General features: G+C 32.8%; 3 protein-coding genes across 3 annotated transcripts; all 3 read right to left on the reverse strand.

Moving 5' to 3' along the window:
- Positions 1-837: 837 nt before the first annotated feature.
- LOC108220994 (uncharacterized) lies at positions 838-1,551 on the reverse strand. Its single transcript, XM_017394901.1, has 2 exons — positions 1,359-1,551; positions 838-1,274 (listed from the first exon to the last, which is right to left on the reverse strand). The coding sequence occupies exons 1-2, from the start codon at positions 1,549-1,551 to the stop codon at positions 838-840; spliced, it is 630 nt and encodes a 209-aa protein (XP_017250390.1).
- A 1,457-nt stretch (positions 1,552-3,008) lies between these two features.
- Positions 3,009-7,005, reverse strand: LOC108215639 (AP2-like ethylene-responsive transcription factor BBM1). The gene is made up of 9 exons (XM_064079938.1): positions 6,582-7,005; positions 5,749-6,277; positions 5,435-5,517; positions 5,283-5,291; positions 5,105-5,193; positions 4,881-4,954; positions 4,722-4,772; positions 4,385-4,461; positions 3,009-4,014 (listed from the first exon to the last, which is right to left on the reverse strand). The coding sequence occupies exons 1-9, from the start codon at positions 6,781-6,783 to the stop codon at positions 3,251-3,253; spliced, it is 1,878 nt and encodes a 625-aa protein (XP_063936008.1). The 5' UTR covers positions 6,784-7,005; the 3' UTR covers positions 3,009-3,250.
- Positions 7,006-15,336: 8,331 nt separating this feature from the next.
- LOC108212847 (bidirectional sugar transporter SWEET17) lies at positions 15,337-19,423 on the reverse strand. The gene is made up of 6 exons (XM_017384563.2): positions 19,145-19,423; positions 18,900-18,936; positions 18,571-18,781; positions 18,243-18,404; positions 16,291-16,410; positions 15,337-15,800 (listed from the first exon to the last, which is right to left on the reverse strand). Exons 1-6 carry the CDS (start codon positions 19,176-19,178, stop codon positions 15,621-15,623), a joined length of 744 nt encoding a protein of 247 aa, XP_017240052.2. The 5' UTR covers positions 19,179-19,423; the 3' UTR covers positions 15,337-15,620.
- Positions 19,424-72,089: the final 52,666 nt, after the last annotated feature.

Consider the following 72,089-nt stretch of genomic DNA (forward strand, 5'->3'; position numbering starts at 1 on the left):
TGAATAAAACTGTTGAGACAAGACAAACAACGAACCATTTCTCCCTGCCCAACTTCATCTCCCAAATTCTCCTTTTTTTCTCGATCGATTGAGATTGAAGCAAGAAACTCTAGCGGGAGTTAAACAACTCTTGATTCAACACGAGTTGTTTCAACACAATGAGAGGTCGATTGAGAGTAGACGGTCGCGTTTTTGGAGAAAACCCTAGCTAGCTTGAAGTACCTGTTGAGTACTGGAGTAAACGACTGCCCGCCGGTAGTGATGCGCCGGTGATTCCAGATCCTATTCTTGCTCCTGGTAACGAAATCCCAAAATATGGAGGTACATCATCTCCAAAATTTCCCCCGTTTCCTCATTTGTATATGCATGCATATGTTCAGTGATTTTCTTGTATGATTTATGTGGATATGCGTGTAATTGATAGTATATTACTCTAGGATTTATGTGTTTAGAGTTTTAATTGTTTACTTGTTTACTGTATAGTTCATATCTAAGTGGCTTTATTTGTGTTGTGAGACTGTTTTTGATTGTTTCTTCACAGATTTTCTTATATTTTTGTGGAAGTCTTTAGAGCACTGATTGGACTGATTGGGAATCATTGACTTCAGTTGGCTGAGATGTAGTTGCTGCCTTGGCTGCATTGGATTGATCCCTGACCCTGGGATGCCTAACCAGCACTGGCTCACCTCCTGCAGCTCTCTTTTCTTTTTCAGTCAGACCTCCCTTGCAAGTCCTTGAATTGTGGTCAAGACATCCACATTTTTTGCATTTCACAGTCTGAGTCCTTTTGCCCTTTTTGTCTTCTCCTTCTTCCCTTCTTCTGTTTCTAGAAGGTCTTCATACTCCCCTCTTTAGTGTTGGTGGTATGATGATAGACAAATGAGCATATGCAGGCCACTGTTCCTTGTCTGGTATAGGGTTAATATGGTGGCTATAAGACTGTTTGTATGTCCTCACAGAATACCAAGCTGAAACCACAGTGTGAGGGTCTATTTTTGCATGCACCATAGCTCTTATGGCATGCCTACAAGGTATACCTGAAATCTTCCAAGCACCACATGAGCATATCTTATTATTAAGAGATAAGGGAAAATGAGATTTTCCCTCATGAATTTCATTTTCTCCGGGCTTTGACATATAGGCCTTGCAGCTGATGGTGTCTTTGCTGATATCTTTCAGTGCCTTCATAATTTTAGGACAGAGTTCATCATCTTTCCATCCTAATGCATTTTGATACCTTGTTGAAATTCGAACCATGCACACTCTTCTAATACCTTAAGTTAGAAAGAAATACAAATGTATAAAGAAACTAGTCATTTATATAACAAAATTGGCATGCATAAGTAGTTGAATTTTACCTTCAAGTAGAGTTAGAACTGGCCTGCACCTATCAATTCCAAGAGTAGAGTTGAAGCTCTCTACAAAATTTGAGGTGTTGGAGTCATTACACACATTTGGATCAAATCTGTGCTTGCTCCAAGTTGATGAGTCACCCAATTCTGCAAACCAGGCCATGACTCTATCACCTCCAGATTCCTTAAGCCTTTCCATAGCTTTTCTGAAGGTAAACTGTGAGGTGGCATTACATGCTCTCCAGAAAAAAATGTACATTAAAGGGCGAACAAATTACTTCTTGTAGTTCCTGCTTATGTGCCTGCAACAATATCTTCTTTTTGCAGTTGGCCATACATCCATTAAAGCAAGATCAATTCTCTACAGACAAATTGACCAAATTAAACAGCTGACAAATTACTATGGTTCACAGGTTTTTTTACTTTCTTTCGTGATAGGTTGGTTTTGATCACTCTGGGTTTTTTAACTTGTTGCCTTGAATTACTACCTGCTGCAGTCCCTTCTACTTGTTCACCAACTGACCCCTCCTCCACTTGCTCACCAGCCCCCCCCCCCCCCCACTTGATGATCACCATCCACACTATTATTTTGTTCCTTTGACCTCCTAAATTTCAAAACCAACTTATATAATTCTGTTGGTTTTAAAACAGTCCCAACAGTAATGGGTATAATCTCCCTATCACTCAGCCTATTAAACATCCTCATCAAATGTTCTTCATTCAATGGTTGAGTTTCCATTTTAAAAGGATAATAAAAAGTCGGGAAATGGTAATCCAATTTCAGCCCCTGTTTCTTGCCCTCTTCCTCATAATTTAATACAATATCCAACATTGATGTTTTATCTGGATCAACCCCAATGTCAACACGTGTAGCCCTCCAGACAAACCTCAACACTTTCTCAACTTCACCCATATGTAAATACACACACACACATACATTGAAGCACACAAACACACCAATATATACACAATCACACCAATATATACACAAACATAACACAGATATTGATATTTACACTGATCATCGCATTCTTATATCAAACAGTTAGCATGCATTTGTCTACATACGTTATTGGACTGTTTCGAATGGATTAAAAAACGTACCTTTAGAATGTCGAGATTTCAAGACGAGATGATTCCAATTGATTGTAGTGGATTCAGCAGATTCCCAAATCACTGTGCTTAAACCCTAGTCGCCTTCTCCTCACCGCTGCGTTTTTATGTTTTTTAAGCTTATTTCGTTTTTGTTTATATGTTTAAACATGTATTAGGTTTTTTTAGATTTTTTTTTAATTTTGTTTTTAACGGCATGCCGCATGGAAGTCCAAAATATCTTGTGGTATCAAATGGAAAAGCCAATAGTACAATGGTACTATTTGGAATTTCCCTTTTTATTATTATAACTAACTTATAACCCGTGTTATGTACCTGTAATTTATAATATTTGTTTAATATTTTAAGTTTATTGTCAAGATAAAAGTATATTAGAATAATATGTATGTGTTTTCTTAATTAAAATAGATTTTTAAATAATTAAATCCGTGTTTGGATTATAATATGTTTTAATAATTGCATGCAAGACCCATCATTATTAATGGGCGAGAGCAAATAAGAATCCGACCCCTAATTAAACAGTAGCAGAGACACACTAGAAAATCGGATAAAGAAACTCGATTTCACCTAGAAGATATCAGCCGGTTCCCAAAATTTATAACAAGCAAGAGCATGTCGCAATATCCTCTTACATTGATATATACCCCCCTGACTTCAGTTGAATCCCATAAAACCTCCCATCTCACATATCTATGTCATAGCTATGCTACAGAAGCAAACAAGAACAAGAATTCAAAACTAGCTACCACAATTAGTTGCCTATATAAATTCACCTCCCAAGGTTTTTACTGATCATTCCACATTGTGAAATTTGTTGCTCCATGACACAATGCCATGCTATTTGTATTCCTTGGAGCTAAAGCCGGAACCGCGGTTGGAATCCAGTTATTGCAAGCTGAGGTTTGATCACAAACATTAGCCACCTTCAATGGAGTACCACTTGACTGTTGCGACAAATAATATAAATTTCTTGCGTTGTAGCTTGAATTCATTTCCCCGTATGGATTGTCACAAGTACTTACATTGTTTTCCCCGTACCCTTGATTCTGATTCCCTTCAATTGCATTAGTTGGGATCATGTAGTTACCATTGTACATATTGGAGCTGGAATTTTGATCTGTTGAAGAAGTGTCGAAGTTCATCAGATTTGACTGGAAAAAATTGTGCACATTGCTTCCTTGCTGATGGAGATCGCGGTAGCTTTGAGCAAGAGCCTGATCAGAGTCTTGTACTTCTTGTTTACACCACATGTTTTGATGAGAATCATAACGAGGATAGTTCATACTCAAGGGCTGGGCTTGTTGGAAGGCGATATTAGGCCAGGTATTTTGTTGAGAGAAGTTGTAGCTCTGGATACCCTCTTCGATTTTCTGAGCATTGTGCAATTCAGCTTCTTTAAGCCGTTTGGTTGCACCAACCAGAGGAAGGGAGTTGCTTTCAAGAATTGATTTCACATCGTATCTGTTTATTTCGAAGTTTGTGACAGCAGTTATGCCGCGGAATTTGATTGCTGCAACATCATAAGCTTCTGCTGCCTCCTCCTGAGTACCTAATCACAATATTTAACAGTGATTAATTAGTTATTCCCTCCATTTCAAAATAAATGTCCACTTTTAAAAAAATCACATGGTTTAAGTTAATTTTGAGAAAAAAGAGTTGTATTATGTAATTAATTGAACATAATATGTCGTATATAGTTGATCTTGGAAATATAAATCAGTAATATGTGAAGGAGAGTTGATTTTGAAAATATAAAGTTACATTGAAAGTTGAAGTGAACAAGTATTTTGAAACAATTTTTTTTTTTTATAAAGTGGACATGTATTATGATACGGTAGGAGTACATAATATAATGCAAATAAAAGCAATATAATTTGTCTCATAACTAATTTTCCGAAAGATCAGAAGTAAACACTTACTGAAGGTTCCTAAATAAAGATCTTTGTTGCCAGCAACTCTTCCGATTCTTGCTTGCCACCTTCCATGTTGGTGGTGCCTGTGACCAATTCCATTTCAACGCCAAATATTAGTAACAAAACTGGGTTTTAGCTTGAACAATACAATGCATTCATGCCAGACCACTTTGTCACTTGAGATTATTTTCGACTGTTGATTTAAATGCTTTAAATTTCTCAATTTTAAATCTATTATTCAACTATACTTAAAATGCTCCTGTGAAATTTCCAGGCATCTTAGTTCATATAATTAAAACAGATGCAACTCCCTATACAGACATGTACATATTCATAGTATTACCTGGTAACTCCTCGGTAAATCGATGCACCTCGAGAGAATCCACTACTCTTTCTGAAAAAAAACAAAAGACAATGTCATAATTAATTTATTTGATGCAGAAGAATTGTTAAGATTTATTATGTGTACTGAAATTATATAATTCTATTATGCATATTGTACCTTCTTATAGATGCCACAAACTCCTGTCTGGTCATGTTCTTCATGTCTTCAATCTCCTTCTCATAGCTAGTCATCTGTAAATTTACAATTTCACCATGCACATTATCAAAATTCCTAATTAACACAGAGCAATTCAGAAAGGGACACCAGTACTGTGAACACCTACTGTTATTTCGGAAAATAATTACCAAAATAAAAGTATTTACTAAATTTTGTTTTCTTACAGGAAAATTTGTTGTGGTTGTTGTGCCCCAATACTTGAGTGCAGCTAAATCATAAGCCCTAGCAGCTTTTTCTTCCTTATCATAGCCTCCTATAAATTGGAATCAATTTCGCATAAGAAATATATAAAGCATTGAAGCATTATGAACTGAATTTAACATTAAAGACAATTCTTCTTACCCAAATAAACTGCAGGAGCAAATGCATGTCATGAGCCGCCATGGATTTTAAATGTCATGACAAGATTGGAGAAAAACACATGATCAATAATCAATGAGGGGGATATCAAACACACACACGGGCATTCTGCAACTAAGAACAGTCACACATACCTTGTCGTCCTTTACGCGTTTGTCCTTCCCTTCTGCAACTGTTATCCCACAAATGAGCCTCATACCTTCCTGTCCATCTATGTCTGCACCACAAATATTCAAAATTAAAAAAGAAAAGAAGTTTTTTTTTTTCTTTTTTTACAAATAAGGCTTATAACTTTACAATAATGAGTATCTATTCTAATAAATGATCACGATGAGCAAGAATCGAGCCGAGGACGACAGTGGATAAGCTCTTGACCACTCGAGCTATACAACCGTGCTAAAAAAATAAAATAATTAAGAGTCGATTTAAATTAAAGTAGCTAACAAACCTAGTTACACCACGGTAGATAGAAGTCCTTTGTCCAAAGGTCTCAACAGATTTCTTCACCGCTGTAACCTCACCCCCATTCGCCTTAGTTTCCGATGAAATCTCTCCCCCACCTCCACAACTCCCTGCCTCCGGATGACTCGACTGTGACCCCATCGAAAGCGACAGCGTTTGAGATGAACTAGGAAGTCCCCTTTCACCATTATTCTCCTGAGGAGCGCTTGCAGCACTGTTGTTCCTCAACCAGTTCTTAATCATCGAAAGCCCGAACGAGCCGTTGCCTTTGCTATTCATTTCACCGCCGCCTGCGGTGGTCTCGACCATGGCCACGTCAGCAGACTGGTGCAATGAATTAGTATTGTTGTGGAACAAGTATTGATGTTGGTCACTGCTGCTATTGTGATGCTGATGATCGTCTAGGAAGGTGTGCTCGGATGTTCCAAGAAAGTTCTCCAACTTAGGCTTATTCGAATCCATTAGTATAGAGAGCTCCGAACCATTTGTGTTATAGTTCGTATCCGAGTTCCAATCTACCATAAAGTAAATCAAAAACTTAAACTTGACAGATTTCAATAAAAAATATCTCTATTTTCAAATTTATTTGGGGAAAAAATTCAAATTTGTAGAAAAGATTTCAAAGCTGGTTAAAAGCAGTTGATTTTCAGGTTATATGTATATATGGTTGCACCGTATTTTGAAATACTTTTTTTTGCAACTTTAACAATTTTATTTTACATAAATAAATTGATCTATTTTCATAGAGATGTATGGTACAAAAAGATATACTATCTATGCTAGAGCGCAGTAAATATATTAGATAATAATAATACAAACCTTGAAGATTGTTTCTGCTGAATGATTCAGCAGGGTAGCCGAAAGGAGGGGGGAGGTTGAGAGAAGGGATTAATGATTCAGTAGAGAGGCCATAGCAGTCGGTGGTGCCGGAGATTTCGTCGGAGTTGTAGATGGAGTGATGATCTTGATGTTCTTGGGGTGAGAGAGAAAACCCTAACCAGTTATTCACAGAACTAGCCATATGGATATAGTATGAGTTTAAATTGTTTTAAAGATTTAGGAGATTTTTATATGTTGTTCATGCATGTACCAGATCAGAAAGAGGTTGTTAATTAAAGAGAGTGCTTTGAATGTTGGTGAAGAAGAGGAGAGGTCTGGAGAATGAAAGGGGTGAAATGAAGATTTATATGAGACTTTTTTTGTTTGTTTGCTAGTCTCTCTCTTTGCTTATTAAATGGGGGCTTCCTTAGATTCAAAGACCAACTAATAACCCTAATCCCAAAACACTGTTAATATTTATTGATACTGAGGATGGGTTTAATTTGAGTAAATGTAGTGCAAAAACAAATAAGAGTCGTCTTCCATCTGCTAATATACAGAAATATGTGCTTGTGCTAGAGTAACTAAAGTTTACTCCTTATTTAATTTATTTATTTTGATTGGTATATACATAAGTGTATTATAAGCTAATCAATATAAGTTAAATTATACTCTTCTGTTCAACCATTCCTTTACACTTTGCTTTTTCTGATGTCCATTCAAATTCTTTACATTTCAAAAATTCCAAGATTGTAAGATTTTGTAATATAAAAATTAAGTACTCCACCTACTTTTCCCTACTACTTTTATCTAGGTCGAGGAATTGTAGTGATGAAGATTTTTTGTATGAAAGGGTCATCGTTATTAATTAGATTATCAGTTTTTCCATGATGCGCCCGTCACACAATAAGAAGCCACCACCTACCACCGAAAACGTGGTTGTTAGTGTGTGCCCATGGCACACACTATATATCAAATAATATAAATATTTGATATATATTCTAGAAAAAAATATAAATATGTGATACATATTCTCTCCATTCCAATTTACATGTCCACTTTTAAGAATAAAATTTGTTTCAATTTAGTTGTCCACTTTAATTTTTAATATATATTATATTTCAAGAATCAATTTTACATCACATATATTGAAACGGAAGGAGTATTAGTTTATTTATTATGATAGGAGTAAAATGCGAGTTTTAACATGGACAAGAAAAACGTGAATGACAGAGCACTAACTTTATTATACTGTGTTTTTTTTCTTTTTTTTTCCCTTCATTATTAATTGTGGATATTAGTACTATTAAAATGATTGAAGAGCGAGCAATCAACCGTGACTGATATTATTGGGATTGATCTTTGAATGTTCCTTGTATGGTTCATCTATGTACACCATTTTCACATGCTCAAATTACAGGTATGATAGATGAAACATAGAGGCGTTGTTCAAACTCTTTGGAACTTGCCACAGATTTTGAAGGCCGATATTTTAGTGTCATAATTATTCTATTCAACGAAGCTTTACTATAGTCAAATCAAGTCTAGCAGAGATGAAAAGATATGATATACAAATACTACAAGTAGTCCTCTCCGTATCACACATGGTGTATTAGATACACACGTAATTAACTGTGTTATTTCAATGTGAGGAACCTCAGCCGCATCTCTTCCCAGCCCTTTCCCACTGCACCTGATTTTTTTTTTGGGATAATTTTTGAATAAGTCGTTCGTTACTCCTCTGGTTTTATTTGAAAAAAAAAAAAAACTCTCCAATGTAGGCCCAACATTGCCACTTGAAAAAAGAGTGCCAGGTGGGTAAATGAAACCGATGACGACACGGTCTATTATATGTTGTGCAGGATTGACGTGTCAATGATCAAAAACATTAAAATAAATCCGGTATTAGTCGGTTTTTAATACTTGATCGGGTTTATTCTAGGTGATTTTGGCAAGCATAAAACCGACCGGTCATTGTGGAGTGTCTCGGTCAAATTTATCCCAGAACAGATAAAATTTAATAAAACTAATCATATATGGTGGTCGATTTTAAAGTTATGATCGGTTTTATTCCAACTCTGGTCTTTGGTTGGTAAAACTTACTGATTTGTTTTGAGGTCTATCAGTTTTCTAGGTTAAGAAATGATAAAAATGGTCGGTTTTATCTTTCGGTGGTCGATTTTCTAGGTTGGGGAATGGTAAGGGTGGTCGGTTATATCCTTAGACAATCAGTTTTCTGGGTTAAAGAATGGTAAGGCCGTTCAGTTAGGAGCTTTGCGTATTATTTTTTATAAAAAATGATGGATTCCGTAGTTTATTTTCACTATCAATAACAGTAACAAACAATCCAAAATCTGACCAACTTATATTAATTAATAAATCAATCTAGAGGAAGGGTGGAGTCGGAATTCGTGAGACCCGTAGCAGCACCAATACCAACAGCATAGGCACCTGCAGCACCGGCGGTTTGAGTACCATGATCACCGTCTTCCTCTTCCGATACTTTCTTTGGATCAGTATAATCCTTCTCCGCTGCATTCTTTTTTCTAATTTCGCATGTATTAGACGATGACAAACAATTACTAACGGATCAAAGAGCATACTCAATCGATACAAATAAATAAAAAAAATTTAATTTTGTACCTCTTCAACTTTATTTTCTATTTTGTTAATTATATCCTCCACCATCGACCCGACAGTATCCACCGTATCACCACCGATAAGAGAATTTGGACCATGCCATTTTTTTCAGGCGAAAAGAGGCAACTAAATGCTAACTTTGTACTTGACCCCTATCCATTCAATCTGTAGATCAGGTTTCAGGTCTCGAGCAGAATCCTTATAAATTGTTTCAAACACATATCTATGTCATACTAATTAGATCAACCTAGCTCTCACATAGAATCATTCTTTTTACAAACTTATAAATCTCGTCAATTAATCAAAAATAAAAGAAATATTAGTGGGTCACATTAATATAGCTCTATTATAATCAGCATAACCACCTGGAGGGTATCGAGTGTGTCAAACCCTAATCTCATAGAACTCCTACCTCGCAACTTTTGATTCGTGCGAGGCAATCAACTTAATATGTACATGCATGAACCAAGTCTCAATCGACTTATTTAATTCGGAAAGAGCATGCTTGCTTCATTCATGCATGCTAGTTAATAGGGCGAACTCTTGATTAAATCATTTTGCAATTCTAGTTCTGCCATGTTTTTGTTGTTTGTCATATTTCCAAATAACGGTGAGTTTGTACAATATGGTAAGTTATAGAGCTATTTGAAACACACCCTAATTTTGTAGACACTTCACTTTGAAAACAAAATCAACTTTCACTTTGAAAGACACGAATTACATTCTTTTTTTTTAATTTCTAGACATCAGACAGATTCCCCGCTTCAGACGGGGGAATTCAAGACTCCCTGTCACATATAAATGTACTACATGTATTGTATAAGATGACAAACTACCTAAACTTTTAGTGATCCCTCTCTCTACTGTAATCCATAATAATACACTACATGCACAGACTGACACTTTTCCATACCTTTGAGAGAGAGAACCCATTCTTTTATACCTGCACACTTTCAAGACGATACATGTATAATTGTATGCCTTGTCAAATAGATAACGGGGCTAATTAGCAAAATAGTGACATGCAGGTAGAGCTGTAAATGAGCCGAGCTATTCGCCAACGAGTTCGACTCGACTCGTTTAAAGCTCGAATCGACTCAGTTCGGTTAGTTATTGAGCGAGTTCAAACAAAAAAAATTGTTCGTTAAAAAACTCGAGTCGAATCGAGTTTTACTAGTGTTCGATTCGAGCTCGACTCGTAATCGACTCGAGCTCGACATGGAGAGTCTTTCATATTTGATGTTCAAAATGTAGTGAATCTTTCATTGTTTGTTTAAGATTTATATATGGCAATCACAGAATTATATATTACTAACTTATAAACTTGTCAATAGATTTAAATAAAATTATATATGTTAATTCGATAATAATAAATTATATATGTATCGCAGGAGTTTCGAGTTCTAATTAATATCTTCTATTTTCGATTTGTTTTGAAATATAAAATTATACTGGTCCCACGAAGATTAAGATTTGTAAATAATAATAGAGGTAATTGCATATCGCACCCCCTAAGTATCGTTCAAAAACGATAAAGTATCTATACTTTGAGAAACTCAACTCGCACCCCTTATCTTTAGTGTTCAAGCCCGAGATGCACCCCCGCCGTTAACTTTCGTTAACTCAGTGCACTCTGTTAAATCATTATACATATAATTGCATTTCGGATCCCCTAAGTTACGTTCAAAAACGATGTTGTACCCATACTTTTGGAAATCCAAATCGCACCACCTATTTTTACATTTCAAGAACGATATGCACACCCTCCGTTGAATTTCGTTAACTTCCGTTAAATTACTCCTCCGTCTCAATTTACATGTCCCTTTTGCTTTTTGAGGAGTCAAATTGACTAATTTTTGACCAACTATTTGAAAATATGTATTTATTATTTTAGAAAATATAAAGTTACATATTAAAATAGACTATATTTAATTTGTGATGATATTTTTTAAAATTTTTTTGATCAATTTTTCCAAACAAAATAATTAAAATTTATATATTTTAATCATTATGTATTATTTATAATAAATATCACATAATATTTATTTTTATATTTAAAATAGTGTATATTTTAAGTACTTAATACATATGTCACTAAAAATTTAAAATCATTCAATATGTAAAATCATTTTGACTTGGGGATAACTTAATTAAGCAAAATTTTTTATAAAAATACCATCAAAAAGTAAACCTAGTCTATTTGTTTTCGCAAATAATAGAAAGTCCGAATTTCACAAATAATAGAGGTAATTGCAATTGGACCCCCTATTATTTACCTCTATTAAAATAGACTAGATTTACTTTTTGATGATATTTTTTTAAAACAAAATCTAGTATATATTAATATGTAACTTTCTATTTCCTAAAATAATAAATAAATATTTTTTTAATAGTTGGTTAAGAATTAGTCAATTTGACTTTTCAAAAAGCAAAAGGGACATGTAAATTAAGACGAAAAAGTTTTTTAACGGAAGTTAACGAAATTTAACGGAGGGTGTGCGTATCGTTCTTGAAATGTAAAAATAGGGGGTGCGATTTGGGTTTCCAAACGTACGGGTACAACATCGTTTTTTAACGTAACTTAGATGGTCTGAATTGCAATTATATGTATAGTGACTTAACGGAGTGTATACTGAGTTAACGGAAGTTAACGGCAGAAGGTGCATCTCGGATTTGAACACTAAAGATAAGGGATGCGAGAGTTTCTCAAAGTATAGGAACGATACTCAGGCAGTGCAATATGCAATTACCTCATAATAATATAATAATATGACTGTTACTTTTTACATATATGTATGGCGAATTAAGCGGGGGTGGTGGATGTACCCCATAAGAAAACACTAGCCCTTGTCCCCCGGGTCGCGCGGGGTAATTTTTATTTAGGGACAGAATGGATGAAAATCTTCACGGGCTAAGAGAACGTGCGCACATATATACAACAGATAGAATTTACACTACACACACTATTAAAGCAATGAAAAAGCATTATTAATAAATTATTATAAACGTTACTGTATTATGGTTTTGACGAATCCAAAGTATTTGATTAGGAGATGAACATCGTAGAATGACAACGATCCTCACACCAGAGTACGTGAGTTAATTCAGCATATACCGGTTAACCGGTGTTAACCGCATTACTATAATATTATCCGTTCTCGTCATGGCCAAGTGTGCAGAAATTTGTTTTCGGACTCCTCCTAGAAGTCTTATACTAATGGAGTTATTTGACTATTTATAATCAAGATAAATATTTATTATCTTTTTGATGTGTGACTTGGGTTGACACGCACTCAATACTGCTTACAGCAGGCTCTTTGCCAATATTACACTGCAACACATAAGTTATTTTACTCCTGATAATTTATATTATACTTTAGCTGCTTTCCTCTAGGGCTAGGTTATTGTGTTTCAAGCCTTGGTAAAAAATAGAGGCACACAGTTGGCAGTAAAATATGAGATCCAAGGATTGTCATGGAACAGCTAATGAGGCCAAGTAGAGCCATTTATGGGGTGGTAAGAAAGAATAGTTTAAGGAAGAGTGTTGCAGAGAGGAGAGGGACCAAGAGAAATCAGATACCTATTTTACTATCTTACATATAGATGTGCATGTACATTATTCATCTCGAAACCTTCAAAGACTCGCTTGTCTCTGCTGGTTTGGTTTGACCGTCAAGAAAGGCATCAAAAAGAGGTAAAAACACATGCCCATCCTCAATTTTACTAGTATTATATCACAATCTTGCCTCCCCATCTGCTAGTGTAAACTTGAGTTTCATTAGTTTATGCACTGCTCTCTCTTGGTAATCTCGTTATCATCATGCCCCACATAAATAGACACTTTTGTCTTTTGACCGTAGGGTATGACTCATCTACTGCCTATTACTACTGTTACTTAAACTAAGATATGCAAATAGGGAAGATGGGGACAGCAACAGTCTTCCGAAACAACTGATAATAAGAGATATTATGGTGAAATTTTGAAACATGCACAGAGTTAGGAGATATTTTAGGGATATTTTCAAGATATGAGTTAATTATATGATATTTTAGGTTATAAGTTGAAGAATATGGGATAACATATCATTCTAATAAATTATCATAATCATTCTCCTAAAAAGTAAAATGTCTTTGTTCATTCTTAATTTTTAAGAAATGTTATGTCATTATTTCTCATTACAAGTATTCATTAATTTCCCCTTTTTCAAACATTTTTTTCCACGATTTTGCATATAATTTTCTTCTACATTTTAAATTTAATATTATAATTGTAGAAAAAAGTGGGCGCTATCCCTTGTTGGAAACTATTATGATACGTGAAACATGTTTAAAGGATTGAACATGTGATACGAAAAGATTGATACTTGTGAGAATGATTGCATATTTGCATGTTATTTTATAATGAAGACAGTGTGGAGACACATTATATGTCATGAAAGTCGGTATAAAGAGCAAAAAGATCCTCAAGAAATAAGAACCCTGAAAGATCTTGCATCATTTTCCTATTATCTTGAGACATCTATTTATGGTTGAAAACACGGCAAAAATTATGAGATGACACCGTGATAGAAATATACATGGTTGATGGTCAGTTAAGTCACTCGACTGATAGAGATGAGCGGATACATTTTGATTGCACATTTCTTAATTTTTCAAAAAAGATTCGGAATGTGAGACTTGGATTTTCTAGTGACGGATTTGATCCCTTTCATGATTCACATGTTACGGAATATACGGGATGGCCGGTGGTGGTAGTTCTTCACAACCTCCCCCCTCTATAATCTATATGCATGAAAGCTTCGTATATATTTATACCTCTTCTTATTCCCGAGTCAATGAAGTTGATAAAAAACTTGCATATTTATCTTATACCATTAATAGATGAATTAATTTTCTTGTAGTATAATCGGGTGAAAACATATAAAAGATTCTCATATCTAATTTTTTGGTGAAGACATCGAAAATTAGTGAATATCCCGTACTTAAGAATGCTCAGTGGAAGATAGACTAAGGATAAGTTGTCATGTACAGTTCGTAGGAGAATTATCAAACCGAAACAACTTAATCATGGTGATAAAGCTACTTTTTATGGCACTCCTCGATATTTTCTAGAACAGATGATCCATTGAGAATAAGTTGTACGAAATTTGAAAATATTGAGACACACGCAATCACATATTGACTTTTGGGATTAATTGCAAAAATCATGTGTGAGCAGATACAATTTCGTCCTGTAACAAAATCATCGAACAGAAAATCAAAATACTGTGATGGGACACATAATTGGATCCATTATTCTCCACTTTTCAGGCTCTGGTATTTTCAATCTCTCATATTGGGATGGAAATTTTCCATAGCTTAATTTCAACAAGATTGCGTCGAAATCAAACTATCAAAAATAACCATTGAATATTTGCTGTCGAAATGACGGAAGCTATTCGGTCGAAAATAGCCATTTTCGACACTATTCCATCGAAATTGACTAATATCGATAAATTTTTTGTCAAAATTGCTCAAAATCATTGTAGTGTATCTTTTTTAGGTTTTAGCCTTGTAACTGAGATGTTGGTATTTTTTTAATAGCCAGAGTTGCCGCAAAATCCAAAATTAACCTATTTCCTTCCACTAATATCTTCTTAATTCGAATTTTACATCCTAATAGAAAGCCAAAGAGTTGTGAGATTGCGGGTACTCTTCTCTGTCTGCAGGCTATGGGATCCAAGAGAGCCGACAGCTGCTTTTTAGTTTTGGGCTTAGATGAGAAGTCATATTCCAACCCAAATGTATATAATAACCTGTAGGAGTTAAACAATGTGGCTTTTTCTCTAGAGCAATGCATACGAATTTATCCGAATCCAACAGGCACTTGTAAGTTTTGGGCTCAGGTAAATATTTATTTGGACCCAAATGTATAGAAGAAACTTGGGTACAATCATCTTTAGATATGATTAATAAAACGGCAACCACCACCCTTCCTCCCTGAGATTTGTAGTATTTTTTAATAATCAAGTTATATCTCTCATAATCAGTTAAAATATCAATAAATTTAAGTTTATTTGCAGAAGAGCACTATTTTTAGAGAGATTTTTTTATTTTAAATAAATACTTAGACTCGTGAAATAAAGCTTGTAGGCAAATCTTTAAGCTTTTTCTACAAAAAAATCATTGGTCGAACTTATTTCAAATACAACACCACATTTTGAAAAGGAAAAAAACAATATATACATGGACAGCAAACCCAGGAAAGCACGAAAAGTTACAACAATACCACTTTTCTTCACACAAAAAAATTCACTAGCCAACTCCAAAACTCGACCAAGCGAATCTGAAACCGCAAATTCTGATTTTGAGTCGCCAATAAATCGGACTTTTCGAACTAGATGTATACATGAGTGATGATCAGATGTTGGATACGTGAGCAGATGATATGAGTGGTTCATGTTGTTGTCTTGGGTCTTCTTCGAATGCATTGCCTGAAGTCTTAACAATTATTGCATTCTTTGATGCCTTTGGGTTCCTGTACATCCCGTACAGCACCAGCTGTGCCAGTCCAAGTACTATACCTATCCCGTTTGGTACCTACATATATATGGGCACACATGTATGTTCATATCAGACATAAATGGTCTCTCTCCAGTCTCCATAATAGTTCCTATACAGGCTGGAGGCCACGCTATTCGTTTTGGCATACGATATTTGGTTTACGATATGAGATTTGTATTGACACCCGCTCTAAACATGCTAGTGTCATATATGAAAACCAAAAGATAAATGATAAAATGTTTAAGTCTTAATACACTTTTAACTCATAATGTTTGGGGGTGTGTACCGAAACGATTTCAATATTCTAACTCCGTCGATTCAACCCTTTATCTGATATGTTGCGATTAGCTCTTATACCAGTATAAAACTAAAAAACAGAATATAACAAAACATATCAGATATTTGGAGAGTTGAATCGGTCGAGTTAAAATATTGAGACCGTATTGATACCCACCTCAAATATTGAGAGTTAAAAGAACATTTACCCGGTATTAGTGATTAGAAAGTGAATGATTTGAACACTTACTCCAAGAAAATAATCTCGGAAGAGAAAGGAGTAGAGAGCCCAAATGAGACTGTTGAGGAAGATGAAGAATGAGAGGAGGAATGGCATGTACTCCACGCTCTTGCTTCTCACTACTGTCCTCTGCATGCACAGTGAACCAGAATTACAAAAATTCAGATTATTATTACAAAATATAAATCCGAAAGAAATTATATATTCTAGTTATAACGTGACTCTTTTGACTTGTCGACTTGTTTTCGCTATATTATGACTTATCATTTGAGTGATAATGTTTGGTACGCACCAAGCATTTTCCTTCTTATACCCATGTGTTTATTGATTGCCCCACCCCACAGGCAACAGCTGTAAGCCTGTAACACTCAATAATGAATGGACAGGACCCTCCGGTCCTGTTCTTAAAGACATTTTTGGCTTCTTCTCTGGACAAGGTGATATTGATAGTCTATCAACCTGAGTGAATAGCTAAATCCAGACGGTAGGGATCTTGATTTGCAATGTTTGCCTTCCATATTTTTTAAAGGTACTCCCCTCAATTGATAGGGGACGTGCATGTATGATAGGGCTGCAATTTATAATTAATTTATTTTTTAAAAATAAAAATTTAATATTTAAACTTTTATAGTGACATTAAATTACATCCCAAGCAGTAAAAAAACGTGTAGAAATGGTGGGATGGAGGAAATATTACTTTATTTTCTTTAAAAATCTATAAATAATAGAGAAAAGGTATTTGGAATATTTAATTGAAAATGTTGGAGTCGTACTACAAGCTTAAAAAATATTTTACGCAGTAATATACTTTGTAGTGTGTGATTAGAGTATATACTCCCTCCGTCCCACCCATTTTTTTACACTTTCCTTTTTGGGGTGTCCCACCCAATTCTTTACATTTCAAAACTTACCAAAAAATAGTCAATGGGTCCCACCACTTCTTCACTTTTCTTTCCTTTTCACACTAATTTTATTCCACTATCTTCTTTTTATACATTAAAAATCAATGGGTCCCACCACTTTACCCACTACTTTATACATATTCCTTAACCTCCGTTTACCCACTACTTTATACATATTCCTTAACCTCCGTGCCCAAATAAGAAGTGGGACGGAGGGAGTACATGATACACGAGTACTCTCCATAAAACTCAATTATATATGTATATACAGTTTATTTTAAAGTTAATTTGTATTTGATCAAATAAAATATTTGATTTTATAAAATAAATTATATTAAATACTCGCTCAATACTTATTTTTAAAAAAATATGTCCAAGTACTTAATTTGCTTTTGCAAAAAGCCCAAACTACTTTGCCCGGTGCTCTATGTAAAATATCTTGTTGTCCTCATTCGTTCTTTTAGAATGTGTCGTCCGTTTCTATTAATAATACATGTGAAACTGTCGTATGTCCAGCCAGGTTATTAAATATACAAAATTCATTATAATATTTGATTTTTATTGTTAAAACATGAATATTCGTCAAAATATCCGAATGCTCTTTTCAGTATAATTTTTTTTTCAGCACTCTGCATACATTTTTGTTGCACTATTCGAATAACTAACATAAATATAAAAATTTATAATTAATGAACTCTATATAGTTTATTTAATATAATTAATCGCATAGAAATGTCTATTGTCCGCGTGTAGGTGAATATACTCTCCGTCCCAATCCAGTAATCACTTTAATTGTTTACCTCTATTTTTATGTATACATAAAATATAGTTTGATCAATTATTTTTTTAAACAAATTTTATTTATTTATTTTTTTATACTGAAAAGAATTAAAAATTAATAACGAATTATTTTACCTTAAAATATATATAAAAAATTAAATTAATTAATAGTTTGGAAGAAGTAGAATAAGGTGTGTTAGGTGCCATATTGCGAGTCTGCAATTATTGAGTTGAATCTCGTTAAAATTAAATTAATTAGTCGAAGTGAAGAAAGCGTACCATGGCAGCTAGAGGAGAGCCGTACATAATAATGTTGAGGCCAGCACCTAAAATTCCGATGGCGTTTATACGAGCTTCTCCTTCCAATGCTAGTTGTGTGGCCAAAACCGCCGTTCCGAAAAACCCAACGTTCAATATTCCGGCGAGGATCGTAGTTTTAGCCTGAATTCATCACCAACCATAATTCATTATTCATATAAATCCACACGGCTAATGTTTCACTCAAACCATTTTAACCGGTTAAATCTAGAAATATCCATATAAGAATTAGCAACATCAATAAAAGTAATTAATCGGTAGGTTCGATTACAGAAATTTAAATACATACCTTTATATGTTTGGGAGCATATACGAGGAACAAGATAACATAGACAGCTTCAACAATAATCCCGAATCCATTAATCGTGGCTATAAGATATTCACCCGGCTTCACGAGTCCATAGTAAGTCCATAAACATGAGTTGAGCAGTGTGCAGATGTAAGGCAAGCTCTCGTACTCTTCTGTGGATCCATGCATAACAATTCTCCAAAACGTGCTTCTGCATATCCGCAAGGATAGCAACACAAATTAAATTACTAATATATATTTTTTGAGGAAATAATATGAAAGAAAATGCAGGGAATTGATGATTGATTCTCGTCATCGCAAAAGCTTACATTGGAGACAAAAACAGAAGGACTGAGATGATGTTTCCTGCAGGGTATCAGAGGAATTGTTGATGAGAAATGCTGGGTACAAATAAGAAATATGTATAAGAGGAAGCTGCTAGATATGTACAAGTATATAGATATGATTGTTGGTTAGTAATATGTCATATCCTTAGTTCCTCGTATAGATAGTTTATGATAGGATTGTTTCGCATTCATTCTATTGCTGAATGTATAGCAAGTAAGCTTCTCACCAGTGACACCGATATAGAAACTCAAATCCTCCATTTTGACAGACACACACAGGGAGGGAGGGAAAGAGGGAGAGAGTGGGAGAGAGAGGGAGAGAGAGAGGGAGAGGGAGGGAGAGGGAGGGAGAGAGAGAGAGAGATCAGTAGTAGGAACTTGAGGAGAAACAGGAGTTTAGAGAGAGATTAGTTGCGGAAAAGCAAGAGTTTATGCTCCTGCCTCTCATGTGAATGGAAGAATTAGCACAAGGCCACAAGTTCATTTCGTTTACTTTGTAATATATCATGATATCTCGTTTCCTATATGTGACATATATGGGGAGCAAATCTTGCACAATTTGATCTCAAGAGATATATAAAAGTATATTAAATTTATAAAGGGTATATCTAACCCTCTAAACACTAAATGATAGTACCATAAATAAGAGTCTTGAGGAATAGGTTAAAAAATCACACTCACATTTTCATTATCTAAAAATTTAGTCAATTACGTAAGTTTTAACTATATTTTCAAAACTCTATAAATTTTTAAGAACATTTCACATCATCTATTAACATAATAAAATAATATATATTGTTTATAACAACTTCAATTAATAATAAAATATTTCTTTTAAAATATAACTAGTCATTATACCATTACTATCGGAACAAAATGCCTTATGAGTTCAGTTTATATCCATTATCTAGCCAAATAATTTTAGCCAAAACCATTACATATACTCCAAGAGAATTTCCTAATAGAACGACTAAAGTAATATAAAATATTAATTATGTAAAATTTGTCATATTCGTAACATTATACTTCACGGAAACCGACTATATAATAATAACTTAATATTTTTCTAAATTTTTATATACAAATTCTATCCTTTTAATATGACAAGTGAAATCTTTGCTTCTCTTGATTCGAGGAATATAATCAAACTTTGGTATATATCTATAATAAAAACAAAAAAAATGACGGTTTGATATTTATAAAAAATATGGAAGAAAAAGATGAGTCATATTTATGAGACCTGTATTTATGATAAGAGAGCGGAATATGAACATACGTGTATTTATAATAAATAAACCTAGCTTTTATACAAACATCTTACATATGGATCATATACATTTTCCTTAAACGTCCTACCATAAGGACTAGAGAGAATAAACAAGATTAATGTGTTATTGGGGTTTAATTCTATTCCCTCCATTTTAAAATATAGGTTATTTGACTTTTTGGCACACATATTAAATTCTTATTTTAAACTTTTTTCTAAATTATAATATTAATCGTATAGTTTTATTCAGAAAAAAAAATCTTAAAAATAATAATTTTAACTAAGAGGTCAAAAGATTTAAAAGTGTGTGCCAAGAGGTCAAACGACTTTTATTTCAAAACAAATGGAGTTTTTTTTAATTTTTTTTTTGTGAATTTCTGTGATTTTACTATACGTAGAATATTGGTTTGAGGATTGTCTCTCTCCAAGAGGTCGGGAAAAATCTACAGAAAGCCAATGAGATGCCACTATATCCTAACATTTGTCTAATTACGTTTGGAGTATAATGCAAACACAATAATGACCGTAAGTGAGGTTAGATTCCAACTCGTGATTTAGTGTTACACCACTTAATCTGCAACAATTATTTTTCTAAATCCCTGTCCTTTTCTCATTTGGGTAGGTCCAAATTGTCAATCATTTAAAATTGTTAAATTTTGCCTTTAATTACACGCGGGGTAAGTAATATACCTGTGATTCAATTTTGAAGATCAATATAATTATGTGGAATAAACCGGCAAGTCTACTCACACAGGGAGAGACAAATGAGTTAATAATATAAATTTTTTTATGGGATACAGGGATAATAAAATAATCTGATTCGATGAATACGTTTTGGTGTGAAATGGATAATTAGATCCGATATTTTGAATTTGAAATTAGATCTTAGGTGCACCAAATTGAATTCCGATCGAAAATTCGAAACCCGCTTCATATACCCGATAAATTTATACACACACATATACATACATACATACATACATATATACATATATTATAATTTATAGATAAATATATAGTAATATTTAGACACAAGACGAAGTATATATATAAATCCGTTATACCACAATTTCATTATTATCTAGTATTTAAATCATTTCATTCTTTTTTTTTTCTAGAAAATCATTTGCTCTTAATCATATATAAATTTAATAATTTAATATCCGAACAATATTTCATATATGATTACTCATAAAACTTATTCATTTGAAATGTTAAGTGTTACACACACAAAGATACTCCTTCCGTCCCTTCCATTTCTCTACACTTTCCTTTTTGGGTGTTCCATCCAATTCTTTACATTTCAAAACTTACCAAATATTGTCAATGCATGGGTCCACCATTTCTCCACTTTTATTTCCTTTTCACACTACTTTTACTCCACTATCTCTCTTTTATACATTAAAAATCAGTGGGTCCCACCACTTCACCCACTTTTCTTTCTCTTTTCAACTACTTTATTCATATTTCTTAACCTCCGTGCCCAACCCATTCGATAAGAAATGGGAGGGACGGAGGGAGTACATACATATATTATTCGCTCAAATAACAGAAAATACTACTATTTACGTATTAAGTATAGTGAACTTTATTATATTATTTACAATGTTATAAAATCAAAAAAATCCAACCCAATCCGAAACCCGTTAGAAAAAGATCCAGATCCGGATTTAAGACTTGAAAATATTTAGATTTAACTAAATCCGATCGAAAATCGAGCTGTTATAGATATTTGAAGTAGTACAATGTAAATCAATTAAGTAACTTGTAATACAAGTTTATACTAATTGACTTAATGATAGGTTAAGAATTCTATAAATTTTATCTTTGTATGTGAATAAAATCGAATATAATAGTGCACAAAAATTCTAGTGTACTCGAGTCTTAATGCTCCAACCATATTTTTCAATTTTCTAGTCCTTTTCTTCTTCTTGGTAGGTTCAAATAATTAATTATTAACATCTCATTTTTTTCTTGTTATTACATTATATCTTGTAAACATGATTTTAGTAATCGAGAATTGGAGTTAATCAATTGATCTATCGATTCAGGATTTATAGGAGATTCATCAGAATTTTTTTTATAAAAAATCGATAATCTCTCTTATCAAATGGAGTATAATCAGTAAATCTTTGAAATTTTTTCAAAAATTAATTGAAGATTAATCAATAATTTTTAATAAATCAGAAATTTTAATACACTCTACTCGTAGGTAATGTACACGTGATTTATACCAATATAATTTGATAGAGGAAAAATAGATAATTGTTGCGATGGCCTGTCTGCCTCATCCATGATTGATAGTTTGAGACCTTGTTGGGAAAATGGTGGCCACTATTTTAGTTGTGGATTTAATGTGTCACTTCAACGGACATATCTATATGAAAATTTGAAATTTATTCCAAGAGTATAAAGAGTGGAGTTGAGCGCTTGAGTATTCAGAAATATCCCCCTCGTGGACCTAGCTAGGTGTTCCCTGCTCACAGGCCACAGCCACACAAATGACATGAATCATCAATCATGCCGTATTTTATAAACATACATGTACTCGTCCATCCCTCTCATTTGTTTGCTTATGTTCTGCTTTTATTCAGAGAATTTTTTTTTTTAAAAATATATTATGGAGGTATACTTTAAATGAGCTAAGAAATTAGAGGGACAGAGAGAGTAATAAACAAAAAATTTGCTCAATAACAATTAACAAATACATTAATTTATAATAATATATATAATAGTCGCTTAGAATTTTTTGTTTTATTTAGCAAAAAGACATTTAAACTTTGGAAAAAAATCTGATTGTAGCATAAAATATTTTTGTTTCCAATTTTTCTTGATCAATAAGCTATATATAAAAAGGTAATGACTTTATTTTTACCAAATTTGAAATTAATATATTGCTCCAATATATTATTATAAATAAAGATGGAAGGTTTTGTCAAATTATTCTAATATTATATTCAGATTGTTGGGATATAAGTGGGATGTGAATCTCACTGATCACTATTAGTGTTATACTCATCTTTTCCAACCCCTCGCGGCCTTTTCTCTTTCATGGGTTAGAGGTCCAACATTAGTCCCCTCCAAAGTAGTGCCAGATTTTTACATGGATTGAATTACTTTGGAAAGCATTTTTACCACATGTAATTTTTGTTGCTTGACAAGATTATTGTGGCGTGGATCCGAGGTGAGCGGTTTTTGTAAGGAGGTACATTGGATGGTGAGGTTGATGGCGATCGTTGTGGCGCCCTCCAAACCCGGGTCAGAAGTTTGGGGTCCACACTTAATATAAACCTGTAATTAATGATATAATATATATAGTGACCCTTAACTGTCCATGGATCGCAACAGGTTAAAGTATAAAACAAGCCACAACATAACTTTAATTATTACAAACCCAAATCCCAAATATAAATTTATTCTTACAAGCTTACACGTCATTTGTGTCTCATTTCTCAAACTAATACATATATAATAAGCCAAGTGCTGCGGATAGCTTCCTCTGTCTCTCAACCGGGAATCCTGGCTTTACCACTAGTCTGAGGATCATCGCTACCAACTTTCTCTGCCTTCACTGGAAAGAACATAGAGTATCGCAAGAGTGAGCTAACCAGCTCAGCAAGTATAACAATATCAATTTAAAATATTAATCATAAGCTGAAGGAAACCAGTGTCTCAAGGAATCAATCTCAATACCAAGATTTGTTTTTAGAACATTGATTAGAATTGGATATTAAATTTATTTTTAAAAAATCAAAGGTTAGGCTGCTGATCAGTCAGACACTAACCCCGAGCAGGTCCCACCATGCTCGTTTATTGGATCCAAGGCACACATTGGCCTAAAGTGACCACTCATCTGGTCTGACCATTCATCTGGTCCAAGTTTAGAAAACTATCCAATTCTATCACAATCAAGATGATCAACAATATTATTCAATAAAATAAGAACATCAATATCATAAATAAATTTTGAAGCAGAAGCAACTATTATTCAAAGTGTCTCAAATGGATCTCAAAGGAGAAATGAGAATTATCTTCATGGTTTTAGCAAAGAATCAGATATTGCCTTATAGGATGGCAAAGCACGTCAAAGTTTCGTGTTTACATGAAGGAGGGTTCTAGGTTCACAAAAGAATCCAAGTATAAATGAATACTGTTAAGATCAGGAAACTGGAGTTTATGGAAAGAATCAATCAACTGTAAGTTATATGTCATAACAGATGTTATTTGGGGTCGTTCAACTGGTTACGGTCTGAAATAAAAGTGATTGATAACTGGTTGAGGTATCGAGAGTATATTTTTGAAATGAAATTAGGTTGTTATGGTAATCATTTAGAAGTTTTAAAGATGGAAGGTTTACAATTGAAATAAGTTTCGTAGCAGGTATCAAAGAATCGGTCAAAGGTTCAAGAATCAATAAGGTAAGTAATCCATAATATAGTTCAAGAAATCTGGTTGAAGGTTCAAGAATCAATAGGATAAATAATCCATAAAATAGTTCAAGAAATTTGGTTGAAGGTTCAAGAATCAATAGGATAAATAATCCATGCGATAATTCAATAGGTCACAGGACTTCATCAGAAAGTTCACTAAATAATCACAACAGATACAACATATAATTGAAGGAAAGTCTGAGGGAACTTGCCTTATATAGCTGATCTCAAGTTTCAACTACGCTTGCTCGCTATACTACTCTATCACCACTTGCTTTCCCTTCCTACGTCTCGCTTCTTCTGCTAATCACAACAATTCTTTATCAATATATGATCTCATACTATTCTTATCATCCTTTATTCGAAACGAGCTTCTATCTACCCTTCGTTTCACCCAAATCCGATTTACGGATCAAAAGATATGTCAAACAAAATTTTATATCAAACACGTAAACACATAACATATCAATCAGATAGCACATAGCTCATATCACATAAAATATTTAATAAAATATATTTTTCAAAAGAGGTTTGAAGTCAAACAGACTTTTCTGGTATTTATTAAGAATTTTTAAACATTTTTCGGAATTAAAACGGGTCAAAGAATCATTTTATAAATAAATAATCAATTTTGGATACTAGAAATCACGTCCGAAATCATTTGAAAACAATTAACGAGCTTCAATCATATTTTAGAATAATATTTTAAAGCTCGAAACTATTTTTCAGAATTTTAAAATCATTTAAAATTATTTAAAATAATTAAATCTAATTAATAAATCAATTAAAATCAATTAATAATTAATTAAAACAATTAATCAATTAATAGTTAAATTAATTGACTAATTATAATAATTAATTATTAATTAAAATTAATTAATTAATTAAATCAAATTTATTTTTGAATTTATAAATAATTAAAAACTATTTTTGAAATTAAAATAATTGATTTTCGAAATAAAAATTAAATAAATAAAACTTTTGAAAGATTTTAAAAAATTCAGGGTTTAAAACGTAAATTTGGAAACTTGAAGCAGGGGTCAAATTGTAAGAAATGCAACTACAGTACTGAAACTTCACTGTTCTCAAAAGTCGGGGTACCAAACTGTAGTTTGGCACCGCCGGACTTCCATGTCGCCGGAGACGGCGTTCTTTGCCTTCCCCGCTCACCAGAGACTGCAGATCGACACAACACCCCATCCTAAACATCTCTGCTTCAACAAATCGACCAACTGATCCCTGTTGTCACCGGAAATCGAGATCGAAGCTTCGCCGCCGGCGAGCTCGATCCCAGAATCCGGTTGGACAATCGGCGATCATTTGGTTGATTTGAACATATACGAGTGCCCCTCACAACACGACTAACAAGCTGGCACCTTCAGATTATGCAAAGGATTAACGGATTGAAAGTTCCTAATTTCTAATTGAAATTACTCAAGAACAATCAAGAACCCTAATTCTCCAATTCGAACATCAAACTCAAGATTGAACACGTTATTGAACTCCAAATCAAGCATATGATATACCAAAATGATCAGGAGAACATTATCTACAACATACAATCATCAAAACACATAAACAACTTCAAAATCAAAAAGCCCTAATTTGAGATTATTTATTTCGAATTTATAAACCAAAATCCGAACCTACCTGATGATTTCTGAGTGTGTTTGATGATGAAAATGGATTCTACACGTCGAAACCTTCGATTTGGATACTTGAACACCAAAATCCGAGTCCGTTAACACCTCCGATTCTTCGTTTGAATCTCAAGAACACGATAAACTCTCTCGGGAAATTTCTCGGTTTTAACTGGTTTTATGATTTTCGTAATGAAATAAAGTACGGTTAAGAATATTTATACTTATGAATAATTAGTACCCCTTTGGATCATATATGGCATGAAAATACAATGTTTAATAGCTTTATACTAATAAAACGGGTCCAATCGGTACCGGTTTTCGAGATAACTATCAAAACGGGGCTTTTTAATCCGTCATTAATATGCGGGTCCCACCGTCATTATGACAAGATAAGGATGAGTTAATATATTGGATTTCACGTTTATCGAGGCAACTAGATAATTATCTAATACCGAAAAACTCCGCCGGACCGGTTCCGGAACAAACCGTACTCCGGATCGAAAAAGTCAAAACATGAAAAGTGTCCGGAATATTCAAATTAAGCTAAAGGTGAGTTTTGTTGAAATTTTCGGGAAATAAAATCTCGGTACCGTTACAAGTTGACGGTTTTCGTAAAATCAAAATAATTAATAATTAAATGTAATATACGTAATTAAATCCATAAATCAAATATAAAATCATACGACAATGCATAAATCGATATGCAAATATCTAAATAAACTATATTTCGTACTGAACATATAAAAATTGATATTCCTCAAATTTAATCAAAAATACATAACTAAATTAATATAACAGGAAGCAATTAATTCACAGAAATTCATATAAAATTCATATAATATTCACTAATCATTCAAATAATTACACGAATAATCCCAGATGTTACATCCTTCCCCCCTTAAAAGGATTCTGTCCTCAGAATCGCTTAAGTAAACAAATGAGGGTACTTTTCACGCATATCACTTTCTAATTCCCAGGTTGACTCTTCAACCTTCGGGTTTCTCCACAGTACCCTTACTAAGTTAACTACCTTGTTTCTTAACACCTTCTCTCTCCTATCCAAGATTTCCATTGGCCTTTCTACATATGATAAATCTGCCTCGAGTTCTATCGGCTCATACTCTATCACATGTTTCGAATCTGGATTATACTTCTTAAGCATCGATACATGAAAGACGTTATGGATGTGCTCCATGTGCGGGGGTAACGCCAATTCGTACGCTACTTTGCCTACACGTCTCAAGATTTCAAATGGCCCTACGTATCGGGGACTTAGCTTGCCTTTCTTTCCGAATCTGGATAGTCCTTTCCATGGTGACACCTTCAGTAACACTGCTTCTCCGTCTTCAAATTCTACGTCCTTCCGGAATTGATCTGCATAATTTCGTTGACGACTCTGTGCTGCAATTAGTCGTTTCTGAATAATTTCAACGACTTCCTTTGTTTGTTGTACTAATTCCGGTCCCAATACCTTGCGTTCTCCGACTTCATCCCAATATACTGGTGATCGACATTTGCGTCCGTAAAGAGCTTCATAAGGAGGCATCCCAATACTTGCGTGATAACTATTATTGTATGCAAATTCCACCAAAGGTAGATGCTCGTCCCAATTGCCTTTGAAATCGATTGCACAAACACGTAGCATGTCCTCGATCGTCTGAATAGTTCTCTCACTTTGGCCGTCTGTTTGTGGATGATATGCCGTACTCATTTTTAATTTAGTGCCCAAACATTCTTGAAAACTTTTCCAAAATCTCGAATTGAATCGTGGATCTCTATCTGATACAATGGATACGGGGACTCCATGACGAACTACAATCTCTTTCAGGTACATATGGACTAATTTATCCAAAGAGAATCTCTCATTGATCGGAAGAAAATGAGCTGACTTGGTTAGTCTGTCCACTATAACCCAAATGGCATCATGGTTTGCTTTAGTCCTTGGTAATCCTACAATAAAATCCATAGCAATATGTTCCCACTTCCATTCTGGAATCTCTAAAGGTTGCAATAATCCACTTGGTCTTTGGTGTTCTGCTTTCACTCTTTGACACGTATAGCATTTACTCACCCATTCTGCAATCTCTCTTTTCATGTCTGGCCACCAATAGTTCTTCTTTAAATCTCTATACATCTTAGTGCTGCCTGGATGAACTGAATATTTAGAATTGTGTGCTTCCTGCAATATGTCATTCTTTAACTCTGTCACCGGGGGAATCCATATCCTGGAAGAAAATCTAAAAATCCCTTGATCATCTTTCTGTGTACATAACTCTTCTCCTACTAACTTGTTTACATCCTGATCCATTACCTCTTCCTGGCACTTCTTAATCTTTTCTAATAGCTCTGGTTGAAAGGTCATGGTATACACCGCTATCTCTGTTGGTTCATGAATTCTTACCTCGATTTCCAACTTCTGAAACTCTTTATATAATTCCTCTGGCACGGTCAATACGTTTAACCTCTCCTTTCTACTTAAAGCATCTGCTACAACATTGGCTTTTCCTGGATGATACTTAATCGTACAATCATAATCCTTAATCAACTCTAGCCATCTCCTTTGTCTCATGTTAAGCTCCTTCTGGGTAAAGATATACTTCAAACTTTTATGATCTGTATAAATCTCACATTTTTCTCCGTACAGATAGTGTCTCCATATTTTCAACGCAAATACAATAGCTGCTAACTCCAAGTCATGAGTAGGGTATTTCTGTTCATGAGGTTTCAGTTGTCTAGACGCATACGCAATAACTTTATCATGTTGCATCAATACACATCCTAATCCCTTATAAGAGGCATCACTATAAATCACAAAATTCCCTTGATCATCTGGAAGGGACAATACTGGTGCTGACACTAATCTCTTCTTCAACTCCTGAAAACTTTCCTCACACTTCTCATTCCATATGAACTTCTCATTCTTTCTAGTTAACCTAGTCAGTGGGGTTGCAATTCTCGAGAAATCCTGTACAAACCTTCTATAGTAACCTGCTAACCCCAGGAAACTCCTGATCTCTGTAGGGGTCTTTGGTCTTTCCCAATTCATTATAGCTTCAATCTTTGCTGGATCTACCTTGATTCCTTCACGACTCACTATGTGTCCTAGAAATTGAACTTCTTGTAACCAAAATTCACATTTAGAAAACTTTGCATACAGCTTCTCCTTTCTTAATATCTCTAAGGCTGTTCTTAAATGTTCCGCATGCTCCTCAGCTGTCTTAGAATATATCAGAATATCATCTATAAAAACAATCACAAACTTGTCCAAATACTTCTTAAAGACTCTATTCATTAAATCCATAAAAGCTGCTGGTGCATTCGTTAATCCAAAAGCCATCACTAAAAATTCATAATGACCGTACCTTGTTCTAAAAGCTGTCTTAGGTATGTCCTCAGATTTGATTTTGAGCTGATGGTATCCTGACCTAAGGTCAATCTTAGAAAAATATTCTGCTCCTTTCAACTGGTCAAACAAGTCGTCAATACGGGGTAAAGGATATCTATTCTTGATAGTAAGCTTATTAAGCTCTCTGTAATCTATGCATAACCTCATACTTCCATCTTTCTTCTTTACAAACAACACTGGTGCTCCCCATGGGGATACACTAGGTCTAATCACTCCTTTTTCCAATAACTCTTGTAATTGTTTTGCCAATTCTTTCATCTCTACTGGTGCCATCCTATACGGGGCTTTGGATATTGGCTCCGCTCCAGGTGCTAAGTCAATTGCAAATTCTATCTCTCTATCTGGGGGAAGTCCTGGTAACTCATCCGGAAACACGTCTGGAAATTCATTCACTACAGGGATATTTTCAAGTTTTACTGGTTCCTGACTTTTATCAATTACATAAGCAATATAGGCTTCGCATCCTTGTCGTAACATCCTCTTGGCTTGGATCATGGTTAAAAACTTCTTTACTTGCTTTTGTCCTCTAAACGTTATTACCCCATGGTCTGGTGCCATTAGTATTACTTTCTTATTTTTACAATCTATCTGCGCACTATGTTTAGACAACCAATCCATCCCTAAGATTACATCAAATTCCCCCAACTTGAAAGGTATCAAGTCGGCGCAAAACTTACTTCCTAAAATCTCAACTTCACAATTAGGACAAATTTGATTAACGGAAATACGATCCTGATTAGCTAGCTCTACATTCATAACCTCATTCAACAATTCAACCGGACAATTCAACTTATCAACAAAAGCTTGAGAAATAAATGATCTAGTAGCTCCGGAATCAATTAACACCTTGGCATTTATAGAGTTTACATTAAGCGTACCTGTCACCACATCGGCATCCTGAATAGCATCTTTCACTGACATATCAAAGACTCTTGCCCTAGGAGGTTCATTCACTTCTGGAACAGTTCCCATGATTCTAAGTGCATTGCTAACAGGGGCTTGTGTCTTGCAGTCCTTAGCCATATGTCCTGGCTTTCCACATTTAAAACATGTATATCCTATAGCTGGAGTCTTACTTGTTGAGCCTCTATTGGTCTGATCCTTTATTGCTGGCTGGTTCTGACATTCTCTAGAGTAGTGTCCTTTCTGGTTGCATTTAAAACATACCACATTCAGTTTGTTACATACTCCTCCATGTCTCTTGCCACACGTTTGACATTCTGGCATTGAAGGTTTTTGTTGATTGGCCTGACTTCCCGTAAGAAAACGTCCTCCTTGTCCACCACTGCCTATCTTCTTAAAATTAGGATTTCCTCCTGCTTGAAACTTCCCTTTCTTCTGAAACCTCCCTTGATGAGATGATCCTCCTCTATTGTCTGGCTTTCTCTTCTTATCCTCCTTAGACTTCTGAAACAACTCATTCTCAGCCTCCGCAATCATTGCCTTCTCAACCACTGCCGCATAAGTCTCTAATTGCAAAATAGCTAACTTGCTTCTAATCCAAGGCTTCAGACCTTGTTGGAATCTTTTTGCTTTCTGCCTATCTGTCTCTACATAAGTTGGCACAAACCTAGCCAATTCCGCAAACTTATTCTCATATTCCACCACAGACAGATTCCCTTGTTTCAACTCTAAAAAGTTCAACTCCATTTGATCCTGAAGAAACCTAGGAAAATACTTCTCTAAAAACAATTCCTTAAACCTCTCCCAAGTCATCTCAACTGTACCTTCCATATTCTTCACTGATTCCCACCAATACGTTGCTTCATTCTTTAAGTAATGACTAGCAAACTTTGTTTTCTGGTCCTCACTTGCTGGAACTAATTCAAAACACTTTTCCATTTCTTTTAACCATGTTTGGGCTGCAACAGGATCTGCTGAGCCCTTAAACTCTGGAGGATTAACTGCCTGAAAAGTTTTAAAAGTTACCCTAGGATTCTCTTGATGTTGCTGTTGTCGGGTAAGATGAGCAGTTTGTTGAGCCAAAATTTGAATTAATTGGGCCACAGCAGGATCTACTGGGCCTATGTTGACATTCTGGTTATCATTGTTATCATTGATGCTGTTGGTGCCTTCAGGATCACTGTTGGCACGAGTATGTCTTGTTGGAGGCATTCTGTAAAGAAGAAACAATTTATTTAGTCGTTTTAAATCAAATTCTCTTTTTATAGAAGGTTTTTAAGAAAACAGAATTATACATTTTTGAAAACATTTTTGAGATTGTTTAACTAAATAAATTGCATGCTTCTTTACAGAATGTAAAACATTGAAAGAAAGATTGTAATACTATCACAAGAGTTTATGATTGGTACTGAAAGTAAAGTAAATTAAGTAAAACAAGTGCGATAAAGTAAAGGACAAGACTGTAAAGTAAAAGATGCTGATATATATAAGTCAGTGCTGGAGATACAAGCGTCAAGCGCTTTATCAAAAGTAAAGTACAACAACAGCAACAGCAAGGCTATCCTCTAGTCCGCTCGGCTAGTCTATATATACATGTCAAAATCTGCCGACAACCACAGCAACATACATATCATCTAGTTAGCTCCGCTAGTCTATATACATGACAAAATCTGCTGACCTGATTCAACTACTCACTACACACTGCATCATACACACTACTCACTACAACACTGACCATCTCCCACACATGATATACTCCAGACCTATGGAAAGTCTGGTCCTCCAATAACCTCTAGCTGCTCCAAGACCCAACGAGCCCAGTCTATAATATCCCCAGGGGTACCAAACTCCGAAGTAGCTCCATGTAGTCTCGCTGCTGCAATCCTCCGGAAGACAAAGATATTCTCTCTCAACTGTCGCTCTCCCCTGTTAGGATCTAGATTCTGCATCGCCTGTGTCAACTCTCCAATCTGGCCCAACAACTCATCTCTCTCCATCAAGAGTGCCTGATAGTAATGATAGGGTACTGAAAGAGGGGAACACGGATAAGAGGGTCCGACACCTGAAAATCCCGAAGACTCATGCTCTGGTGGAGATCCACGGATAGGAGGTCGTATAATGGGAGCAGGTGGGGGCATCTCAGGTGCAGGTGGGGGTATAGCCCTAGGCGGTACAGCTGCAATAGGGGTCTGTCCACTACGAGGGTATCCAGGTGGACGTGAAGGTCCAGCTACAGGTGGGGGTGTAAGTGCCCTGGGTGGGGATATAGGTACAACTCCTGGACAGGGTGGAAGTCCCTCAACCGTCGACTCTGAGTGATCAGAATGAACCGGGGTACTGGGGCCTGACATACCTGATAGTCTGAGAATCAACATAAACAAACACGTATGAGCATCTACATCCACTACCAACATCAACCCTAAATCTATTACGAATAATCCTCAACCCCTCAACGTTCTATCTACCTATCACTCATTTCTAATCCTAAACTTCTACCCAACCTAACAATCTAGGCTTGTTTCATTGACTTAAACCTGTCGCTCTGATACCAACCTGTGGCGCCCTCCAAACCCGGGTCAGAAGTTTGGGGTCCACACTTAATATAAACCTGTAATTAATGATATAATATATATAGTGACCCTTAACTGTCCATGGATCGCAACAGGTTAAAGTATAAAACAAGCCACAACATAACTTTAATTATTACAAACCCAAATCCCAAATATAAATTTATTCTTACAAGCTTACACGTCATTTGTGTCTCATTTCTCAAACTAATACATATATAATAAGCCAAGTGCTGCGGATAGCTTCCTCTGTCTCTCAACCGGGAATCCTGGCTTTACCACTAGTCTGAGGATCATCGCTACCAACTTTCTCTGCCTTCACTGGAAAGAACATAGAGTATCGCAAGAGTGAGCTAACCAGCTCAGCAAGTATAACAATATCAATTTAAAATATTAATCATAAGCTGAAGGAAACCAGTGTCTCAAGGAATCAATCTCAATACCAAGATTTGTTTTTAGAACATTGATTAGAATTGGATATTAAATTTATTTTTAAAAAATCAAAGGTTAGGCTGCTGATCAGTCAGACACTAACCCCGAGCAGGTCCCACCATGCTCGTTTATTGGATCCAAGGCACACATTGGCCTAAAGTGACCACTCATCTGGTCTGACCATTCATCTGGTCCAAGTTTAGAAAACTATCCAATTCTATCACAATCAAGATGATCAACAATATTATTCAATAAAATAAGAACATCAATATCATAAATAAATTTTGAAGCAGAAGCAACTATTATTCAAAGTGTCTCAAATGGATCTCAAAGGAGAAATGAGAATTATCTTCATGGTTTTAGCAAAGAATCAGATATTGCCTTATAGGATGGCAAAGCACGTCAAAGTTTCGTGTTTACATGAAGGAGGGTTCTAGGTTCACAAAAGAATCCAAGTATAAATGAATACTGTTAAGATCAGGAAACTGGAGTTTATGGAAAGAATCAATCAACTGTAAGTTATATGTCATAACAGATGTTATTTGGGGTCGTTCAACTGGTTACGGTCTGAAATAAAAGTGATTGATAACTGGTTGAGGTATCGAGAGTATATTTTTGAAATGAAATTAGGTTGTTATGGTAATCATTTAGAAGTTTTAAAGATGGAAGGTTTACAATTGAAATAAGTTTCGTAGCAGGTATCAAAGAATCGGTCAAAGGTTCAAGAATCAATAAGGTAAGTAATCCATAATATAGTTCAAGAAATCTGGTTGAAGGTTCAAGAATCAATAGGATAAATAATCCATAAAATAGTTCAAGAAATTTGGTTGAAGGTTCAAGAATCAATAGGATAAATAATCCATGCGATAATTCAATAGGTCACAGGACTTCATCAGAAAGTTCACTAAATAATCACAACAGATACAACATATAATTGAAGGAAAGTCTGAGGGAACTTGCCTTATATAGCTGATCTCAAGTTTCAACTACGCTTGCTCGCTATACTACTCTATCACCACTTGCTTTCCCTTCCTACGTCTCGCTTCTTCTGCTAATCACAACAATTCTTTATCAATATATGATCTCATACTATTCTTATCATCCTTTATTCGAAACGAGCTTCTATCTACCCTTCGTTTCACCCAAATCCGATTTACGGATCAAAAGATATGTCAAACAAAATTTTATATCAAACACGTAAACACATAACATATCAATCAGATAGCACATAGCTCATATCACATAAAATATTTAATAAAATATATTTTTCAAAAGAGGTTTGAAGTCAAACAGACTTTTCTGGTATTTATTAAGAATTTTTAAACATTTTTCGGAATTAAAACGGGTCAAAGAATCATTTTATAAATAAATAATCAATTTTGGATACTAGAAATCACGTCCGAAATCATTTGAAAACAATTAACGAGCTTCAATCATATTTTAGAATAATATTTTAAAGCTCGAAACTATTTTTCAGAATTTTAAAATCATTTAAAATTATTTAAAATAATTAAATCTAATTAATAAATCAATTAAAATCAATTAATAATTAATTAAAACAATTAATCAATTAATAATTAAATTAATTGACTAATTATAATAATTAATTATTAATTAAAATTAATTAATTAATTAAATCAAATTTATTTTTGAATTTATAAATAATTAAAAACTATTTTTGAAATTAAAATAATTGATTTTCGAAATAAAAATTAAATAAATAAAACTTTTGAAAGATTTTAAAAAATTCAGGGTTTAAAACGTAAATTTGGAAACTTGAAGCAGGGGTCAAATTGTAAGAAATGCAACTACAGTACTGAAACTTCACTGTTCTCAAAAGTCGGGGTACCAAACTGTAGTTTGGCACCGCCGGACTTCCATGTCGCCGGAGACGGCGTTCTTTGCCTTCCCCGCTCACCAGAGACTGCAGATCGACACAACACCCCATCCTAAACATCTCTGCTTCAACAAATCGACCAACTGATCCCTGTTGTCACCGGAAATCGAGATCGAAGCTTCGCCGCCGGCGAGCTCGATCCCAGAATCCGGTTGGACAATCGGCGATCATTTGGTTGATTTGAACATATACGAGTGCCCCTCACAACACGACTAACAAGCTGGCACCTTCAGATTATGCAAAGGATTAACGGATTGAAAGTTCCTAATTTCTAATTGAAATTACTCAAGAACAATCAAGAACCCTAATTCTCCAATTCGAACATCAAACTCAAGATTGAACACGTTATTGAACTCCAAATCAAGCATATAATATACCAAAATGATCAGGAGAACATTATCTACAACATACAATCATCAAAACACATAAACAACTTCAAAATCAAAAAGCCCTAATTTGAGATTATTTATTTCGAATTTATAAACCAAAATCCGAACCTACCTGATGATTTCTGAGTGTGTTTGATGATGAAAATGGATTCTACACGTCGAAACCTTCGATTTGGATACTTGAACACCAAAATCCGAGTCCGTTAACACCTCCGATTCTTCGTTTGAATCTCAAGAACACGATAAACTCTCTCGGGAAATTTCTCGGTTTTAACTGGTTTTATGATTTTCGTAATGAAATAAAGTACGGTTAAGAATATTTATACTTATGAATAATTAGTACCCCTTTGGATCATATATGGCATGAAAATACAATGTTTAATAGCTTTATACTAATAAAACGGGTCCAATCGGTACCGGTTTTCGAGATAACTATCAAAACGGGGCTTTTTAATCCGTCATTAATATGCGGGTCCCACCGTCATTATGACAAGATAAGGATGAGTTAATATATTGGATTTCACGTTTATCGAGGCAACTAGATAATTATCTAATACCGAAAAACTCCGCCGGACCGGTTCCGGAACAAACCGTACTCCGGATCGAAAAAGTCAAAACATGAAAAGTGTCCGGAATATTCAAATTAAGCTAAAGGTGAGTTTTGTTGAAATTTTCGGGAAATAAAATCTCGGTACCGTTACAAGTTGACGGTTTTCGTAAAATCAAAATAATTAATAATTAAATGTAATATACGTAATTAAATCCATAAATCAAATATAAAATCATACGACAATGCATAAATCGATATGCAAATATCTAAATAAACTATATTTCGTACTGAACATATAAAAATTGATATTCCTCAAATTTAATCAAAAATACATAACTAAATTAATATAACAGGAAGCAATTAATTCACAGAAATTCATATAATTAAAATTCATATAATATTCACTAATCATTCAAATAATTACACGAATAATCCCAGATGTTACAATCGTTGTGGCAAGAACTGTTGACTTGTAGAAAAAATTGTACTGTGAAGGCAATAGAAGCAGTGAAGTTGAGGAGCAGGAAGCTTCAGTGAAGGTTGATGAGATTCTTGCGGACAAAGAGTCTCTTTCCTCTTTAGATGCTTTCTACCAAACAATCAAATCCAGTCTGATCGTGATAATTGCTGAAGGAGCATGATGGCTAAAAGAAAAACTGCCAAGTGAAGCCGAGGGGCTGTGAGCTAAAGTTTGATGATTGACTTATTCATAAATAGGAGGTAATCTTGTGGAGATTACCTCAATTTTCATCTAATGGGTGGATGAAAATACTGGTCATAAGAGTACGCTATCATGAACTTTGGACTTTTATTTTGTCAGGGTTGAACTTTTCTTTTGTCGAGGCTGTCATTTGACATGTTTCGAGTCAAGAGTCTTGGTGGGCTGTTGTATACGGATAATGAAGCTAATTTCGTTTGTCATATGTAGATGCCTTACTTCCCATACTGGCTTGCATGCGAAGGAGGCATATCTTAGAGGTGATGTGTTTGGGTAGATGAAACCTTGGGAGGTGATACCTAAGGCCTGTTTGAAGCTGTTGTGATATCTTCCTGATACTTTGTCTGATAGATTTTTAGATAACTTTCACAGGAGAACTGAATAACATTCTGTTGATGACGATTTTTTTATTAACCGTTGTTGTTAGTTTTGACTTGGCTTTGTGTCTTTATATGGGACTTCATGATGAGACGTTGGGCCATGTTGGTCTGTTGAGATGAGTGTGGTGATGAAGTCTTGGGCTCATATCTTTTGAGAGTTTGCGTGGAGCGGATGGCGCATTAGTGTTTAAGTGCCTTGAAGCCGTGGAAGCCATGGGCTCATATTATTTGAATGTTTCCACAAATTTGTCTATTCAGGATGAATATTCTTGAATGAGCTACATTATTGAGAATTCCCTGCATGGTCTTGGAGATGTGTGCTTGGGACTGGCTTTAAGTGTTGCACTGCAATTAAATTCATTGTGAGAGCCCTCACTATACCATAGATTGGCTATTGCAACCACTCAAAAAAAAAATATCTCAAAATCGTTGCCTTTGAAAAAAGAAAATCAAAATCGTTGCCGATAAAAATCATGACAATAGTTACTGTTTTCGTTAATAATTTTAAAATGAGTATAACTATTGCAATGTTATTAAATGGCGTTGCAATAGATTTTAATTTTTGGGGCAAAAAATTGGCGGGCCAATGAAAATAGCGGTGGTGGGATAATGAAAATTATTTTGCCGGTTTAATTGAAATATACACAAAAAAACTATACACTAAAAAGAAATTCTACACCCAAACACTACCTCACCAACACTAACTCACAAACACTGCGATATATAGAGAAGGGAGAGATTGATCGATCGAGAAGAGAAGGCAAGAAAGAAGGTGCATATAGAACAAAAAGAAGGCGAGAGACAAGGTACACTACCCTATACTCTGCTTTTTCTCAAATAACCCTATACTCTATTTGATTGAGTGCATGTGTATATGCATGTGTTCAATCGTGTTTGTATTGCGATATAGAGAGAAGGGAGAGATCGATCGATCGAGAAGAGAAGGCAAGAAAGAAGGTGCATAGAGAACAGAAAGAAGGCGAGAGAGAAGGTATACTACTACCATATACTCTGTTTTTTCTCAAATAACACTATACTCTGTTTGATTGAGAGCGATGCAACTGCTGATTCTTAATCAGCTACTATATTCCAGACTTGGCCTATTTTGATGTCAAAAAATTTGATGTAATTAACCTATGTACTTCAGACTATTTCTAGTAGTTCTAGACTTGTGATCATCTTTTAATTTGATGTAGTAATGATGATATTGGACTTGGTTGTGGTTGTGTAGGACTTGGTTTGTGGTTATGGAGTTGTGATAGTTGTGGTTGGTAACAGTCTCAGTACTGTTTTTGGGATTTATTTTGTTGAACCTTTAATGGTGGATGAATATATTTTGAAAATGGTCATGTCAATTTTTTTAACCATACTGTTGCAATATATGTTTTTAATGTTGCCTTAGAGAATAATTTTATAATTGAAAATCATTTAAATATCAATGCAAGGGACCAAAAATGTTGCCACAGGTTGTATATGGCAATGCTTAATTAAAAGAAAGTGTTGCAATCCTTTGTTGCAATAAAATTACTACCAACTGCAATGAGTTAAATTCCATTACTTTATAGGAAAATTTTGTTGCAATATGTTGCTGTTGCAATGATTTCAAATGTTGCAATACAGGTGTAAATCATTGCATAAAGTGCCCTATGCCAACGGGAGTAAAGTTAAAGGTCATTTTTTTGAAAACTGTTGCAATAAACTCTACTGCAATGCTTTTTTGTCATATGGAAACTATTTTTAGTGGTTACTATATCCAATCTATAGTGTAGTGCCTTTCTTTACCAACAGAGAAAGGGTTTGAACTTCGAAGTCTGTTGTGTGTTGAGGTCTTCCTAGCCCACGAAGAGAGTGCAGAGTCTATTAAAGTAGCAACTGATTGATACGTTAGCCCAATAGGACCCAAATGATGCTTTTAAAGTAGTGATCTCCATTGTCATTGCTATTCGGTGTATTGGCATATCATGGATGTGTTCGAAATTATTTGGTGGTTTCAACCTCTAAGGGCCTGTTAGTTCCGTGTTGATGGTTTGTTGTCTGTTAACAAAAAAATTTCATTGCTTTTATGTCATTGCCTTTGGAGTAATATCAAGTGCTCAACCTTTCTAGGCTGATTACTTCATGGATTCCTAATGAGACATGTGGATGCTATTCAAGGATAGTGATGTGGATGCAATGTCACATGACTAGATTTTTGTAGTATTGCGATACACTATTCCGTGGAGACAAGTGAAGCGATGAGTTTCATATAGGATAACTTTGGAGATTTTATCATGAGGATCCTTTGGTGGTGTTTATCCTTTGCTAGTCTTTAATGGAATTGTATTTGTGAACTCCTACAGGATATTTTGTTTATGTTGGAGTGTGATTGGATTGGTGCGAAGTTTTGTATAGATTCCCAGATGGAGTAGAGAACTTGCTAACCCCCCCGAAGGCATTAATGCTGCAAAAACGCAAGGTCACAAACATGTGTTGATGAGAGGTACCAATATCGTAGTTTAAGGATCTTGAACTATTTGTTGTTTTTATGCTAAAATGTACCATCGAGGTGTTAAGGCTAGGGGGTTCATCCACTTGAGGTGATGGTCTTGGTCTTCTAACTAACCTGATGAAGATGACGCTTAACCGAAGTTTGCTTGGAGAGTGCCTATAGGCTTTTTCATATGCCTCAGAGATTTTTACTTTCAGACTTTGTTTGCTTAAAATTCATCGCGGATGCATGTGGGTGATTCTTGTTTTGCCTTTGATAGCATACATCTTGGACGTTGTAATCGAAATTTCACACAATTGGATGCTCCATGTATAAAAAAAATTTAGAGGCGAATTATATATTGAACCACTTTAAGGCCAATCCAAAACCCGCAAACAGAGCACTAACATATACTAAATAATAATAACCGAGCCTAATAATCTCTAGAATAATTTAAATCCTCCGAAATAATTTAATCTGAAACATTCGAATAAATAAAATATCTAAAGAAGCAATAAAACTCTAAACATGCTAGAAGTTCATAAATCATAATCGAATGCAAATGAAGGTCCATCACATAATCCCGGATCTCTCTAAGCACCGCAAGAAGAAGAAGACGACATCAGCCAATTGCCCGGTACGAATTAAAAATATTTATAAAACAAGAAGTATTTAAAATATTTTTATAAACATTATAAACCAATAATTTTTAAATAAACAGGCTTAAGCAACAAGGGTTTATGATATTTAAATACTGTGATCAGAACAGAAAAAATACAGATACACACATTATTGGGTACCTAATATGTGCAACAAATTGGATAACATGTACGACATATACAACTTCACCGCCAAATAATAAATCAAATCAAACTGGAAGCACCCACGTATCTTGAACAAATAATCAAAATGGCCAAATATTCACCCAAGAGCTAACAAAAGATTACGCCATGATCAATCACAATGTCACAGAAGTGTCATGTCAATGGTGTCGCAATTACATGGCTGTAGTTCCCCAATAGCTAGTTAGCTCAGTATACCCTATATCTCTCTAACGGTCGAAATAAAATAATTTTTGCATCTTTAAAAATCACATGATACAGATATTTCGATAAACTGAACAAATTATAATTTGTAAAAGTTTTGAAAACCACAAAACAAATATTTGAATATTTAAAAACAGATTTTTAAGTATTTTCGTAAGTGAAAACAGATGGTAAAGAATGAACAAAATAGACCAAAATAGAACAAATCAAATATACCTAATACTAACATAAGTACCGCTAAATAAAAAGGGAAATAATTTAGACCTCAAAATTAGCAAATCAAACAATCACAACAAATCAAGACTATCCATTAAACTTGATTCGCTTTATTTGTTGTTTACTCTCAACATATGAAAAGAAACACAAATTCTTCCTCTCTATCATCTTCCTTTGCTTTTTATACCTGTCTCTTTCCACATTCACTCCTCTCTGCAGCTCTTTCTCAAATATGATTTTAGAGTTTTATAACTAATTCAATCAAGGAAGCGCACCCGGTTTATATAGATATCTTTTGATATTAGCCAATTCTAATTAAACTAATTCCATACAAACTCATATTTCAAGTCTAATTCTAATATCTCTTCTAGGGAGAGTATGGGCCGGTTCGGCTTGGTTTATGGATAAAAGTAGAACCTCAACCATATATTCTCGGTTTTTAATAAAATTGAAAACCGCAACCGCCGGTTCAGATTAGGATTCAGATTTGGTTTCGGTTTAAAATACCTGGTTCGGTTTAATCGGCTCGGTTTCGGTTATAAAACCAACAATTTCAAAAATTTCTCTACAAAGAAAAATATAAAAATAGAATCTGAACGCTGCAAGTATATAACTGCAAGTAGCTTGATAAATGCCACAATTAATAATCTCATTATGGGAATAATCATACAAACTGCATTTATATGTTTTACAGTTTGTGGGTTCTTGCATAATAAAAGGCACAGTATAGCACTTTGGACTCTGTTCAATGTTGTTACCGGAGCTTGGTCCAATTATATAAGAACTGAAATTTCTATTTGTGTGTCCCGCAGGCTTCAAATATTCGAATAATTTTATTAATTTTTAAATATAATATAGATTATATGTTTTTTATATATAATATTTATTATTTAATTATTATTTTAATAACCGGTTCGGTTCGGGTTTTATGGTCCAGTTGGGAGGTGTAACCGGAACCCAACCATTTAAATCGGATCGATTTTTAATTTTTCGGTTTCGGTTTCGGTTTCAGATCGGTTTTCTCTGTTTTTTCCCAGTTTTGGTTCGGTTTCGGTTTTAAATCGATTTTTTGCTCAGCCCTAATCTTTTCTATTCTTATCCTATTAATTAAAACTTAAATATAACTATTAAAATAATATTATTACCATTATTACAAATCAGATTTAATAATATTAATATCATTATTATTTACTCAAGTTACTAATTCTTCTCCTGATCAAATTATTAAACTAATATTATTAATTGTTGGGAAAATAGATTTTTTTGCCACTCAACTTATTGTGCTTTTAGAAACTTACCACCCAACTAATTTTTTTTTCCTTTTACTCACTAATGTTAGGTTTGGATTTTTTTTAGCCACCAACTTAGGTTCGGATTTAATTACTAGCATTATGATAATTTTTTTGTCACTAAACTTATTGCGTCTTTAGAAACTAACCACTCAACTATAATTTTTTTAATTTTACTCACTAATGTTAGGTTCCGCTTTTTTTTTGTCACTGAAGTTAGTTTTGATGATTTGATATATGTTTGCATCTTTATATATAATACTTTTTATGTCTTCAATGTTGTTTACCTTGGGTGATAAGAATTTTACACGTATTCTATGGCTTTTAAAAGATCTAGTTTCATAAATAACTTTATTTTTTCTTCCGAATGAAAATTCAGCTTTTAAATTTTTACACAAAAAAAAATCACAAAAATAAGTTATGAAACTATGTTTTGTAAGAGTCTTAAATACGTACTAAGCAGTAGAAAAAATTGTAAACTAATGAGAGGGACGTAGGGAGTAATAATAACATAAAATGATGCATTATAGAGGACCATCATCGAAATTAAGTTTTCCTCTCTATTTATTTATCTTGAAAATTGTAATAAGATAAAGTTATTAAAATTTTTGAAGATAAATTTAGGAGATCATATCTTAGATTGAGCTAGTCGACTGAAACTTTAATAGAGAAAGATGATGCATCATATCACTCAAATACACTTTAACTTATGAGAGAGGGTGAATTGTTTGAAATCATTGATTTCATATTCATGATTTATTGAATTTTTAGAATTCTAATTATGATTATTCTTGATTTTAATTTTTCATCGGCTTTTTTTATATTATTGTTAGGAATCAATAATTTTGATGATAACATAAACACCTTGTAACATGTTTCATTTAGAATCTTTATCAAAATTCAGTTGTAATTGTTGTATTTCTTGTCCTTGGAATTAATTATCAACGAATGGATAAAATATGATGACCAATTGTAAATATCCAATACCATGTAATTTTGTCCAAGTGAAGGATATTCAACTGATAAGTTGTAACAATTCAACTGATGAAGATTGTACTGTGTTTCAATTGATGAAGACCAAGCATTCAACTGATGAAGACAAAGTGTTCAACTGATGAAGCTGAAGTATTCAACTGATGAGACTAGAACAGCGCTCGATCGATAAAGTCTGTAATTTATTCGATGGATGAAGACACTTTCAACGGATGAAGCTAACATCCATTGAAAGAGACTGGAGCTTAATTTTGACAAGTCACATGGATCGAATTACACTAAAATGGACATGGAAGCCTGATTAGGACAATGAAGAAGAACTAGAATCATTCTTATCACATGCAATGCAATCTGGATCAAATCAAGATGATGGTCAAAGATGAAGACATCACAGAAAGCATGCACAAGACAAAGATGTGCAGCATAGTTTAGATTAGAGTGCAAAATTTGTAATCTAGTTAAAACTTTGTAAACTTGGAGTATATAACCAAGTTAATAGCATCTTGAACTTGTTCAAACTACTTGAAAGAAAATCTGAGAGTTAGAAACAGTTCAAGTGAGAATCGTAATCAATCCACAGATTCCTCAATATAAAATCTCACGGGTGGATCATTCAATCCACCCGTATTTTTAATACTTGGTGTCTTTCATTCTGTTATCCTCAGTGTGATTAATTCTTGAATCTTTTAAATTTTTGAAAGATTGTATTCAACCTCCTTTCTACAATCTTTCTTATAGTTAGTGTAAAATAACAATTATTGTTGCTATATATAAAGATATAAACATACGATAAATCATCAAAATATTACATACCATCACCATGTATAAATGATGCTACAAAAAATTATCATAATGCTAGTAATCGAATCCGAACCTAAGTTGGTGGCTAAAAATAAAATCAAACCTAACATTAGTGAGCAAAAGGGAAAAAAATTAGTTCGGTGGTAAGTTTCTAAAAACACAATAAATTAAGTGACAAAAAAATCTATTTTCCCTTAATTCTATTCTAATTCAGATATATTATTATTAAATAAATATGGATATTACATATATATTTCGTTGAAAAGGATTCCGTCCCGGGAATCTACCAAAACTAAGACTTGTACCTGAATCGGATAGATCCACATATATTACGAATAAATCTTCTAATTCCCATGTGGCTTCTCGCTGCGGTTGATTCTTTTGCAAATCTTTGACAAATTTAATGCTTTTCTTTCTCATAACTCACTCTTTTCAATCTAGAATAGCTTCCGCGTCCTCCTCACACAAAGATCCTTCCTATTCCGATTCTGTCCATGCTGACCGCTCTAACCTTCATACCACTGTTTACCATTATGACTACTCTAACATCTATTAGTCCGAAAATGTATGCGCTCTTTTTCAACATCCTTGGCTCCATTAGCTACCTTTGACACATTGTGAATTCTAGAGGAAATGATAAACATCCTCATACATGACTTCGACCCCCATTTAAATTTCTGTGCTTATTAACCCGTGTTATGTCAAAGCCTCTACAAATGCATCACCCATAGCCGGCTTTTGTTAGTAAGAATAAATAAATATTTCTTGAAAACATCTTCAAAAATGTTTATTGAATTGACATTGCACATGGATCATCTAGAATAAATTGCGAGGGCCAACTTTTCATTGGTATTGGAGGCATGATTAAGTTAAAATTGGACTTAATTATTTTTTTTCCCCACGTCCAACAAGGGAACTCCTCTGTATTGGGGCAACCTAATTGATCATTGCAATTTTTGGTGGATCTAATTTTGGTGTTATAATATTATGAAATTTTTTAAACCAATCAAATAGTTATAATCTAAATTACAATATTAAATTATCACCCATGGTCATCCTAAATTTAAAACCTAAACAATTGTAGTAATATAGGTAAAATAATTAAAAAAAACTAATGTAACTATAATTTTTCAAAAAGAAAACCTATATAACTATTATGATATTTTCTTTTTAAATTTAAACCAAATATATTAGTTGAATATAGCTTATCTCATCCATAACTACGATTACAAAATAATAACAAATAATCAATATATGTGTCAAATAATTTTCAAGTTCACACTAAATATCCTTATAATATTTGTGCAATTTTATCGCTTTAAGGGATATAAAATTTAATTTTTAGTAATCAAAAAATTATGGATTAGGTTTATATTCACATAAAATACATAATAATTTGAATGGATTAATAATATTATCAAATTATTACTAAATTTTAGATAATTTTACACTTAAAATAAGAAAGTTATTTCTATGTAATAAAATTATATAGTATTTCGTGTACTCAAATTGATAAATATATTAACAATTATAATTTAGATTTATTCTGAATTTTTTGAATTAATGTCATGGTTATACTTTAGAGACTTCAATTCATATTAAACTTTAAGCTTTGATTATTTATTTTTATTTTTAGTCATTGTAAAGTTAGAAATGTATATTTTTACTCCTTTTTTCAAAATAAAACATCTTATCACATATTTTTTAAAATATAGAATATATAATACTCACACTTGTTATAAAAATAAAAAAGTAGCGTGATATGTACAAAATTTGAAATTTCAAAATTAAAGATCCTGAGATACACATAATCTTATATTATTACATTTATTGAGTGCACTATATTATACAGGAAGGTTCTGGAATAGTCTAGTGTTAAGAACAAAATTTGAAGTTTCAAACTAAATATTATAGAATTCACATAATTTTATTATATTTAATGAGTGGGCTATATTATACGAGAAGTCTCTAGAATAGTCTAGCTATATATATATACCTCACACAGAAGTTTCCAGAATAGTGTGGAACCACATCACACGGAAGTATCCAGAATAGTGTGGAATCATGGGGTATATATTTATATAATGACAATCACATCACACACCAATAAAAAAATTGGTTAGTTTTTCTAATCAAAATGAGTGGGCGATACACTAAACTAATTTGAGTAATTGTTTTTTAGAATGTTAAAGATTGTGCAGGAGAATATCCATTAACAGGTAAAGGTACTAAAAATTAATAGTTTATTTCTTAGCTTGAAATATGGTATATTTGTTTTGAATAATCTTCTTGATAAGAATTTGGGTATATTGTTGTAATGAAAAATAATGGTTTCAAATTGGTGATAGTCCTCGTTTAATAATTTTCCTGTATTGATGTTGATTTAGATTAGATTTGTTGTAATTTGTTTCTATTGAATTTTGTTGTTATTAACAAGTTATATTGATAAAATTGAGTTAGTATAATTAATTTAGTTTTGAGTTTTCAATTTAAATGTTTTTTTTTAAAACAATTTAAATGTATTTATTGTATCACTTTTTCTTCCAACAAATATATATAGTGATGGTAATCTTTTGCAGTAATTATGATGATATTGAAGAAAACTTACTAAATAATGAAGAAAATGCTCCAAAATTAGTGGTAAGCACACAAGAGTATTTGATTTTACTAAATCTTCATAAATTTTAATTTTCATTAGCCTTTATAATTGTTTAATTTTGTTTGTTTCTTGTTACCAGAAGCTTTTGCATTTCTCCTCCTAGACCTGTTCTTTGCAGCACTCCTAGACACTCTTGTGAAGGAGCCTCTGTGCAATTCACCGAAATACAAATTTAACGATAACAGGGAATTAACCGTGGATAATAAAGTGGCCATAGCTATGAGAAGGCTTAAATTGGGGAAGTCGCTGAACTCAATCGGTAACGAAATTGGGACGCACTCATTTACCGTGGATAAGGTCACACGCGGTCCTTTGTGTCCTTTGTGGAGGCTAAAATGAAGATTGTATAAGAATATTTCTGCAGCTTTCTATTTCTATGTTTAATATTAGTAGCTCTCCTCTTTTGCTTTAGTTTATGGGTTTAGTTTCCGCTTAGCAAGGTGTTGCGTTTTCAGTTTCTAAAACAAGCTTTGGTTCCTTTTGTTTTGCCTCTGGTTTGTATTCTTTCTGTAAGTTTGTCCCTGCTGTATGCCCTATTTTCAAGTGTGGGAAGCTTTGTTATATATAATATAATCGTGACTTATATAAAAAAAAAGAATATATAAGCTTGGAAGCTATATTAAAATCAATATTATTACTATTATTACAAATCAGATTTAATAAGAATAATATCATTATTATTTACTCAACTTACTAATTCTTCTCCTGATTAAATTATTAAACTAATATTATCAATTCTATTCTAATTCAGATATATTATTATTAAATAAATATGGATATTACATATATATTTCGTTGAAAAGGATTCTGTCGCGGAAATCTATCAAAACTAAGACTTGTACCTGAATCGGATAGATCCACATATATTACGAATAAATCTTCTAATTCCCATGTGGCTACTCGCTCCGGTCGATTCTTTTGTAAATCTTTGACAAATTTAATGTTTTTCTTTCTCATAACTCACTCCTTTCAATCTAGAATAGCTTCTGCGTCCTCCTCACACAAAGATCTTTCCTATTCCGATTCTGTCCATGCTGACGGCTCTGACATTCATACCACTCTTTACCATGTGCTATATATAATTTGCTCGTCATCTCTCCCCATCTTATGCCTACACTAACATCTATTAGTCCGAAATCTATGCGTTCTTTTTCAACATCTTTGGCTGAATTAGCTACCTTTGACACATTGTGAATTCTAGAAGAAATGATAGACATCCTCAGAGATGACTTTAACCCCCTTTAAATTTCTGCGCCTAGTAACCCCTGACATGTCAAAGCCTCTACAAATGCATCACCCATAGCGGGCTTAAGAATAAATAAATATTTCTTAAAAACATCCTCAAAGATGTTTATTGGATTGACATTGCACATGGATCATTTAGAATAAATTGCAGAGGGCCAACTTTTTGTTGGTATTGGAGGCATAATTAAGCTAAAATTGGACTTAAACATTATTTTTTTCCACGTCCAGCAAGGGAACTCCTCTATATTGGGGCAACCTAATTGATCATTGCAATTTTTGGGGGATCTCTTGAAATCAATAAATTTTGTTGTTATAATATTATGAAAAACCAATCAAATAATTACAATCTAAATTACAATATTAAATCATCACCCATGGACATCCTAAATTTAAACCTAAACAATTGTAGTAATATAGGTAAAATAATTGAAAAAAACTAATGTAACTATAATTTTTCAAAAAAAAAAACCTATATAACTATTATGATATTTTTTTTAAATTTAAACCAAATATATTAGTTGAATATAGCTTATCTCATCCATAACCACGATTACAAAATAATAACAAATAATCAATATATGTGTCAAATAATTTTCAAATTCACACTAAATGTCCTTATAATATTTGTGCAATTTTATCCCTATAAGGGATATAAAATTGAATTTTTAGTAATCAAAAAGATTAGGTTTATATTCACATAAAATACATAATAATTTGGATGGATTAATAATTTTATCAAATTATTACTAAATTTTATATAATTTTACACCAAAAATGAGAAAGTTATTTCTATGTAATAAAATTATATAGTATTTCGTGTACTCAAATTGATAATATATTAACAATTATAATTTCGATTTATTCTGAATTTTTTGAATTAGTGCCATGGTTAGACTTTAGAGATTTCGATTCATATTAAACTTTAAGCTTTGATTATTTGTTTTTATTTTTTAGTCATTGTAAAGTTAGAAATGTATATTTTTACTCCTTTTTTAAATAAAACATCTTATCACATATTTTTTAAAATATAGAATATATAATACTCACACTTGTTATAAAAATAAAAAATTACCGTGATGTGTACAAAATTTGAAATTTCAAATTGAAGATTGTAAGATACACATAATCTTATAAGATTATGTGTATCTTACAATCTTCAATTTGAAATTTCAAATTTTGTACACATCACGGTAATTTTTTATTTTTATAACAAGTGTGAGTATTATATATTCTATATTTTAAAAAATATATACAGGAATATTTTAAAAAATATATACAGGAAGGCTCTGGAATAGTCTAGTTTTGGTAGTTGTGTACACACACCATGTTATGCACAAAATTTGAAGTTTCAAATTATTTATCATAAAATTCACATAATCTCATTATATTTAATGAGTGCGCTATATTATACTAGAACTCTCTAGAATAGTCTAGCTATATATATATATAATATGAACCACCTCACACAGACGTATCCAGAATAGTATGGAACCCACTCTCTAGAATAGTCTAGCTATATATATATAATATGAACCACCTCACACAGAAGTATCCAGAATAGTGTGGAACCACATCACACGAAGTATCCAGAATAGTGTGGAATCATGAGGTATATATTTATATAATGTCAATCACATCAAATGCTAATAAAAAAATTCATTAGTTTTTCTAATCAAAATGAGTGGGCGATAAACTAAACTAATTTGAGTAATTGTTTTTTAGAATGTTAAAGATTGTGCCAGGAAAACATTCATTTACAGGTAAAGGTACTAAAAATTAATAACTTATTTCTTCGCTTGAAATATGGTATATTTGTTTATAATAATCTTCTTGATAAGAATTTGGGTATATTGTTTTAATCTAAAATAATGGTTTCAACTTGGTGATAGTCCTTGTTTAATAATTTCCATTTGTATTGATGTTGATTTAGATCAGATTTGTTGTAATTTGTTTCTTTTAAATTTTATTGTTATTAACAGGTTATATTGATAAATTTGAGTTTGTATAATTAATTTAGTTTTGAGTTTTCAATTTAAGTGTATGTATGTATCACTTTTTCTTCCAGCAATTTAAAGTCATGGTAATCTTTTTGCAGCAATTATGATTATATTGAAGAAAACTTACTAAATAATGAAGAAAATGCTCCAAAATTAGTGGTAAGCACGCAAGAGCATTTAATTTTACTAAATCTTCATACATTTAAATTATCATTAGCCTGTATAATTATTTAATTTTATTTATTTCTTGTGACCAGAAACTTTTGCGTTTCTCCTCCTTCTGATAGTTTTCAAGAGATGCTTCTGACCTCCGAGAAACCCCTCATTCGCAAACTCCTATCTGTCCGGATCCAGTTTCCTGAAACTATAGGTGTTCAGCTGCCGCACAAAGCTAGAGAAATTACTGTGTTTGAAGTATTTAGAGGGCAGACAAGTAGAGAACTTGTAAGGATCCCGGACAATGAAGTTATTCTTAGCAGCACTCCTAGACACAACCTTGTCAGTAGCCGAGTCATGAACCATATCATGTTTCTGCATCTATCTATTTCTATGTTTAATATTAGTAGCTCTTCTCTTTTGCTTTAGTTTCTGGGTTTAGTTTCCGCTTAGCGGGGTGTTGCGTTTTCAGTTTCTAGGACAAGCTTTGGTTCCTTTTGTTTTGCGTCTGGTTTGTATTCTTTCTGTAAGTTTGTCCCTGCTGCATGTATGCCCTATTTTCAAGTGTGCATGGGAAGCTTTGTTATATATAATATAATCGTGACTTATAAAAAAAAGAATATTTAAGCTTGGAAGCTCATGTTGAAATTTGATAAAAATAATAATAGGAATATACAGACAATATTCTTATATGTAAAACCGAGAAGATACATGAAAACTACATTGTATTCTCTTCTTCTCAACTAAACAAGATACATGCAGTTTAAATAGAACCAGTTTAAATAGAACCGCAGGCAAGAGGTGGTAGCACAAAAATAGCAACTAACTTGCCAACTAGCATACTGTACTCCTAAAATACTTCCACTACCCATGACTCTCCAGTAATATCTCTCCTACCGCTACTTATACACATGTAACTGCTGATATAATTTATTTAAAACACTAAACAAATAAACCACCTCATAACAATAATTGACACAAGTTTAGATTAAATAAATAATAGCAACAATCTCCCCCTTAATCTAAACTTAGCTGCCCATCTGGCAAATTCTTCGCATCTGACATGATCTTTGGTGCCCACCTGGCAAGATGTTCGTAGCTGATAAGACTTTCTTTATTGGCCCGTGTGGCCTTTTAAACTGAGCCCGTATGGCTATTAAACTGAGCCCTTATGGCTATTCTTCACAAGCCCGTATGGCTTTTAACCTGAGCCCGTATGGCTTTCAACTTAACCTGTCTCGTTGGCCCGTCTGGCCTTTTGTTTTGCCCGTCTGGCATCCTGCTCATCAGCCTGTTAATACCTACATACATGCACACAGTCCACACAAAGTCGACAGTTCCGACCATCCAAACCTCCTCCTGTTTCCTGACCTTCACACACTGCATATTGACACTCCCTGCACTTCTTTTAATACAGCCCAAATACAACCAAGTAAGCACCATTATTTCTACCTCCAAGATCCTACCACATTCCAGTGCGCGTGAGTATTAATTATGGTGAATGGGCCTGGAGTACTGAATGGGCCTCTGCACCTTCAGACCTCTGTAAATAACAAATCTTTCTTCTTGTCTGCTCCTCTGTTGAGGCTTTTCTTGGACTTCTTCTCAGCCTCCAGCTTCATCCCAGCATGGAGCTTCTTCTGTAAAATGAATTATTATACCTCAAAGAAATTATACCGAAGGCTGTTAAGCCTTGATAATTATCCCCAAGCTCTGATACCATGTTTTATTAGTGAAACACACATTAATTACTTTATCACCAATTTGACTTATATTTATTAAATTAGGTTTCAAACCATCAATTAGTGGTACATGATCAATGATAACATTCATATCTTTAGAAGTTAAACCGATTCACTCTTTTCTCAAACTGTGTGAGTTGGGTTAAATCTCTAGTCCAAGTTTCGTGGACATCCATTGTCTAAGTACAAAAGGTTCCTCTTATTGGCCTCCTCAAATTAAAACCAAATTTAGTTTATTTTTGTATCAAAGTTGACTTTAGTCCTATCATGTTAACTACTTCCTTATACATAACCACTTTTTTCAGCATAGTTTTATGGAGACTAGGATTAACTTTAACATTAGCCAATGATCTTTGGGCCATAAGGCTTGAAGATCTCACAAATACACAATGATTTGGTGGAGATATATTCAATGGTGATGCACATAGGTTATTAAGAGTAAGCATGTTCCATACATTTAAAGTACATTTTAGTTACTCTAATTAGAATTGAGATTATAACTGGCATGTGACATCTTCATACTTGAGAATTCTAAGCAATAATAGTATACATAACAAGCATAGATTGTGTTTTTATATTTAATAGAGAGGTTATTAAACTAGGAAATTTACCCCTAACTATCACATGAGCATATTAACAAGTAATGGTAATGATAACATTTTCATAGTATTAATAAATTCAAAGATGATTAATTAACCTGTCACAAAGATTTGACATAAAAGTTTCGGGGAAGTATTTTTATTTTATTTATATTATACTTCTAACTATAGATGAAGAAAAGGCCTAGTAGTGACTTCATGGAGAAGTTCCAGAAGGACATAAATGCTAACATGCTGCAATATTACTTGACTGGCTAGTAATGGTATTTACTTAATTATAATATTAAGATCTATGAGGCACCAACACTTCCAGCCATTGACGTTCCACTACGTATTTAGCACATTAATGCTTACTTTCAACTTAGTATATAATTAAATGCATACTTTCAACTTAGCACATAAATGCATACTTTGATGTTAGTACAAAATATAGGCTTGTATGTCATAGTAACATGGATCAATTAGTTGCGTATTTCGTAATCTAAACTTGAAACTAGTAACCATAAGGCTCCTCCTCTTCCTTACCAGGCAAGGTTCTTCCTTTAGGACCTACTAGAACAAGCTCGCGAATCTGGGGCTTAGCCCTTTCCCCATAAGGCCCCTGTACTTTGGAGAAGTGGAAGGAGTTAGGAGAAGATATACTTCCTGGTCGGGGGTCCAGTATAGTAGCGTAGGGAACCATAGCATGGGGTAACGTCTGATCCTTTTGTCACCGCAAGGCTGGCTAATCATACGAAGGAAACTCGAAGACCCCTGATCTGGAAGGCACTTGAGTACAAACGCTATGTTGAATGTGCGAGAAATTTTATTTTATTTCTGAATATAGAATAATATATTATATTATTAGCATTTTACTTTATATAACCAATAGTTTGCCCGAATACAAGGATCATTTCATCTCAACAAAAGGCTAACTAATAAGCCGTCACGTTTAACAACCCTTGCATTCACCTTTACTCCGTATAAGTATGAAGTATCACATTCAACTCTTCACACCTCTCAACCACATACACATTTCCTCCATTGTCGTCCATGTGATGTCCATTCATTTTTCCTGCTTCATTATCCATGTACTGTCCATATATCCTCATTTCCTTCATTATATTCCATATTATGTCCATATTCGTTTTCATCCTCCTGGGTATCCTGTATATGAATCAAAAGGCTATTTTATTTGAGATAAATGAGCATCAATAAGAATCAACAAATATTGCAAAAGCATAATAGAACACATAGCTATGCAAAAATATGATAAATGTAGATAATTACCTCAATGATGACCTTTTTGAATCTTTCAAATTGAGAACTAGCCAAACTTGCTGCAACCTTGATATATTGGTCCCATAATACCCTCTGTATAGGATCATCCTTGCTTGGATATGCACCATCAACCAATTTTTTTAACTGGTTAAATATCAATTAAGTGATTGACTGCGTCCAAAAAATTCAAGTTGGTCACTCATTGCAAATTTGACTCAAATGAGTCAGTTATTTGAAGTTTTTTATCAACAATATCACTTTATCGTTAGCCGAAATTCATAAGGTATTATATATTGAGTTTCACATTTTTTTTTATGATATTACATCCAAATGAAAGATTCCGAGTTCTAATATTTTTGCGTTCTTGAACCCACGTATATATGCATGTATCAATTCAAGCACTAGTTAATGAAATTTGCTTGAGAATGCAAGGGATTTCGAACTTAATTGCTTAGACATCAGGCAGCCTTCACACATCTTATTTGATTGAATCAGTGTTGGTAGGCCATAGACCATTTCCTCTTTGGACATGAGAGTCAATGTAGCGAAATTCACGGGGCCAAGGTGAGAATGCCACAGCCACGAGTAGGGCTGAGCATTCGGTCGGTTCGGTCCAGAACCGGACCGAACCGAAAGAACTGAACACCAAATTTGTAATTTTTCTCGGACCGAAATTAGCATATGGACTGAACCGGAACCGAACCGAAATATTTCGTTCGGTTCGGTTCTTTCCTTAAGAACCAATTTTTTTTTTTTTATCAAAAATATGAAAATCACAAGCGTAGTCCGTTAGTTTGTTTCTGTTAATCACTTCCTTCTACAAGTGTGCGTTGTATTTTAAATGAAAAAACTTGCAGATCTGTAGACTACAATTATGCATTGCTAATTGTGTGTCTGAATCTGTACTAGTGTTCGGCAAACACCGAGGGACGTGAGGGCTGGACGGCTGGTGGATAGCTATGGCCTGCAGCTGGTTTATATTATGTCTTATTTTCTTGAATGAATGACAGTAAATCTGTAATGGTACTTAAATGAACTGATAAAGTACGAAGTCTGGGTGTGTGGCTTGCTAAGTTACAACTAAAAGGTATAATATATATTCTATCTGATATATTAAATAATTAATATGAATAGTTCGGTCTATTCGGTCCAGAACCGAATTTTTTTCAAGAGGACCGGACCGAACCAAAATTTAATTCGGTCCGGACCGAAAATTGAAAAAACCGAAATTCCGAAAAAAAGAACCGAACTGGACCGTGATTTCATAATTCGGTTCGGTTATTCGGTTTTGGCTCGTTTTGCTCAGCCCTATCCACGAGTCTCTTTCTATTTTGACAAAGAACAAGCCCGATCAACCACTCCCTCAACATAACTACTGTATTCAATCCCGTTCTTCTATATATAATCTATTTCTTCACTTTCATCATCAACTTTTGTTTGTTGTCATGAACCCACAAGTACTCTCCCTTCAAGACTACTTTATTTCCAACCTCGGACAATTGTCCAAAACTCATAATATTATTGCAAAGAGAGGGAATGTAATATACCTCACGTAAAAATAGTTTCCCCTTAATTATCATTGTATAGATATCTCCAAATGGCCTGTTGCACTCTCATCTAAATCACCTAAATTTATTTCATTGCCCGACAGGATGCAGCGCGATCAAAGTAGTGAGAGTCCATGGGGTTGTTCTTGGTATATTAGTGAAATTGGATTCAGGGAGGTCTTCATCGGTGTTAATGTACAAATTGTTGTAAGATTTCAAGATTTTGGGTTCTAATTTGGTTGGCACCGATCTCTTCTCCCACGCTTTCAACTTTGCAATCCGTGTAAGTAATGGTTCTTGATTTCTCCATTCGTTTTTTTCACTGGACTTCACCACATCAAATATTTATTCTGCACTAAGCGGGGTCTCACGGAAACAGCCCCTGGTAGAGGCATGGTCTGTGTACATTTTACCCTACTCAAACCCTGCTCTAAGCGGATATACTGAGCACGTTTGGTTTGGTTTAATATTTTGATGGTATGGGAGGCATGATTACAAATAAATAAATCATATTCAACAATTATTTTTAATTTTCAAGCCCAACCCAGGTGAACTACACTTTGTTGGGCAACTTAATTCATTGCAATTTTTGGTGGATCTCTTGAAATCAATAACTTTTGATATTGTAATATTATGATATTTTTAAACCAATCAAAGTGTTATAATCTAAGTTACAATATTAAATTAACTTCCCCAGCCATCTCGAATTTAAACCTAGACGATATTAATAATATAGATAAGTAGTAAAAAAAACTATTGTAACTATAATTTTTCAAGAAATAATTATAATACTACTATACGATTTATTTTAAAATGCAAACCGAATATATTAGTTGAATATAGGTTATCTCATCTACAACTATTACTATACAATAATAAAAAATCAATATCTGCAAAATTAAAATTTTAATTATCTAAATATAAAAAGAACTATGGATTAGGTTTATATTCACATAAAATTCATAATAGTTTTAATAGATTAATAATTTTAATTATTTTAACAAATTATATTAAATTTTAAATAATTCTACATCTAAATGTATTATATATGTGAAACAATAAATTTATTTCCATTTAATAAGATTATACTCCCTCTGTCCCTCTCATTTCTTTACAGTTACTATTTTGGGATGTCCCTCTCATTTCTTTACGTTACTATAAATAGTAAGTTTTTCTCATCATTACACCCACTATCTTCCTCCACTATCTCATATTTAACAATAAAAACTACTATTACACCCACTACTTTCCTCCACTATCTCAATTCTATTATTAAATATTAGTAGGCCCCACCACTTTACCCACTTTTCATCTAACTTTAATCATTTTTCATACATTGTCTTGGTCTCCGTGTGTCCTCCTCTAATGTAAACAATTGAGGGGGACGGAGGGAGTATAGTATTTCATGTACCCAAAATTAAGTAATATATTAATAATTGTAATTCAGATTTATTCTGAATTTTATGATGTTAGTGCCATGGTTACATTGTAGAGAATTTGATTCATATTAAATAAGTTTATTTTTTTATCATTATTTATTATTTTTTAAACATTATAAACTTGGAAGTGTATATTTTTAGTCTTTTTTTTACATAAAATATCTTATTAAATATTATTTGAAGATTAGAATATATAATACTAACACTTGTTATAAAAATAAAAAATAGGATGTTATGCACAAATCTTGAAGTTTCAATCAACGATCATAAAGTTCACATAATCCCATTATATTTAATGAGTACATTGTATGAAGTCTCTAGAATACTCTATTATATTTAATGAGTGCACTACAGGAAGTCTCTGGAATAGTCTAGCAGTCTAGAATAGTCTAGAACTATGTGTGTATATATAATGTGGACCACGTCACACAGAAGTATCCAGAATCGTGTGGAATTCTGGTATATATATACACACACACACAATGTGAACCACATCACACACTAGTAAGAATTTCATTAGTTTTTTTAATCAAAATGGTTGGGCTCAATTCTCAAATTAAATTGAGTAATTATTTTTCAAATGTTAAAGATTATGCCATTAGAACATCCATTTAAAGGTAAAGGTATTACACATCTAATAGCTTATTCATAGGCTTGAAATATGGGATATTTGTTTTGAATAATCTTGTTGATAAGATTTGATAATGGTTTCAAATTAGTGATATTTCTTATTTTTCCTCTTTAATCATGTGTATTGATGTTGATTTAGAGTAGATGTGTAGTAATTTGTTTCTTTTGATTTTTATTGTTAATAGCAAATTAAATGAATAGATTTGAATGTGTGTAATTGATTTAGTTTTGAGTTTTGAATTTATAATGTATTTAGTGTATCACTTTTTCTTCTAGCAAATTTTAAGTCGTGTTAATCTTTTGCAGTAATTATGGTGATATTGAAGAAACTTACTAAACAATGAAGGAAATGCTCCAAAGCTAGTGGTAAGCACATATGAGTATTTAATTTTACTAAACCTTTGCAAATTAAAATTATCATTACCCTTTATATTTGGTTAACTTTATTTATTTCTTGTTAGGAGAATATTAATATATTCAACTTTCAAGAATGATAAACACATCAATGCAATTTTTTAGTCATATTTATGATAGTTCATCATCTTATTTTTGCAGGATAATTTCAAAAGACACAACTGTGGGTCGCCTTCAAAACCTTCACATACTTCATCTCCCTACAAGAAGGCTAAAATTGGGAAAGTCATTTGTACTCCCTACAAGAAGGCTAAAATTGGGGAAGTCATTTGTACTCGATCGGTGTTAGTTATTTACTCTTAATAAATGGTGCTCTAGAGAGGAAAGGGCTCCCTGAAAATTGGCTAGGATAATGTAAAAAAAAGAAAAGAAATATATAGTTTCTTGTATTTTGACCATTAAATGGGTTTTGAATTATGTATAGGTTAAGTTTTATCTTTTAAAAAAATTATTAAGATGTCCCAACCTAAAGTTTTCGATAAGTTTGTTACTTAACAACCACAAAGCATGCACACTTAAATTTATAATTATATTTGTGGATCCACTTTGCAAATTATTAATCCATTCCTCAAGCAATATATTGCCAATGTTGGACAACTTGAGATGAGATACTTTTTTTATTATTTTTTTTACATATTCAACAATTCATAACTAAAAACAATATCATTATTAATTTCACACAAAGAACAATAATAAAATAATCCTGCCACCAATAAAGATTTACATAAATATATGAAAATTCATTACCATATTTTTTAATAAAAACTTGACCATTTTTATTATCCAATAATGGCCTAATATCCATAATTGTTTATATGGAGCAAATTTGAATTTAAATAGGAAAAAAATAATGAACACCTCAAGATTAATATTGTAAGAAAGCAAGAGTAGAAGAAACAAATATGGAAACAACAAGTTGTAAAAATATAAAGGTGATCCGTTAACATTTTTTTCACTTGAAGCTTGACCATTATTATTACTAAATATGGGGATCTTCAAAAATATGAAATGAGATATGAAAATAATGTCATCCGACTTCTAATCGAAGATCATCATTGCTCCAGTACAAAACTGATTTCTTACACAGAAATTTAAAAATCATGTGTATGAAGATCCATCCACTTTATAGTTGATACTCTTTCTTCTTCAACAACTCCACATCTCAAGAATATTGTTTAATGCTCTCGAGTATGGGTGTATTAGAATTCTTTTCCATTTTCAAAACAAGTGTGTCCACTAGAATTTGAACTGGCCTATAGGTTGTTAGATTAAATTAGTTGGTCATCAAGAAAAATAAATGATATTCTAGGAATTTCTAGAATGATTGGGAAGCAGATTACATTCATGTATTCAGCTAGAAAATCAAAGAAACCAGTGAGTTGAATTTAGTCTAAAAGAATAAATGTAAACATTGAATAATGCTGGAAAGTTTGGCTATATATATAGCTTCCAACCTTCAATTGTATTTGATCAAGAAAATTAACTATGTTAATGAATAAACTTTGTTTTATCTTCTCCTTCGTGTAAACTTATTGGTATCATAGCTTTACACACAATTTTCCTCAATCTCATTTTCAAAGCCCAAAAATTTCAAAAATGAATACCTCTATCCCTGTTTCCTTTGTTCCCCACTTAAACAAAGAAAATTATGGCAAATGGAGTGTTCAGATGAAGGCTCTCCTTGGTTCCCAAGAAGAATGGGATTATAGTTGATAAAGGTTATACAGAAGTAGAAGACGAAGAAAGGCCGACACAAGTACAGAAAAGATTTGGGAAAATCCGGAAAAAAGGATCAGATCAGAAAGCATTGAGCAAGCCTGGGAAATTTTGGAAAATTCCTTTAAAGGAGATGAAAAGGTAAAAAGAGTTCGCTTGCAAACTCTTCGAAGAGATTTTGAAGGTATGAGTAAAACTGAATCTGAATCATTTCTAATTATTGTTCTCGAGTACAATCTATAGTTAATGAATTGAAAAGAAATGGTGAAATTATTACTGATGTTCGTATTGTTGAGAAAATTCTGCGCTCTTTAGATTCTAGATTTGATTACATTGTTGTAGCTATCGAAGAATCTAAAAACTTGAATAGCATGACAGTCGATGAACTCACGGGCTCATGAAGAAAGATTAAATAAAAAGAAAAAGAGTTAAGCTTGGATCAAGCACTCTCCATTCAAAGTTGTCTTTAAATAACAAAAATGATGATATTAACAATCAAGGAAGCAGAGAAAGAAATTTTCGTGGAAGGGACTCAAATACTCGTGGAAGAGGAAGATATTGTAAGCAAAAATAGTGGATGGAGCGGAACAAATGAATTTCAAAGTTTCAGAGGATCACCAAGAGGAGGTGGCCGCGAAAATCAAAGAGGAAGAGGACGTGGTTACTTTGAATGTTTCAACTGCCACAAACCTGGGCATATGGCTAGTGATTACTAGTATAAAGAAGAAGGTAAAGATAATGCTAATCTGGTGAGTGAAGATAAAGAACCAGAGGAGGATACAATACATTATTGCTAGTATCTCATGGAGGAAATCGTGAAGATGTCTGGTACATTGATATTGGCGCAAGCAAGCATATGACAGGTAACACAAATTTGTTTTCCAAGTTATTTGAAAATAAATTTAGAGAATTCAAAGTCGCAGATGGAAAGTCATACCAAATTAGTGGTGTGGGTGAAATAGAATTTGAAACAAAACAAGGAAAGATTGAAAAGATGTGTTTATTTTGTTCCCGGCTTAAAAAATAATTTATTAAGTGTCGGGCATCTTTTGAGAAAGGGATATGATATTCGTTTTATTGATATGGCTTGTTACTTGTCAAAAAAGAATCAAGTCATTGCTAGAGTTGGAATTAGTCCAAATAATCTTTTCTCACTGACACTCCACAATCAAAATATTTCTTGTAATTTTTCTCGAATTGACAAAAGAATTTCCAGGCTATGGCATGATAGATATGGTCATATAAACTATGGAAACATGGAGATGCTTCCAAATAGGAGGATGGTGATTGGATTGCCAAAAATTGATCATCTTGATGATATGCGTGAGACGTGTCAGCTTGGGAAAATCTAATCTAATCACATAGATTTAACCGTGTTGTACCGAGTCATTCCTGCTATCTCAAATCTCAATCACTTTTTTTGCGTATGTGGATTGTTTAAGATCAATATATATAACCATCTTTCCGATCTACCTCTCCATGTCCTGAAAGTACGACAATCTTCCCAAGTCACTCATGTAAAAAACGTTGCTCGTTTTCTTTCTGAACTTGCTTATATTTGTGAGGTTCCGAGAATTAAGAGGTCGTCAACATATATAGACTACAACAATGAGCACTTCATCCCCCTCTTCTGGTATACACGGAATGTTCATAAGGGCATTTAACACATTCTAGCTCTTCCAACCACTTGATCAAACGAGCATACCAAGCCCTAGGTGCCTGATGTAGCCGTAGAAAGCTTTTATCAATTTATAGAATTTGTATTCATGTCCTCATTTAATAGCATCAATTTCTGTCCTCATTGCATCCCTCAATTGTCACCATCATGAGTTCATCATTGAACAAGTAACTTCTGGAGCCTCATTGTATACGTCACTGAGGAGTCTCATTGTTCTTGGTCTACTAGCAGGTGACTGAGTGTTTCTTTCACTCGGCGAAGAATTCTCAGAAGAGAAACCAGAGCTAACACCACCACTGTGGTGCACGAGTGTCAACAATACATGTCTTGATATTCCTACGTCTTCAAATACTACATCTCGGCTGATGTAAATTGCTTAATCTTTTAGGTCATACTGATGGTGTAGGTGCATGATGGTGTATGTGCTTTTGTTCCCGGTTCACTGTCCAAATAAATCACAGCCCTGCTATGCTCGTCCAATTTCTTTGTTTGGACCATTGGCACCTTGAGATGAGCAGTGCAACCAAACACCTTGATATGTTGCGGGTGGGGCTTTTTGCCTTTCCAGGCTTCATAAGGTGTTTCTACTTTTTCCCGCAATTACTCATATGGGCAACGTGTTCAAAACATACACTGAATGTCTCACAGCCTCCCCCAGAAGGTAACATGCATTTTCATTCCTTTTAGAAAGATTCTTACCATTGCCACACCTTTTCTGTTTCGATGTTCTACCACTCCATTCTACTGTGGTGAATATGGTGCCACACCTTTGACACATTGTGAATTCTAGAGGAAATGATAGACATCCTCATACATGACTTCGACCCCCATTTAAATTTCTGTGCTTATTAACCCGTGTTATGTCAAAGCCTCTACAAATGCATCACCCATAGCCGGCTTTTGTTAGTAAGAGTAAATAAATATTTCTTGAAAACATCTTCAAAAATGTTTATTGAATTGACATTGCACATGGATCATTTAGAATAAATTGCAAGGGCCAACTTTTCATTGGTATTGGAGGCATGATTAAGATAAAATTGGACTTAATTATTTTTTTTTCCCACGTCCAGCAAGGGAACTCCTCTGTATTGGGGGAACTCCTCTGTATTGGGGCAACCTAATTGATCATTGCAATTTTTGGTGGATCTCTTTAAGTCAATAAATTTTGGTGTTATAATATTATGAAATTTTTTAAACCAATCAAATAGTTATAATCTAAATTACAATATTAAATTATCACCCATGGTCATCCTAAATTTAAACCTAAACAATTGTAGTAATATAGGTAAAATAATTAAAAAAAACTAATGTAACTATAATTTTTCAAAAAAAAAAACCTATATAACTATTTTGATATTTTTTTTTAAATTTAAACCAAATATATTAGTTGAATATAGCTTATCTCATCCATAACTACGATTACAAAATAATAACAAATAATCAATATATGTGTCAAATAATTTTCAAGTTCACACTAAATATCCTTATAATATTTGTGCAATTTTATCGCTTTAAGGGATATAAAATTAAATTTTTAGTAATCAAAAAATTATGGATTAGGTTTATATTCACATAAAATACATAATAATTTGAATGGATTAATAATATTATCAAATTATTACTAAATTTTAGATAATTTTACACTTAAAATAAGAAAGTTATTTCTATGTAATAAAATTATATAGTATTTCGTGTACTCAAATTGATAAATATATTAACAATTATAATTTAGATTTATTCTGAATTTTTTGAATTAATGTCATGGTTATACTTTAGAGACTTCGATTCATATTAAACTTTAAGCTTTGATTATTTATTTTTATTTTTTAGTCATTGTAAAGTTAGAAATGTATATTTTTACTCCTTTTTAAAAATAAAACATCTTATCACATACTTTTTAAAATATAAAATATATAATACTCACACTTGTTATAAAAATAAAAAAGTAGCGTGATATGTACAAAATTTGAAATTTCAAAATTAAAGATCCTATGATACACATAATCTTATATTATTTCATTTATTGAGTGCACTATATTATACAGGAAGGTTCTGGAATAGTCTAGTGTTAAGCACAAAATTTGAAGTTTCAAACTAAATATTATAAAATTCACATAATTTTATTATATTTAATGAGTGGGCTATATTATACGAGAAGTCTCTAGAATAGTCTAGCTATATATATACCTCACACAGAAGTTTCCAGAATAGTGTGGAACCACATCACACGGAAGTATCCAGAATAGTGTGGAATCATGGGGTATATATTTATATAATGACAATCACATCACACACCAATAAAAAAATTGGTTAGTTTTTCTAATCAAAATGAGTGGGTGATACACTAAACTAATTTGAGTAATTGTTTTTTAGAATGTTAAAGATTGTGCAGGAGAATATCCATTAACAGGTAAAGGTACTAAAAATTAATAGTTTATTTCTTAGCTTGAAATATGGTATATTTGTTTTGAATAATCTTCTTGATAAGAATTTGGGTATATTGTTGTAATATAAAATAATGGTTTCAAATTGGTGATAGTCCTCGTTTAATAATTTTCCTATATTGATGTTGATTTAGATTAGATTTGTTGTAATTTGTTTCTATTGAATTTTGTTGTTATTAACAAGTTATATTGATAAAATTGAGTTAGTATAATTAATTATTTTTGAGTTTTCAATTTAAATGTTTTTTTTAAAACAATTTAAATGTATTTATTGTATCACTTTTTCTTCCAACAAATATATATAAAGTCATGGTAATCTTTTGCAGTAATTATGATGATATTGAAGAAAACTTACTAAATAATGAAGAAAATGCTCCAAAATTAGTGGTAAGCACACAAGAGTATTTGATTTTACTAAATCTTCATAAATTTTAATTATCATTAGCCTTTATAATTGTTTAATTTTGTTTGTTTCTTGTTACCAGAAGCTTTTGCATTTCTCCTCCTAGACCTGTTCTTAGCAGCACTCCTAGACACTCTTGTGAAGGAGCCTCTGTGCAATTCACCCAAATACAAATTTAACGATAACAGGGAATTAACGGTGGATAATAAAGTGGCCATAGCTATGAGAAGGCTTAAATTGGGTAAGTCGCTGAACTCAATCGGTAACGAAATTGGGACGCACTCATTTACCGTGGATAAGGTCACACGGTCTTTGTGTCCTTTGTGGAGGCTAAAATGAAGATTGTATAAGAATATTTCTGCAGCTTTCTATTTCTATGTTTAATATTAGTAGCTCTCCTCTTTTGCTTTAGTTTATGGGTTTAGTTTCCGCTTAGCAGGGTGTTGCGTTTTCGGTTTCTAAAACAAGCTTTGGTTCCTTTTGTTTTGCCTCTGGTTTGTATTCTTTCTGTAAGTTTGTCCCTGTTGTATGCCCTATTTTCAAGTGTGGGAAGCTTTGTTATATATAATATAATCGTGACTTATCAAAAAAAAAAAAAGAATATATAAGCTTGGAAGCTAAGAGATTTGTGATCATCTTCTAATCCTTCAAGTTTAATATGAAATGAACTTGAGGTATGCACTAATATCTTTTACTTTTACATTAAATTGATATATTCAACTTTCAAGAATCATAAAGACATCAACCCAATTTTTTTAATCATATTTATGATAGTTCATCATCTTCTCTTTGTGTGAGATCTAGAAGACTCAACTAGAGTCGAAGTATATATACTGGGGATTCTCCATGAAAACCTTTACATACTTAATCTTCCTATAAGAAGGCTAAAATTTGGAAAGTCGCTATACTCAATGGGTGTACAAATTAAAGCACAATCATTTATACTTGAATATTTAAAAACAGATTTTTAAGTATTTTCGTAAGTGAAAACAGATGGTAAAGAATGAACAAAATAGAACAAAATAGAACAAATCAAATATACCTAATACTAACATAAGTAGTAAGTACCGCTAAATAAAAAGGGAAATAATTTAAACCTCAAAATTAGCAAATCAAACAATCACAACAAATCAAGACTATCCATTAAACTTGATTCGCTTTATTTGTTGTTTACTCTCAACATATGAAAAGAAACACAAATTCTTCCTCTCTATCATCTTCCTTTGCTTTTTATACCTGTCTCTTTCCACATTCACTCCTCTCTGTAGCTCTTTCTCAAATATGATTTTAGAGTTTTATAACTAATTCAATCAAGGAAGCGCACCCGGTTTATATAGATATCTTTTGATATTAGCCAATTCTAATTAAACTAATTCCATACAAACTCATATTTCAATTCTAATTCTAATATCTCTTCTACGGAGAGTATGGGCCGGTTCGGCTTGGTTTATGGATAAAAGTAGAACCTCAATCATATATCCTCGGTTTTTAATAAAATTGAAAACCGCAACCACCGGTTTAGATTAGGATTCAGATTTGGTTTCGGTTTAAAATACCTGGTTCGGTTTAATCGGCTCGGTTTCGGTTATAAAACCAACAATTTCAAAATATTCTCTACAAAGAAAAATATAAAAATAGAATCTGAACGCTGCAAGTATATAACTGCAAGTAGCTTGATAAATGCCACAATTAATATTCTCATTATGGGAATAATCATACAAACTGCATTTATATGTTTTACAGTTTGTGGGTTCTTGCATAATAAAAGGCACAGTATAGCACTTTGGACTCTGTTCAATGTTGTTACCGGAGCTTGGTCCAATTATATAAGAACTGAAATTTCCATTTGTGTGTCCCGCAGGCTTCAAATATTCGAATAATTTTATTAATTTTTAAATATAATATAGATTATATGTTTTTTATATATAATATTTATTATTTAATTATTATTTTAATAACCGGTTCGGTTCGGGTTTTATGGTCCAGTTGGGAGGTGTAACCGGAACCCAACCATTTAAATCGGATCGATTTTTAATTTTTCGGTTTCGGTTTCGGTTTCAGATCGGTTTTCTCTGTTTTTTCCCGGTTTTGGTTCGGTTTCGGTTTTAAATCGATTTTTTGCTCAGCCCTAATCTTTTCTATTCTTATCCTATTAATTAAAACTTAAATATAACTATTAAAATAATATTATTACTATTATTACAAATCAGATTTAATAATATTAATATCATTATTATTTACTCAAGTTACTAATTCTTCTCCTGATCAAATTATTAAACTAATATTATTAATTGTTGGGAAAACAGATTTTTTTGCCACTCAACTTATTGTGCTTTTAGAAACTTACCACCCAACTAATTTTTTTTCCCTTTTACTCACTAATGTTAGGTTTGGATTTTGTCTAAGTGAAGGATATTCAACTGATAAGTTGTAACAATTCAACTGATGAAGATTGTACTGTGTTTCAATTGATGAAGACCAAGCATTCAACTGATGAAGACAAAGTGTTCAACTGATGAAGCTGAAGTATTCAACTGATGAGACTAGAACAGCGCTCGATCGATAAAGTCTGTAATTTGTTCGATGGATGAAGCACTTTCAACGGATGAAGCTAACATCCATTGAAAGAGACTGGAGCTTAATTTTGACAAGTCACATGGATCGAATTACACTAAAATGGACATGGAAGCCTGATTAGGACAATGACGAAGAACTAGAATCATTCTTATCTCATGCAATGCAATCTGGATCAAATCAAGATGATGGTCAAAGATGAAGACATCACAGAAAGCATGCATAAGACAAAGATGTGCAGCATAGTTTAGATTAGAGTGCAAAATTTGTAATCTAGTTAAAACTTTGTAAACTTGGAGTATATAACCAAGTTAGTAGCATCTTGAACTTGTTCAAACTACTTGAAAGAAAATCTGAGAGTTAGAAACAGTTCAAGTGAGAATTGTAATCAATCCACAGATTCTTCAATATAAAATCTCACGGGTGGATCATTCAATCCACCCGTATTTTTAATACTTGGTGTCTTTCATTCTGTTATCCTCAGTGTGATTAATTCTTGAATCTTTTAAATTTTTGAAAGATTGTATTCAACCTCCTTTCTACAATCTTTCTTATAGTTAGTGTAAAATAACAATTATTGTTGCTATATATAAAGATATAAACATACGACAAATCATCAAAATTATACATACCATCACCATGTATAAATGATGCTACAAAAAATTATCATAATGCTAGTAATCGAATCCGAACCTAAGTTGGTGGCTAAAAATAAAACCAAACCTAACATTAGTGAGCAAAAGGGAAAAAAATTAGTTCGGTGGTAAGTTTCTAAAAACACAATAAGTTAAGTGACAAAAAAATCTATTTTACCTTAATTCTATTCTAATTCAGATATATTATTATTAAATAAATATGGATATTACATATATATTTCGTTGAAAAGGATTGCGTCTCGGGAATCTACCAAAACTAAGACTTGTACCTGAATCGGATAGATCCACATATATTACTAATAAATCTTCTAATTCCCATGTGGCTTCTCGCTGCGGTTGATTCTTTTGCAAATCTTTGACAAATTTAATGCTTTTCTTTCTCATAACTCACTCTTTTCAATCTAGAATAGCTTCCGCGTCCTCCTCACACAAAGATCCTTCCTATTCCGATTCTATCCATGCTGACCGCTCTAACCTTCATACCACTGTTTATCACTATGACTACTCTAACATCTATTAGTCCGAAAATCTATGCGCTCTTTTTCAACATCCTTGGCTGCATTAGCTACCTTTGACACATTGTGAATTCTAGAGGAAATGATAGACATCCTCATACATGACTTCGACCCCCATTTAAATTTCTGTGCTTATTAACCCGTGTTATGTCAAAGCCTCTACAAATGCATCACCCATAGCCGGCTTTTGTTAGTAAGAATAAATAAATATTTCTTGAAAACATCTTCAAAAATGTTTATTGAATTGACATTGCACATGGATCATTTAGAATAAATTGTGAGGGCCAACTTTTCATTGGTATTGGAGGCATGATTAAGATAAAATTGGACTTAATTATTATTTTTTCCCACGTCCAACAAGGGAACTCCTCTATATTGGGGCAACCTAATTGATCATTGCAATTTTTGGTGGATCTCTTTAAGTCAATAAATTTTGGTGTTATAATATTATGAAATTTTTTAAACCAATCAAATAGTTATAATCTAAATTACAATATTAAATTATCACCCATGGTCATCCTAAATTTAAACCTAAACAATTGTAGTAATATAGGTAAAATAATTAAAAAAAACTAATGTAACTATAATTTTTCAAAAAAAAAACCTATATAACTATTTTGATATTTTTTTTAAAATTTAAACCAAATATATTAGTTGAATATAGCTTATCTCATCCATAACTACGATTACAAAATAATAACAAATAATCAATATATGTGTCAAATAATTTTCAAGTTCACACTAAATATCCTTATAATATTTGTGCAATTTTATCGCTTTAAGGGATATAAAATTAAATTTTTAGTAATCAAAAAATTATGGATTAGGTTTATATTCACATAAAATACATAATAATTTGAATGGATTAATAATATTATCAAATTATTACTAAATTTTAGATAATTTTACACTTAAAATAAGAAAGTTATTTCTATGTAATAAAATTATATAGTATTTCGTGTACTCAAATTGATAAATATATTAACAATTATAATTTAGATTTATTCTGAATTTTTTGAATTAATGTCATGGTTATACTTTAGAGACTTCGATTCATATTAAACTTTAAGCTTTGATTATTTATTTTTATTTTTTAGTCATTGTAAAGTTAGAAATGTATATTTTTACTCCTTTTTTCAAAATAAAACATCTTATCACATATTTTTTTAAAATATAGAATATATAATACTCACACTTGTTATAAAAATAAAAAAGTAGCGTGATATGTACAAAATTTGAAATTTCAAAATTAAAGATCCTAAGATACACATAATCTTATATTATTACATTTATTGAGTGCACTATATTATACAGGAAGGTTCTGGAATAGTCTAGTGTTAAGCACAAAATTTGAAGTTTCAAACTAAATATTATAAAATTCACATAATTTTATTATATTTAATGAGTGGGCTATATTATACGAGAAGTCTCTAGAATAGTCTAGCTATATATATATACCTCACACAGAAGTTTCCAGAATAGTGTGGAACCACATCACACGGAAGTATCCAGAATAGTGTGGAATCATAGGGTATATATTTATATAATGACAATCACATCACACACCAATAAAAAAATTGGTTAGTTTTTCTAATCAAAATGAGTGGGTGATACACTAAACTAATTTGAGTAATTGTTTTTTAGAATGTTAAAGATTGTGCAGGAGAATATCCATTAACAGGTAAAGGTACTAAAAATTAATAGTTTATTTCTTAGCTTGAAATATGGTATATTTGTTTTGAATAATCTTCTTGATAAGAATTTGGGTATATTGTTGTAATATAAAATAATGGTTTCAAATTGGTGATAGTCCTCGTTTAATAATTTTCCTGTATTGATGTTGATTTAGATTAGATTTGTTGTAATTTGTTTCTATTGAATTTTGTTGTTATTAACAAGTTATATTGATAAAATTGAGTTAGTATAATTAATTTAGTTTTGAGTTTTCAATTTAAATGTTTTTTTTAAAACAATTTAAATGTATTTATTGTATCACTTTTTCTTCCAACAAATATATATAGTGATGGTAATCTTTTGCAGTAATTATGATGATATTGAAGAAAACTTACTAAATAATGAAGAAAATGCTCCAAAATTAGTGGTAAGCACACAAGAGTATTTGATTTTACTAAATCTTCATAAATTTTAATTATCATTAGCCTTTATAATTGTTTAATTTTGTTTGTTTCTTGTTACCAGAAGCTTTTGCATTTCTCCTCCTAGACCTGCTCTTTGCAGCACTCCTAGACACTCTTGTGAAGGAGCCTCTGTGCAATTCACCGAAATACAAATTTAACGATAACAGGGAATTAACCGTGGATAATAAAGTGGCCATAGCTATGAGAATGCTTAAATTGGGGAAGTCGGTGAACTCAATCGGTAACGAAATTGGGACGCACTCATTTACCGTGGATAAGGTCACACGAACCTTTGTGGAGGCTAAAATGAAGATTGTATAAGAATATTTCTGCAGCTTTCTATTTCTATGTTTAATATTAGTAGCTCTCCTCTTTTGCTTTAGTTTATGGGTTTAGTTTCCGCTTAGTAGGGTGTTGCGTTTTCAGTTTCTAAAACAAGCTTTGGTTCCTTTTGTTTTGCCTCTGGTTTGTATTCTTTCTGTAAGTTTGTCCCTGCTGTATGCCCTATTTTCAAGTGTGGGAAGCTTTGTTATATATAATATAATCGTGACTTATAAAAAAAAAAGAATATATAAGCTTGGTAGCTATATTAAAATCAATATTATTACTATTATTAAAAATCAGATTTAATAAGAATAATATCATTATTATTTACTCAACTTACTAATTCTTCTCCTGATCAAATTATTAAACTAATATTATCAATTCTATTCTAATTCAGATATATTATCATTAAATAAATATGGATATTACATATATATTTCGTTGAAAAGGATTCTGTCGCGGAAATATATCAAAACTAAGACTTGTACGTGAATCGGATAGATCCACATATATTACGAATAAATCTTCTAATTCCCATGTGGCTACTCGCTCCGGTCGATTCTTTTGTAAATCTTTGACAAATTTAATGTTTTTCTTTCTCATAACTCACTCCTTTCAATCTAGAATAGCTTCTGCGTCCTCCTCACACAAAGATTTCCTATTCCGATTCTTTCCATGCTGACGGCTCTGACATTCATACCACTCTTTACCATGTGCTATATATAATTTGCTCGTCATCTCTCCCCATCTTATGCCTACACTAACATCTATTAGTCCGAAATCTATGCGTTCTTTTTCAACATCTTTGGCTGCATTAGCTACCTTTGACACATTGTGAATTCTAGAAGAAATGATAGACATCCTCAGAGATGACTTTAACCCCCTTTAAATTTCTGCGCCTATTAACCCCTGACATGTCAAAGCCTCTACAAATGCATCACCCATAGCGGGCTTAAGAATAAATAAATATTTCTTAAAAACATCCTCAAAGATGTTTATTGGATTGACATTGCACATGGATCATTTAGAATAAATTGCAGAGGGCCAACTTTTTGTTGGTATTGGAGGCATAATTAAGATAAAATTGGACTTAAACATTATTTTTTTCCACGTCCAGCAAGGGAACTCCTCTATATTGGGGCAACCTAATTGATCATTGCAATTTTTGGGGGATCTCTTGAAATCAATAAATTTTGTTGTTATAATATTATGAAAAACCAATCAAATAATTACAATCTAAATTACAATATTAAATCATCACCCATGGACATCCTAAATTTAAACCTAAACAATTGTAGTAATATAGGTAAAATAATTGAAAAAAACTAATGTAACTATAATTTTTCAAAAAAAAACCTATATAACTATTATGATATTTTTTTAAATTTAAAACAAATATATTAGTTGAATATAGCTTATCTCATCCATAACCACGATTACAAAATAATAACAAATAATCAATATATGTGTCAAATAATTTTCAAATTCACACTAAATATCCTTATAATATTTGTGCAATTTTATCCCTATAAGGGATATAAAATTGAATTTTTAGTAATCAAAAAAATTATGGATTAGGTTTATATTCACATAAAATACATAATAATTTGGATGGATTAATAATTTTATCAAATTATTACTA

Source organism: Daucus carota, chromosome 1, assembly GCF_001625215.2.
Source record: "Daucus carota subsp. sativus chromosome 1, DH1 v3.0, whole genome shotgun sequence".
In the NCBI taxonomy this organism is placed as follows: Eukaryota; Viridiplantae; Streptophyta; class Magnoliopsida; order Apiales; family Apiaceae; genus Daucus; species Daucus carota.

Excerpts from the sequence above, each read along its gene's own strand:
- LOC108212847 (XM_017384563.2), bottom strand. The coding sequence starts at position 19,178 with ATGGAGGATTTGAGTTTCTATATCGGTGTCACTG. Across the intron at positions 16,411-18,242 it reads GCTCTCCTCTAGCTGCCATG|AGGACAGTAGTGAGAAGCAA; the intron begins GTACGCTTTCTT and ends CTGTGCATGCAG. Across the intron at positions 15,801-16,290 it reads TCCGAGATTATTTTCTTGGA|GTACCAAACGGGATAGGTAT; the intron begins GTAAGTGTTCAA and ends ATATATATGTAG.
- LOC108215639 (XM_064079938.1), bottom strand. The coding sequence starts at position 6,783 with ATGGCTAGTTCTGTGAATAACTGGTTAGGGTTTTCTCTCTCACCCCAA. Across the intron at positions 6,278-6,581 it reads CAGCAGAAACAATCTTCAAG|ATTGGAACTCGGATACGAAC; the intron begins GTTTGTATTATT and ends ACTTTATGGTAG. Across the intron at positions 4,955-5,104 it reads CAACCACAACAAATTTTCCT|ATGACTAGCTATGAGAAGGA; the intron begins GTAAGAAAACAA and ends GTAAATTTACAG.
- LOC108220994 (XM_017394901.1), bottom strand. The coding sequence starts at position 1,551 with ATGGAAAGGCTTAAGGAATCTGGAGGTGATAGAGTCATGGCCTGGTTT. Across the intron at positions 1,275-1,358 it reads AGTTCTAACTCTACTTGAAG|GTATTAGAAGAGTGTGCATG; the intron begins GTAAAATTCAAC and ends TTCTAACTTAAG.